Here is a 72089-nt window from a genome sequence, read left to right as displayed (position 1 = left end):
TTAATAAATGTGGGTTATATTAGCTTACCACATTGCAGTCATACCAAATAAAAGACACAAATTTGGTAGCTGAATGTAGGCTCAATCTTTGGAATTGTATACTTACCCAAATTTGCAAATTCACTATTTAGAGTTATTTTTATATCTGGATCACATTGGAAAACGCTGATCATATAAGCTATGCCAATATCTTGAGTATTCTGCAACTGTTGGCTCTGAAGAGCTTAATCATCATGGGGTAAATGAAAGACAAAAAAACCTCCCAACCTCTGAAATTCAACCCTTTCATGCAAAATCATGTTAAAATAACCCAGTGATCACGAGACCAGTGATGACCATGTGGCCCATCCTTGTGACACGTTAACGGACAGGCTATATTATACTTGAATCCTGACATAGGAATTGACCTGTGTTTGTTCAGTGCAAGCAGCCTCCCAGCTGATATCGAGAGATATCAGTTTATTGAGACTGAGCTCATCAGTGAAATACTGTAATGTCAACAAGCAGACATCAGAAATGGAGACATCTGTCCTCCCTATCTCAACCTTTGTGACACATCAAGAATTGGCACACATGTTCATCACTGTTTAAACAGGGGAACATTTTGAACATTCTGATACAGTTTTAAATGCAAGCTGGTGATAGATGTACAAGGCACATTACACTGAAACACAGAAGCTGCAGTGAGAGGTTAGACACAAGCGTTTTTCTTCTTCTTCATATATCTTGAGCCCTGTGTATGTGTCCTGTCTCAGTGCATTGTATTTTCTTTCCATTGCCTTCACAGAAGTGATGTTCCACAGCAAAGGGGTAGACTTTGTATAGGCTTTCTGCAAAGCTCCATATGATGGCATTACTTTTGAATCTCTATATTTTGTTGCATTAATATGCAGCAAAATTTCCAATAGGCACTGGTATTTCATTGTATGTGTTGGTCACTGCAGGGGATTAACTGCAATATCTTTTAATAAGGCTCTCAATACAAATCGCTTCAGCAAAAATGTACACATATACAGGTATACCTCGATTTATTAACTGCTTATCCAAAATTTCTATATCAAAAATTTAACGGCTCTTGACTTTTGATAAACCTTTTTTTTTTTTTTCTTATGAAAGAAAGACCGGTTTAACAAAATTTATCCAAAGTGTGTTCAAAAATGATGCTGATGTGTCTATGTCCAGATCTCTCCATCTGTTGGTTTTAGAGATGGGAATGTTGCTTTAACAGAGTGAGTTTAGCAGCACTGCAAAGCAACAGAAAACTGCCCTGGGAGTCTGAAAGCAGGATGTCAAAGATAATAGGTGAAGTGCACTTTTGTGCTGTTTCCCGAGATGTATGTTGCTTTGAGGAAAGCATCTGGTAAATAAACAAATGTAAATGGAAATTTAGACATTTTATATTGTGCAAAAAACATGGGTTTATAGTTAAACAGATGTTTTACAGTGTCCTAGTAATATTTTGGACAAGTTAGGGTTTTTGGATGGACTTGGAACACATAATTATTTTTCCCATTTAAAATAATGGGAAATAGGCTTTCAGTATTCAAAATTTTCATATCCACATCATTTTCAGGAACACATTAATAAATCGAGGAATGCCTATATAATGAAATTAAAATAGAGGTAACTTGTCATCAATACCATCATTGTTGTGCCAGTGTCAGTGACTGGACAGACACAAGCTGAGCCAGTCTAACCATTCTCTCCTATTATTGAGGAACAGAACATATCAATTACTCATGAAACATCAAAGAAATCAGTCACATGGACAGATATAATTGGCCCAACTTGTGGAGACACAAAGTCTGAAAGTAAGAATTAACAGACAAGTATGAGTGTATGTGGCTGGCATATTTCAGACAAATGGCCAATGTATTGTCCTTCATAGGTTTAACTGTTGCTTGTGAAGATTCATTGTAAGAATATGGCAGCCTGTAACAGTCAGGTCTTTCATTCTGAAAGGCCAACTATTTATCCAGTCAGCCTGTGAACGCAGATTGCAATGGTCAGGTAGTTCAGACCTCTCGCAGGAATTCCACTTATCTGCACTGATATGTAAATATATGCATTTCTGAGGAGGAATGCTTATATTGACATGTCATTGCAGACAAGTGGAATTCTTGCCAGTGTATTAAGAGCATACTGATGTGGTGACCAAGTTGATCAGATAGGCTTGTAAGAACACGGTAGACTTGGCTCATAAATGCCGATGGCTTGAGTGGAGATGGCATTGGTATGTTACCTCGTCCCAGGTATAATCAAGGACCTCATTCTTGAATACTACAGCGATTTCAGTTTGAGGGTTAGATTGGGATGAGCAAAATTTGAGTGGCACAGGCTGGCTGAAGGGATAATTATAGGCTGTCCTATCTCCATGAATCTTTTTGTGCTGGCCATGAACATGCTTGTCAAAGCAAAGGTTGAGTATAGAGGTCCTCTGTGCTGGTCATGAAAATGCATATGAAGGCAAAGGTTGAGTTTATAGGTCTATATATGCAGTCTGGTGTCAGGCAACCACCCATCAGAGCCTTCATAGATGACTTGACAGTGACTACATAATGTGTCCCAGGATGTAGGTGGATTTTGCAGGAACTAGAGTGGTTTATTACATGGGCTAAGATGAGTTTTAAGATAGCAAAGTCCAGACCACTGGTGTTGATGAAGGGGAAACCCAGAGATAAGTTTTGCTTTACAACAGGGAATACACTGATTCCCTCCGTTTCAGAGAAGGCAGTGAAAAGCTTAGGCAAGTGGCCTGGTAGCAGCCTGAGGGATACAGTGATGATTCAGGCAACTTGCAAAATATGGCTGGCAACAGTGGATTAATAAAGAGTTTTAGGTAAGTTTAAAGCATTGATGTGGCATCCTGCTATGAGTTCTCTGGTCCCTTCTGGTTTATGAAGTTCCAATGTCAATAGTTGTGGCATTTAAAAGGCGAATAAAAGAAAAGCTGTTTCCTTTACAGGTGACTTGGTCTACCTTGCAGCTTGAGAAGCATTGTCCTGTATGGGCAGAGCTACAAGTTACAGCTACCCTTGAAGACCTTACAGGAGGAGATTAGGCAAGGGATAATACAGGTAAGGGAAATACTGCCATACAGGGACGTGAGTGAAACTGGGGCTGCTGAAGCAGGCATTGAGTCTCATTGGCAGAGGTCTGGAGGGCAGAGCACAGTTACATTAAATTCAGTGCAGTTCACTGCTTCCCCATCCATCTCTTTAGGTGTGGAAAAGTTGATTCTCCATAATGCCTATTTTGTTTGAAGAGAGCATTATTGGAATATGTCCTCAGTAAAAGCACAGAATGGTAGACGCTAATGATGGCGCCATGATCAAGTGCTCAAGGTGGTGGCAGAGTCCATCAGTGTGAGGATAGCATATACATGTAGTAGGACCTGCTGGCCAGCAAGTAGGCCATAGCATTTGTCAAGGAACGTGAAAGAACAAAATCAGTACTCACTGCCAGTTCAGTGCTCCTGGTAACAGCACGACACTGGCAATTGACAGTTGACTTAGGTAGGTAACTAAAGTTCACAAACGCTATCACAGAGACATTTATAAGGTCAGTCATTGTTTTGCTCTCAGAACCTGATAAGCAAGTCATCTTGCTAGAGTCTGAGAAGAATGGATAGAACAGGCTAAAGATACAGAGGAATGAGGAACTGGTGCAGCAGTACCACTCAAAGACTGGAAAGAATCTATGTGCTTTTTCAGCACACTGTGTGAAGGAGGGTTCAGGGGCTTTGCAAGGAAGTCTCTCTATAGGGCCTATTGTATGTTGAGTATCAAAGCTAGCCAAATGAGGAAGGCCATGACTGAGACTGTGGTGAGAACATCTACATGGCTGTAGATCAGGACAAGTTGAACCATGGTCTCAAGGTTACATTACGTAAATGTAGGCTGGGGCCTAATCAACCCTGGGTCACCTCATTGGGGGGGTCTGATGTTGAAAGCCTTGAAACACTCCATGAACCCAAGTTACCTCAGTGTCCAAGTGCATTGCGGGATATATGGTATACATAAAAATGTATACATTCAATAAAACTGTAATAACAGAGAATGCACCTTGATTTATTCTCCAGGTAGGTCCTATAACCAAGGGACAGCTGGTAATGTCGTGGTTAGAGTTGCTGTGTTTGGAACCAAAGGTCACAGGTTTGGATTCCACATCAAGCTGTAGTATCTTACAGCAAAGTACTTATCCTAAACTGCTCCATTAAAATTACCTTGCTGTATAAAAAGGTAAACTAACATTGCAAGGTGCTTTGGAGAAAAGCATCAGATAAATGTCAGTCGTCTTGTACTAAATAAATAAAAGCTTTAATGTTGTTATTAACTTTGGCCTACATTAAAATTAATCTTAAATGATTGAAAATAAAAACCACCTAATTTCCAATTACCTGTTTGATGCTTATTGTTGACTGATTTATCCTATAAACACATAAAATATTTTTCTTGGTATTGACCACCAACCCTTAGGAGCACCAGACAAAAGATGTAAAAGCTAAAATGGTTTGAATTAATCCAGTCCCTTTTTCCAACTTTGGGTGTGGTTTCCTGTCAACTAATGGCTGGGAATGGAAATATGTTACACTCACTCCACAACAAACAAACTGACAAATTTTCATATTGTTATAATTTCTCATAGATCTTGCTGGGAACTAAAGTGCAGAATTGCAAAATTAAGATGGAGCAGACGCGCACCAGGGTTCTGTTGCTGTTTATGAGGACTCAGGAAACAGAAGACGCAGGATGGGGCTTTAGAGAGTAAGACACTGAGGAGAACCCAGAGGAATAAGATAAGTGTCGTTGCTGCAGGCATGGTTTGAGCTGTGACCCAGGTCGTAATCTGAAGAGCAGTGGTCTACATCCTGATAGCCAGTTATCATTTAAAAAACAGGTCTTAGTCCAGGGTCATGATCCTAAGAGGCCTGATCATGGTCTGAGGAGCTATGGTCAAGATCCAAAGGGTCTTGATTTGAAAAACAAGGAGCGTGGTTCAAAAATTCATGACTAAAGTTTAGAAAATGAGGGTCTTAATCCAATAAACCAGGAATAAGTCAAAGTACTATGAAGAGCATGCATATTTAGAGCGATTCCACAGTCTTTGGAACTCAGCTTCTCTCTTTTTAAAGTCCTATGCAATGGGGCATGGATGAGTTATATTTGTCTGGTGAATTGAAGAAGGACTCTGCTGATTAATGGAGGTACCACATTCATCAGCCATAAAACATCTTTTACAATCTGTAACTTGCGGACCCATTGTACATGTTTAGTTTGTAGTTTGTTTAGTTTAGTAGGCTCCTTTATAGTGTTGTTCAGCTCTGTTGAAGACTTTCATCTGCAGTTTGATAAAGTCCATAAACTGAAGGCAATAAAAGTACACCCATTTCTCACAAAATGCAGTTAATTCATTCCCTAAAATAACCGTGTTGGGCAAATTTCTCTTGCAAGAGGAAGAAAACTGCCATTATTTCTTATTTTTTAAAAAATGGATTTTTTTTAAAAAATGACCTCAAATTAACTAAAAAAAAGATGTATATTTATGCATGACTGTAACATATTTTTCATTTGTAGCCCAAAATTATTATTTCCAGGTTACCTTTCAATGTTATGTTTTCACCCAGATATTAATTATCAATGGCTTGTAGTCAGCTGCAGGGTTGCAGAGATTCTAAATCTACACAGGAAGTATAGGGTGTGATGCAGGGTGCACCATACATTGACACATTGTGTGGCTCACAGGTGTTTGCGATACAAGAAAAGCTCACAAGATCGCTGCCTATATCTTTCACTCTACAAAGCCTTCAAACAATATGCACTTAGAGGTGCTGTGTAGTGTGATTAATGGCTTGTTTGATTCCCCACTCCTCCTGTAGTACTTACCCTGAATTGCTCAAATAAAAATTACCTAGCTGAATAAATGGGTATAACTACATCGTAAGTGGATTTTGGTGAAAAGCCTCCACTAAATAAAAAAAAATTATTATTAATTCAGTTGTGATATTATATTTACCTTAACTAATGATTATGATTGATTGAAATTTAATAGGAAGAAGTAGTAGATAGTAGGTACACAGTTGTTGGCATTTTTATGGAAGAAATGCAGTGTCTGTGTGCTTTGCAGAAGACAGGTTATGAATAAAATACCACTAGACGTAAAATGACTCTGTAGCTGGGAAATGTACTGTTCTGAAACCTTTCAATATTACAGCTCAGCTGTTTCATGCTATAACGTACCATGAAAAACAAAAATATAGATGTAGAAAGCCTCAACATTCCTTACCTTACCTTTCTTATCATCTTATGAACACAGGTCACATAAAATTGCTTTACATTAGTTTTTTTTTTTTTTTTAGTTTTTACTTTGTTATTACTGGTTCTGTGATCGATGCTTTTTTGAAAGAAATGTGTTCTACTCTTCCAAGCTGCTGAAACACTGCCACAGTAATACACCCCACCTTTGTTTTATCATTCCGTACCATTGAGCTGAGCTTTGATTTTGGCTGTGCCATAACTCCAGTACTTTGCCACCATGCTACTTTTTTAAGTGCTTTGACATAAAGTAACAGACTCTTTTGTTATTATCTTGGTGAAAATACCTTGTCACAGCTGAAATAGAGCCTTATTGAAACATTGCTTTAATTTATTGTTGTTGTTGTGAGGTGCCCTCGAGTCGATGTCGACTCATGGCGACTCTATAGATAGTTGTCACTTTAATTTACAAACTGTAATTAATTACTTGCTGAATGGACAGAATTTATCCTGTAATAATACAAACAATCTTTGCACCAATTAACTATTTCACTAAAGTGTTAAGATAGGAACATTTTTCAGTTATATTTCTTATAGCTAACACAAAAAATTAAAATAATAAATATGTTACTCCTGTCTGCTTTCAAAGTAATATCCTTATTGCTGCTTAAAACTGCCTGGATTGAAGGCTCATAATGACACAAACAAATTTCAAAAGGCTCAAGTTTTAAACATCACAGCAGAATTTCATTTTCAATTCCATTAATACATTTAGTGCATAGCATGTTTGCTGTTGTTGTTATTATTATTTAAATAATTAAATATTTGTTTCATTTTTTATTTCATATGAATAGGCATCAGAGGAAAGGAGGCATTAGTCTTGTGCTTGAAGTCTTGTGCTGTGAAACAAAAGATACCAATTATGGTTATTAGAAAAAAAGCAGTCTTACCTTCCTGAGCCTTGGTGTTTAAAGGCAGGCCTAAGAAAGCCAGGCCCATGAGGGCGCATAGCATCAAATACCAATGTCTCCCCATTTTATAGCACCAGGCAGGAGACCTGAAAAAAAGAAAAAAGTCTCTTATGTATTTAGTGACTGGTAAATGGTAGAGGTTAGAGGTGGGTGAAGAAATTGTCCCACCGATCAAATTCTTTTTGTGACAACAGTGTCTTGATATATGCAGTAGTTCTGTCAGAATTTTCATTGTGTAAAAAAAATTGAATGATAAACATTTAAACACACTTCCTCATAAAGCTCAGTTAGGTCAGCTACTTGATAGTCATATTACGTTTTAAACTTAGTATTTTAACAATGTAGTACTGTCAAGAAGGGGTGCAGTGGTAGAGTGGGCTTGGCTGGGTCCTGCTCTCTGGTGAGTCTGGGGTTTAAGTCCCACTTGGGGTACCTTGTGACAGACTGGTGCCCTGTCCTGGGTTTGTCCCCTTCCCCTCCAGCCTTACGCCCTGTGCTGCTGGATTAGGCTCCCACGACTCCACGTGGGACAAGCAGTTTCGGGTGAGGTGATAATATAAAGTAATATATAATTTAAAAACATCTGAGTTTTTTTATATTACAATTAAATTTTTTTCCCACCTGTAATTAACTGTAATTGGGGACAGCTGGTAGCGTAGTGGTTAGAACGACTGCCTTTGGACCCAAAGGTCGCAGGTTTGAGCCTAACCTCTGGCTGTGGTACCCTTGAGCAAAGTACTTATCCTGAATTGCTCCAGTAAAATTATCCACCTGTATAAATGGGTAAATAATTGTAACCTTAACATTGTAAGTCACTTTGGAGAAAAGCGTCAGCTAAATGAATAAATGTAATTGTATGTTTTTTTTAATTTTTAAAATTATAAGCCATAATCTTTTCATTGCAATGTGTACAATGAAGGATTTATGCAAGATTGCATAAGCAGGTTATAAGCAAGTCCCTTAAGTGTTTTGTTGCTTTTCACCTGATGGTTCACTGAACTGATTTGCGGTTTGGGCAGTAGCTGTATGAGAGTTTGCAAAATTAGGGATCCTGCAACCCTTCTGAGCCTGGACAACATGCCAGTCATTTATAGTACGTTGTCCTGTATTGTACAAAAAGCTGTGCCGTTGCCAAAGAGAGTTTCGGAGGGGCACCAGGGCTTCGGCTGTTATTGATCATAATGGGAAGGATAATTAGCTACTAAAATGTAGCGGATTTTTTTCTACCCTTCAAATGCAGTCACATGCAAGGATATGCATGGCAATGACAGTATGTTGCAGGGAAGCACAAACAATGTTCAGTGCGAATACCCCGAACCCTCAAACTCTCATTTGTAAAACATCTGGACAGCTAAGAGCATGGCTCCTTTCTCAGTTCAACAATAGGGAAGGTGCTGAACATCTGCAGGGGCCCCAGGGTGGCATGAATAATAGCATCTGTGGAAATGGCTGCTCCATATGAGTAATAGCTAACTTTTGGCAGACTCAGCATTTTCCATCTTCTGAAAGGTATGTTCTTAGTAAGCATCCTGGCCTGGAAAAATCCCCTCAGTGAAACAGTGGATAACATGCAGAGAGCATCTGTATGGTCAGCTTTTGTGGTATATAAACGAGGCTAAATCCTGAAGTGTTTGATCCACTGTATCTCAAAAGCCAATATAGTTAGTAAAAGTATTAGCACTGTTTACATATTCCCCTAGAATTTCCTAGGAGTAATACACAGACCCTGTGCTAATGAAGGGGCTTGACATGTATTTGTCTATATGGCTCCAATTCCCTCTGCTTAAATGACAGGTTGTTAAACATGCTCCTGGTGGAAATTTATTTTTGTCACAGAACTGTAAAACTACTTCTGAATTCTTAAAATTCTGTTTGAAATTATTCCATGGTTTAAATAATATTAAACCAAATTTACTGAATGATGCCAAATTTCTAAAAATTGAATTAAATTTTTGTTATATAGAGAATACCAACAGTAGTAGTTTTCGTCAAGGTCAACTATTTTTTTTTTTTCATTTTCTTTCCAATGACTAATCTAGTGGTCATTATTTCAGCAATTACATGAAATTAAGTACTCTTAGTCTTTCAACACTTCTTTATTTACCTAAGGGATTGAATAATGAAAATTAAATTCTATTTAATACTAATTTATTAATTTGTACATATGTGAGAATGCTTCCAAAGATAATGCTTTTAATTAATAAACTTCTTACGAAGCTTAGTAACCATCCATTGTCAACAACCACTTGTCCCAAGCAGGGTTGCAGCAGGCTTGGCCGGGTCCCGCTCTCTGGCGGGTTTGGGGTTTGAGTCCTGCTTGGGGTGCCTTGTGATGGACTGGCGTCCCGTCCTGGGTGTGTCTCCTCCCCCTCCAGCCTTGGGCCCTGTGTTTCTGGGTTAGGCTCTGGTTTGCCGCCACCCCACTTGGGATAACTGGTTTCAGACTATGTGTACTTTCTTTCTTTAATGACATACAAAACCCTTACTTTAATATTGTAACTTTTTTGCAAAAAGAATGCTTGGAAATCTAAAATATGCTCTTTCCCACTGACACTAATGTGGAAGACATAAAATAACCGTCTAAAACAAATATTTTTGTGGAACATCTAAATGCCTAAGACTTTTGCATAGTACTGTATTACTACTCTTTCTAGCATAAATGTAAAAGGGTTCTAAAAATCAACATATGTTTTCTTCTTGGAAATTAAAACCCATACTGAACTTACTTTGGATGGTAAGCTTTTGTAACACACCAAGAAACCAGTCAGAGCACAATGGATGACTGCTGTACTGTGGCTACAGACTGCCACCTACTGATTGAAAAGCATGTCACCAATCCACACTACTTCCTTAAACTCAACAAAGGCCATTCTATATTCAGGTAGGATTTTAAATGTAGTTTTAATTTTTTTTTATGTACATGGAGTACAGAAGTATAATTTGCTACAGTTTATGATGCTGTGTTTCAAGATCATTTATTCATGCATTTACTCTCCACTGCCATCCTCCCTTTATGAGTCATTATTTACTCTAATTTTATTTGTATTTGTTTTATATTTTATATACACACAAAGCACACTTTATTGCTACTTTCAAAGCTGCTCCCGATATAGCGACCCACTGTTCCTCCGTACTCACCCATGCCCTTCCTGCCTCCTTCCTGTCTTATCTACACATATATTTAAACAATGTTTAATCATGCTGCAAAGTAAACATTCCAAAAATTCCAAAAACAATAAGCGCTGTATACTGATGGATCATGAGGAATCCCCCCAAATATTCAAGCAAACTTTTGTTTAATTTCACTGAGTACTTTTGGTTTTCCTTTAATATATGAGCAGTTATGCACAAATCGAAGGAGTTTGATTAATGAATTTTGAAAGAAGACAACAACACCAGCAACAAAAACAATAATAATAATAATAATAATAATAATAATAATAATAATAATAAGGTCACTGAAGTTGTCCAGCATGTAAAGAATGTCCAGATTTCATCTCTCACAACACTCTAGCCAAAATGCTACACTCCCCCTGCTCTGACTGCTTGTAAAACACATCTCTTTCAGACTCATATTTCTCTTGATTTTCTGTCTGCACAGTAAGTTTAGACCGTATTTTCTCTTTAAAACACAAAATTACTCCCTGTCAGTTCTACATTCTGGTACTCAAGTAATGGGTCTTGGGAAAAACTGTGGTATTTGGACTTGCTGACGGTACTTCAAGGTTGCATTGGCTGTTTGCATCTGTAACACTCCATCTGTTTGTGAAATGCACTTTTGTTTTCTTTGAGTTGTACGTTGCTTTAGAGAAAAACGTTTGACTAAATGAATAGCCGTAAATGTTTTTCAGAATTGATTTTTGTTGTATTTGGCCTTTGTATCTAGTGTAATGTAACCTCTAATTGCATGGCAGAAAGTTTATATCTCTCAAGTATCCATTTCTCCCATTACTTTAAGTACAATTTCTGACATAAGTCATTCGGTTAAAATGCGTACATTAAGCTAAAAATTCTATAAAAAATGCTGTCTGATCCATAAAATAAGCCAATTAATTATTCCTGTAGCAGTAGCAAGCAGAGCACTTCTGTAAGTTATGAGGACCACATCATGTTTCTGAAATCTATAGGAACAAATTATGTTTTCTTTTATTATCAGTGTTCTGTGATGGTCAGTGCAGTTCTATTTCATGTGAGGAATCATTTTGCAAAGCACACAGGGAAATGTTTTAGGGCACAGGCTCCCTTTGAAAAGTCCGTCGGATTAATTTCAAAACAAACATGTGATCTAGTTTTTAACAATGAAAACAAATGATAAAGCAGATTTCTGGATATGTTGTAACATTTCTAGATATAGTATTTGATAAACTCAGTATAGCAGGGCAAAGAGAGCTTATAGTGTAGAGGTTAGAGCTGCTGCCTTTAGACCTGAAGAACCCAGGTTTTAATCCCACCTCTAGCTGTAAGTCACTTAAGCAACGTACTTACCTTAAGTTGTTCTTGCAAAGTTACCCAACTGTATGAATTGATATTTAGTTGTGAGTTGCTTTAGAGAAAAGTGTCAGCTAAATGAATGAATGTAGTATAAATGATTGTAACAAGAAGCAGTGTATTGAAAGAATACTGCTTAAACTCTCCAACAGGGGCAGTACTGGGATCGGACAAAAGTCGTTTTTCCCCTCCTTTGGCCCTCTCCCAGTTTCTGCAACATGAGATTCTTCTGCATGCAGAGGTAACATATTTGAAACATGCTATTCAGAGTCACATCCATAATAACTGAACAAATGTTGAGAGGACAAAAATAAAGAAATCAATATGAGTTTTCATATTCTATTGTACTCACAACCCTGCTCTTTACATATTTCTGCACTTTCAGTAAATGTAATAATATGCAGCTTCTATATCATGCAAGTATATTTTCCGCTCCAGCGGAGTTTAGATCAGTCAAGCATAGTGCCATTTTTCTCTCTCACAAAAATTAACTTGAACTGCAAAAGCAAGCTACTCTGAAGGGAAAATACCAGCATCAAGACAATATGCTGCAAAAAGAAACCACTGTACTTGGTTACCCACATTACTTAGTTTTTTTTTTTTTGATTGTTATCTCTGATGGACATTTTGATTATACTGCATCATCATTTAACTTTTGCTCCAGTTGCATGTCTATATATGGAGGTCTTAGCACCAACAGCCAGAGTGCTCAATGCTGCCCTCATGTGAAATAATATGTAGCTGGAATTTTAACACCAGATGCTTACTTCATATATCCATTCACTGCATGGAACCAGTGGTAAGAAGAGCACAGCTACATATAATATAATCTGTGATTTCTACAGTTTGACAGATACAATTCACAGTGGTATTCAGCATAGAAAATTTTTAATGGGTCACCTTTGGATTGTGCAATTTAATCTGCATGAACTTGTTTGAGACAGAGACTGGAAACTCCCTTCCTGGGACCTCTACCTTCACACTTTTGGTTGCAGATATAATTCCTTCACCATTACTATACTACCTTCACTTGGCATTGGGGTACAGTACGAGGAGTATCACGTTTCTCTGATTCTCCAGCGTACTCCTGCGCATAGTCAATCTAGACTTCATGTGCAGGTTATAATTCTGGGTGGGGCACTGCTCTTGTATGCTTAATCAAGGTTATTCTCCTGAAATGTCATTTTAAATGTAAACTGCATTACACAGCAATGAAAACAACTGCAAAATGTCAACATTTTCTGGGAATAGTGTCTACAACAAAGGAAAATGTATAAGCAAATACATTAAATTATCCTGACGTGTTAACCTTGTCGAAGAAAAACTTTCTGAACATTTGTACTATACAACTTTTTTGGACTTGTTACACTTTATACACGCAAACAGGAGTACCATGAGGATAAAAATGCTGATGGAATTAATTGCTGAAAAGATAAAGGCACCTTCCTCCTTCTCTCCAAATCGACTCAAATCAACATGAAAAACGAGATTAAGACGGATAATAATGCAAATTTAAGAAACGTAAATTTTCAGACATATTTTGTCAGTTTTTTTTACAATATGAGTTTCTTTAACCCTCTAAAGTGAGAACTCCATTTAGACCTCAGAGGAAAAGAACAAGATCACTTACCCTGAGCTACACTGCTGTAGTCCGCAATTTAAAACTGCAATCTAACAGCGTTGTTGCTCTGTGATCATTGTCCTGCTGGTCGTTCCGTCTTCAGTAGGGCAACCCTCTTGGGGATAGTTGTGTAGCCAGGCAGTAGATGTGGCAGAAAGGATGAGACAGTGGAAAGGGACAAGAGACCCTCCTGTGTCTCTCCAGAACTGGTGCAAGACCAGGGTAGGCGCAGGACAAACTCTTGGTCTTCCAACAATCTCCTCCCTCTCTCTCCTCCCACTCTTGATCCTGCTGAAAGAAGAAAAAAAAGGAAGGAGCCGAAATGGAAACCAGTCGTGTTTGGTCTGGACCAAGCAAAGGATGATGTCACGAACTGGAGAGGCACCTTCCTCCTTCTCTCCAACATTACCCTCCCCAACATGCTTCCTGCTTTTTGTGTGCATTTTATTGGACCTACAGAGCAGCAGGGTCCAAGAGGACGCATTTCTGCAATTTTTACCACATGGTAAAGCCCAGAACTTTCTTTGTTCACTGTTCTAAAGAGTTGCAGCCATGGCAGGTCATGCAGCAGGAGCACTGCATATGGAGAGACACCACTGAAACCAGTGGAGCCAGCTGATTATCTACCCCTTATCAATAAAGTTTGTTTAAATTTCATTACTTTTTTAACTTATGCTTTTCTCTAAAGAAACTTAAAGTGTAAAGCTATTTTCAATTATCTATCCATTTATACAGCTGGATTTTTTTTTCTTAACTGGAGCAATTTTTTAGGGTAAGTACCTTGCTCAAAGATATTACAGCTGGAGGTAAGACTCAAACATTCAACCTTTGGGTTTAAAGGAAGCAGCTCCAACTACTATGCAACTAGCTGCCCCGGTTACAACCATAAGGAGACACGGGATTATAAATGTGAACTGTAAGCAAATCAAATCATTGTACAAGAAACAAATGTTTGTATAGTTAAATAAAAGCTACATAAAAACTTCTAACACTTCTCACGTTTTGTCTTGGTGCATAAAGCAGTAGCAGTCATCTTCATTTCTTTCGCAGTAGCCCTCTTCTGCTTCTTTGCAAGATAAACAAAATGCATGCAGGGTAAGCAACGAACATGCAGTTAACCACTGTTCTTACCAGTCTATCAAAGTCTCGTTTTTACTCTTTACTGTACATCGGAGAAAAGGTATCAGTGCTGAAAATTCTGGTTGGAATGTTCCAAGCATCAGCAGCTCTTGACTTCAGCTGAAATAGAATAAGGTAAAAAGACAGCCTCTGCCAGGCTGAATACCTGAACCTGTGGAAAACCATACAGGAGAGGGGCAGGATGTGCAATAGCAAAATATTATTTTATTTTTGAAGACAGAAGCTTTTCTTACATTGGTATTATATGGGGTGCCAAGTTGTGGTGTTACACAAAGCACTGAGGACAGCTCAGCTAAACATCCCAGCTACATATTTGGTTTCAGAATCTGGCTATCTAAACACCTGGTGATCAGTTTATGGCATACTACAAGCCACTAAAAATAACTGAAAGGTACTTTAAGAATAAAAATGATGAACATTAATTCGTGCTATAATTGTTCTTGCAAGCCAAAGACATGGGGCAGCTGGTAGCCTAGGGGTTAGTGATGGTGCCTTTGGACCCACAGGTTTGAATCTCACCTCTGGCTGTAGTACCCTTGAGCAAGGTGCTTACCCTGAATTGCTCTGGTTAAACTTACCCAACTGTACAAATGGGTAATTAATTGTAGGTAGATTAAGACTGTAAGTTGCTTTGGATGGAAGTGTCAGCTAAATGAATGAATGTGAATATTTATGAAGATGTCCTTTAAAAAATCAATCTCCATCACACACACACACACACACACACACACACTTTCTGAACCGCTTGTCCCATACGGGGTCGCACGGAACCAGAGCCTAACCCGGCAACTCAGGGCATAAGGCTGGAGGGGAAGGGGACACACCCAGGACAGGACGCCAGTCTGTCGCAAGGCACCCCAAGTGGGACTCGAACCCCAAACCCACCCAAGACCCAGTCCAACCCATTGCGCCACTGCGCCACCGCACCCCCCGATCTCCATCAGTTAAGTAAAATATCTGAAATTTTATCTCAACATAAAGCCTCTAACTGCCTTTACATGATTAATATGGAATTGCTACATAACAGCCATTGTGGACAATAGAACCACATTCACATTTACGGTACATAACCTTTCAATGACACTATTCATGACCCAGTACCATGACCAGCCGACAGGGGGCACTGTTACTATCACAGCAATCATGATAAGAGTCCTGGCCCTGCTGTTGAAAGCATATCTTCACTGTTAGCATCATGAAGTCTAAACAGTTTGAGGAATTGTAGGAGGGATGCTTGATGATACTTTTATAAACCTAAGCTAATATAAGAACAATCTGTATTACATTCACCCTAACTAGATGTTGACTGGCCCTAATTCATTCCTCAATGAATGTCAAAAAAACTGGACAATGGACAATGATATTAATTATTCCATTATTTTTCTTTGAGAAAGTTCAGTATGAAAAATCACCCTAAACAATGCCTAATATCAGGGATGTTTGAACACACACACACATTTTCAGAACCGCTCGTCCCTTACGGGGAACCGGAGCCTACCCGGCAACACAGGGCGTAAGGCCGGAGGGGGAAGGGAATGCACCCAGGACGGGACGCCAGTCCGTCACAAGGCACCCCAAGCGGGACTCAAACCCCAGACCCACCGGAGAGTAGGACTGCGGTCCAACCCACTGCGCCACCGCACCCCCCCCGGATGTTTGAACATATTTCGGTCAAGGCCCACTACCATTACTGTGAACTGGTTTGAAGGCCCCACATATATTCTTGTCTGAGACCACAGTATTAAATACATTAACTGTTGTATCAAGACATAATATTATCATAATTAACAAATTTATGTCATGTATGGAATAGTGGACATGTGGATATAGAATAGTTTTTAATGTCATCTACAGTATGTTTCAGGACTTTCAACATCATACACAGTCAGTCAGTAAAGTTCAGGTTTGTCGATCTTGCTTGAAATGACCTAAATGCATCAGAAACTATTTTTTAATTGATTTGGAAGCCCTGCAGGGGGTGCGGTGGCGCAGTGGGTTGGACCGCAGTCCTGCTGTCCGGTGGGTCTGGGGTTCGAATCCCACTTGGGGTGCCTTGCGACGGACTGGCGTCCTGTCCTGGGTGTGTCCCCTCCCCCTCCAGCCTTACGCCCTGTGTTGCCGGGTAGGCTCCGGTTCCCCGTGACCCCGTAAGGGACAAGCGGTTCTGAAAATGTGTGTGTGTGTGTGTGGAAGCCCTGCTTAACACTCAGCTTCATGTAAGTAAAAATATTAGTAACAGAAAAAAAAATACAATGCAAATATTATTAATGGAAATTTCATTGTTGAAGGGTCTACTACTAGAGTGCTGGCTTAATTTATATTTATTTCATTAAAATTATTGCCACTATTATTGTTATTATTACAAAAAGTTCAGTTTTTTTGTGTTTTTTTACCTGTTAGCATTTAAAGCCAGTACATTTGTATTATCTGACTAAATGTTCACTGTGAGGTCTTTGTTCATGTCACAAAATTTAAGTAAATAAATACATTTCTCATGTAAGGAAGCACTGATCTTTTATATAGCATCTGATATATACCTACCACTTGACTTTCCCAAATTTCCTCAGCAACACATTTTGTGCTGTGATTCACAGAAACCTGTAATGGAATGATGAGCTCAAAGCATCTGTTTCCAAGCAACAGTACCAAACCCTTTCCATTGACTATATCCCAGACTGCTCCTACAACCCTACAGTGCTCTATTTTTGGCATTTTTGTACATTGTCCCCTTTTATTTAAGAAAGTAACATGTACTCCATAAACAAGTTCTCCATAACCTCCATTAAATCTATATTATGTTCAGTTATGGGGGATTAGTTCATTTGTTATCATAGTAAAATTTCTTCTAGTATTAAGCATATTGTGTACAGATTTTGTAAGCAACTAATCTGAAATACATCCACTACATTCACTAAATTCAACATTGCGTAATTGTGTGAAAACAGTGTCAATTACCACAAAGACAGTGAAGTCAAAAGGTGTTGGTATGGATGTACTAAAAGTGTCGGTATCCAGCAAAAAAATAAAAAAAAGAAAAGAAAACATTGCTGGTAACAGAAAGCACTGGACTAATTCAAACTGTCACATCGTCGGGAGATTAAACCAGAGGACCACAGAAGAAGGTCATCAGAACCAATTCTTCATACATGACAAACACCTGCACCTCATTAAAACATTCTTTAAAAGAAGACCACCTATGCACAGTTTTTGTGGAATGTCACTGAGAAACCTTAACTGACATTCCCTTCAAAAGTAAGTTTTCTCCCTTAATCATTCAGTGAGCATATGCTGAAAAAATTGTGGGAGGTATATGAAAGTTACAAAATTTTTCAAAAGTTCCTGTATTTATTATATACATTTGTTTGACTTGCCTCCATAAAAATCAAAATAAACATTATACAATGGCTTATTGGAGGTTGTTGCTTTTTCTAAAAACTCACTACCACTTAAAATGCAAGAACACTTTTAAACTATAGAAATACAGCTGTCAGTTCCACCATTAACAATAAGTTTCAGATCCTGGTTTACTTAAAGACAGGGCGGTCCTCATTGATTTGTTTTTTTTTTTAGCACTATGTTAAAAGGATGACTCTACAGTGAATCATGGCACCAAACAGTTGTCCCACTATACGGGGACAGAAGTGCTATTCATTTAAAGCATTATTTTTTCAGTTAGTCATACTGGGAAACATTTATGGTGAGACATGATTTATACAAATGTGTGTGGAAAACTCTAAAACGGGGGAAAACCTGACACTAAAAAACCTCTTATACTGGACTCTGCTGTTGTAACTGCACAGATCGGGAGGTGCACATGTTCACACACCTACCTACAAATAAGGCATAGCCTTTGAAAATGAATGGACACAAGGCCACCTCAAAAATTAATATGTATACAATTTGTACTGAAGGATCTGATGTCTCAGGGAACATCGGAGCTATAATACCTTGAGTGATGTGCTCCTAATAGGTTCTCCGTTGGGAAACAGGTCTGAGAGGAAGAGTCTAAACAAAGAATGGTCCATTAAGACCTACATGAGTATACATAAACAACTAAGTGTATGTTTCCCAGATTGAGGTTACTAGGAGCCATCCACAGTCCCAGACTTGGGGATGGTGTTTAGGCAAGAGCATCTGATAACTGGGCCACCCACTTAACCCAGTCAGGCTCAATTGAACATGGTGATGTGGGGATATCTTGTGGACTCACCAGCTGCAAGATGAATGGTGGGAGTCAAGTATTGGAAAGGTGACTGCTTTGTAGCTGAGCCTCGAATTCAGGAAAAAAAAGCACATTTCCTTCTGGTTGTGGGACAGTGGACCAGCTCTTCTCCTTGGCACAATTGTATGAGGATTATGCTAATCCAGTCTACATGTGTTTTGTGTACTAGGAGAAGGCATATAACTGCCTCAGTATGTGCTATGGAAGTCACTGCAAGAATACTGGTATCAGGGTGTTTGACCCTGATTGCTTTCCAATCCCTGTATGAGTGTCCTGTGCATTTTCTGCGATTTCAGCATAAAACTGAATCCATTCAATGTGGGAGTTGGACTCTGCCAAGGTGGTTTGCCTCCACTCCTGTGATTTTCATGGACAGGATATTAAGGTGCAGCCAAGGCTCAGAGGGTGTTCAGACTGGGAGGACTAAAGGTGGCACCTCTGCTGTCTGCAGAGTATGTTGCCCTTCTGAGTTGTGACTTTTGACTTGCACTTGTGTCATTTGCTGCTGAATTCGAAGCAGCTGGTATGTAAATCAACACCTACAAGTCTACTCATGATCCTGTTGTTGGGTAGCTGTGAGAGAGAGAGAGAGAGAGAATGTCTTGCACTGCATTGCAGGAATTGTGCTCCTATGCTCTCAGCCTTTATCTTAATAATGTAATAATGCTTTATTAAGCCCAGTGGGGAAATTCACTCAGGCTTCCCTTGTTATGCTGCCAACAGCATGTCTTTTGACTGCAGGTAGAAACCCATGGAAATGCAGGGAGAACATGCAAACTCCATACAGACTGAGCAGTCGTGTTTTCTCGCGCTGTTCAGCTGCTGAGCTGCAGCTTCTAAGGTGACAGCACTGTGACTCTTATCTAGGAAAGCCCACACACCCTACCATGGTTTACTTTATGAAATACTTATTCTTTAAATTTTATTTTATATACTCTCCACCTTTCATGAATAACATTTTCAACGATGGTATGCCTTTATCATACATACCCCATAAATCTTAAAAATATCCATATATTTCAAATATCAAATGTTTAATTTCAGCACTGAAATGAAAAAAGACGTTAAACATAAAATATAATGAAATAAAGAAAGTTACTGTTCTTACTGCACTTCCAAATGTAGGCTTCAAAAGACTCTATATCCTTTGTCTATTCCTTTTTCAATGTCTCTTCCTGTAGAAGACTGTGGAATAAGGATGGTCTTACACTGGTAAAAGCATTTTGAACTGAACTGAAAATTTATATTAAAAAAGAGGCAGATATTGATATTTTTTTTAACGTAATGGTGTCATGATAAACTTCAATCCCATTAAAATAATGTAAAAAATGTTTGAAATTGGTTTTATTGTATATTCACATTATATACACAAAGTAAAATGGTAAGAGAAGAGTTCTACCCTTGAACACTTAAAGGCCTATTTGCTGGGTATTTCAAAGTGTTAAAAATATAAAAGCGATGTGTGTTGTAACATTTACCTTTGACTATTTTTTGGAATGTGGTTGTGGAAATGCTATTTGTGCTCTTGTTTCTATTGTTTGTTTCCTGTGTTGTTTTAAATGTTTAAAATAAAAGGTGTTCTAACACTTCTATTAAGTTCCTATGTCTTTTGAGTGCATTTTAGTGCCAACTAATTATGGCAGGTGGAAATGCAGGTCATTTTTCTTCAACTGACTGATTTCAGAAATTAGACTCCTGAAGAAAATACAATTGAAACATATTTAAAAAACTATACAACCATTACAATACAGTATTCAGCACTAGAAAATGTTTTGTTTATCCACAGTATGGAATCACATTGCATTTGTATGTACTCATTTAGCACACTCTCTCCTCCAAGCAATGTACATCTCAGAAAAAGATACAGCAAGTGCATTACATCATATACATCACAGATGTGATGACTTCTATATACACACACACACACACATTTTCAGAACCGCTTGTCCCATACGGGGTCACGGGGAACCAGAGCCTACCCGGTAACACAGGGCGTAAGGCCGGAGGGGACACACCCAGGACGGGACGCCAGTCCGCCGCAAGGCACCCCAAGCGGGACTCGAACTCCAGACCCACCGGAGAGCAGGATTGTGGTTCAACCCACTGCGCCACTGCGCCACCGCACCCCCCTTGACTTCTATACATTTTAGGATTATTTTCAGAGATGTTTTTTTACTCTACAGAAATGGAAAATAATGCTGGACTTCTTTATCTGTTCTCTCTGAACAAAGTGATACATTGCAGCCTATAGAATTGTCATTACACAGGAGCAGCAGTGATGTAGTGGTTACAGCTGCTGCCTTTGGACTCTGTGATTCAAAGTTCAGACTCTACCACCTGTTGCATTACCCTTCAGCCTAGAACTGCCCTTAATTCCTCACACGCACACTGTCTACTTGTGAAAAAAATTATGCAGCTGCATAAGAGTGGAAATAACAGTAAGGCATAAATTACTTTTGAGAGATCTACCAAATAAATGAATGTAAGTATTATGGGTTTCAACCTACCTTCAGAAAGTGAGTGCTCTGGATTTCACATTTCAAGAATATCTTGAGATAAGACAAAGACAAAACACATTGCACAGTGTATGCAAACCCATAAATGTTTTAAAAATACATCAGAATGTAAATTTGGGTCTGAAGTAAAATTTCACAATGGATATAGTAGTTAAGTACTTTCAACTGAGAGATTTTTTGCTGTTGCGGTAATTTACATTTACATTTATTCACTTATCAGACGCTTTTCTCCATAGCGACTTACTATGGATACTATGTAGTGTTACTAGCCCACACACCTTATTCACCAAGGTGACTAATTTCTGGTCCAATTTGCACTGAAAACTCCAATGGCCACCTGAGATAACAACACATCTGGTCCCAACACTGCATCACTGGCCAAGAAAGTCTAGCAGCACCTATACTTTCTGCAGAAGCTAAGAAGGGTGAGTGTGCCACCACACATCATGCACATATTTTACAGGGACACCATTGAAAGCCTCCTTACCAGCTGTATCAGTGCATGGTATGGGAACTGCAATGTATCTGACCGCATAACCATACAGCGTATAGTGACCACAGCTGGGAAGATCATTGGTACCCCACTCCCCTCTCTACAGGACATCTACCATGCCCACTGTGCCTGCAAAGCCCCCAAAATTGTGGGCAACCCCACACACCCCTTCCATAGCCTCTTTAGCCTCCTGTCATCTGGGAAGAGATACAGCAGCATACAAGCCCACTCCACCAGCCTGTGCAACAGCTTTTTCCTGCAAGCTGTCAGGATCCTGAACTCTCTGTACCACCCATAATCACCCTTTTACATACCAGAATACTGAACTCTGACCACCGGAACTTAACCCCCCCCCCATCCAGATGGGCGCCAGCCACTTTCATAAAGTCTGCAGAGATTGTCCTCTCCGGTCCCTGACTGTCTCTGCTGAAACCTCACTTAAATTGGTGTCTATCCCAAATATAGCTGCTGTATTTCTTTAATGCATTCCACATTGACCTGCATCAGGTCACACTACCCCTCTTTTCCAAGCAATTATTGCACAAAAAAACTCACTTTTTTTCTACTACCTCTTTTAAATCTGTTTACATTTCTTCTTATTGAACCAACCACACCATTGCACTTTATTCCAGTGTTTTTAGTTTACTAGTTAGTTATTATGAACTGTACTGTTGTAGTAATAGTATATGTTGTATATGTCGTCTTCCATGTCACACCGTGGTCCAGGAGAAATGCTATTTCCCTCCGATGTATGTTCTAAACATATTGTGGAAGTGACAATAAAGTTGACTTTGACTTTTGACTTTGACAATTGATCTGATGTCATGCTCCCAGCCCTATAAAAGGGCTGAGATCACATAGGTGGTTTGCGGATTCTTAATCAGCACTTTAATAATCTCTTGCAATTTCTCTAGCGATATATATTCGCTTCAGTCTTACCTCGGTGTATTAGTCTCATGCACGTAAACTCATTTCATTTACTCTTAGAACACACCATGTGTCTCATTTTTCAGTGTTTATCATGTAACCAGTGCACTTCATTCTTAATTTGCATCGTGCACTGGTATGTAAACTCTGCTATTGGGGTTATTGTACTTTACACCCGTGTCCGGACAATACAGTGAATATCTTTGTGTTAATTTCATGTCTGGGAATTGCAGCAGAAAAAATCATTCAGACAGTGAATTTAGTATATCAGCTGTTGACAAATTAGACTTATAATGGATGAAGCAAGTATGAGTCCATTGACATTTAAAGTACCAGAGAACATACCAGACCATATTAGTGAGATGTCAGACAAAGGCTCAGTGACATGTTCAGGGGACATGCCTCAACTGTGCCGTAGACAGACTGCCTTATGGTTCCCATGAGCATTGGTCCTTTGAATTAAACAGTCAGTGTTTGTCCTTGTGACTCAACACAAGTGAATGCTATCACAACCAGAAACAGATGGAAGCAGGGGTCCCCTTCCCTTTGACTGAAAATTGCAATCATCCTAGTGCATTGCGCTCAAGTAAAGGTAATGCAAGATGTACCTGAACTCATCAGTTCCAATGTTTGTCTTTGAATTCCTCTGAGACCAATGTCAAAGTTCATCTGCAGTGCTTCACTGAGCTAAGGCCCAGTGAGTTTTGAAGAAGCACATATGTGCTCTACATCACATGATCACATCTGTTTTCCCTTCCCTTGCTCCCAGCTCAGTTTGTTTAACAAGATTAGTTGCCTAGCAGGCATACAATAAATATGACTATAAATTCATTTCCGCAATCTAAAATTCTATATTCCACATCTGGGTTTACATTGAAGATCTAAGCAATAAGGTGAATTTCCCTATTTTGCTTGACTATAGATCACTTGATTTTTTTTTTTCCATTTGCGCTGTGCACAAATCTTCCCAAAGTTGCCCATTCCACAGCTGCTTTATTTCATTACACTGAGAAACAACATGAACAGAATGAAGAACCATATGTGTCCAAGCAAATCCAAAAGCTCTTCAGTTGCAGTGTCAGCCTATGACTTATCCTGTGCTTGTCCTTCTTTATAACCTTTTTTTCCCTGTGTTTTCATATTTGTTAAATAATTACGATTACTACCATTAGATTAAGTCAATCACTGATATGTGGGAGATGCCAGTAGGAATCTCAACTTATTATTTTCGTATTTAATATTTATTTTGTGAGGGTTGTGTTTCTCAGAAATGCTGTGTTCATTATGACAATTACCTGTAAGCACAATTATAAGTACACAGATTAATTTAAACTACATGAAAAATCACAAATTTAAAAATTCCACAAATGCAGGGAGCACTATTTCACATAGAATAAATGTGAAATGGTCTTATTAATTAAATTATTATGAATGAAATATAAATTAATTTTTACAAGTTTAACAACACCAGTATCAGGAAGAAGGAGAGATCCCTGCACAGTAACCCTTTAATCAGAGCAGACATAAATGTGGACTGTGGAGTACCAGGGGAGAGAGCAAGTGGTCTCATCCAGCCACGTCATTCTTCCACAGTAACTCCTCTTGTGGTGGATCTGCTGTCTCCAGAATACCAGTGTTTAATCCGTTCAAGAATGATGCAAATCAAAGGAAATTGGTTCACTGCAAGATTGCTTGCAGCTGCGTGCTCCATGTGTTGAACATATTCCAGTCTTAGTCTGGCCAATGCAGACTTAATTCTTGGAGGGATAGTTGGACCATCTGGATGTTGTGCAGTCTTTGTCTTTAAAATTATTTTTTCCTTGGTGGTGCTTAGGGGGGGAGGTGATGGGTTAAACACAGCAATTAAAAATAGAGATTTAACTCTTCCAAAAATGTAAGTCCTTAATGTGCCTGCAGTGGCTGAAAACATCCTGTGACTGGCTTTGGTTGTCTTCATGCCAGACAAACAGCCACGGAATTCATTTGGGTTTTGGTGAGTCAGAGCTAGAAATGATCAGTAAATCATTAACAGTGCCAGAGGATGGAAAATGTAACCTTCATCTTCTTCTCAATTTCTTTGTCTCTTAAAAAAGCAACTGGTAGTCTTTAACAAAACCACTATTTTAAAAGCATTGCTGCATCTTCAAAGAAAACAAATAATTTCTGCCTCAAATTAAAAACAGAAATTGAAAGTGTAGATGCTGAGTAGTATATTAACAGAATGAAAGGTTGGACAGTATGTAGTTCACCAAAGGGGGAATTACAAAGAAATAAACAAACTTTATTCTTCTTAAAGGCTCTATAATAGAGGAGCCTGACTTTAATTTGGATGGCAGAGCTCAGATGATGGCGGGTTGCACATCTTTTTGCTGAACCTGGCCAGAATAGCAGCATAGTTCCATGAACTGGTATCTATATGTAAACAGGAGATAAAAGCTGCAGCTGAATAGGCTTGTCATGTACAGTAGTAAACAGCAGACCACAGCTCTACCAGAGCTCAGACTGTTACAGAGCCTTTTGACTGTGCACTGGATAAATGGCTTGGTCTGTTTGATCTGGAAGAGCAGGGCTTCTGCATAACACAGAAAAATGAAACTTGCAGCATCTCATTTGACTCATTGCCCTGAACCCAGTGGGATCACTAAGGAAAAACTGTTGTCCTGATCACGGATTGGAAGCTTACACCCACAGTGAGTGAAAATAAGCACTGTTCCAAGAAAAATATTCTTCATCCAATGTCCTTTTCTTCCTTTTTCGTTCTACTGTGCTGAACTGCAGACTGGGTTGACAGGATATGTTTATATCTGCAAAATTCTTTGTTCAGCATCATGAAGAAAATTTATTTTTGTTATTAAATGTATAGTTTTCAGCAGAATATTTTGTTATCTTTCCAGCATGTGAGCACCCTGCTGCCTATGAACCCATTCAAATCCAGAGGTTAAACTACAGTTTAGGGTTTAATAAAAATGATTCTTTGTTTATCCAATGCTTTGGTAGAAAGCAATTTACAGAGATAGTTTCATGCAAGACAGAAAAAGTGTTTACAAGGCCACAAAATAATCAGTTTGTAATGTCCGGACATAATAGACATGGATGTGTATAACTTTAACTTCCGGATGAGGACCTAAAGTATGGTGATCACACTTGCACAGTGTGCTTACAAGCGCACCATGTAAATTGGGCAGTACTGTGCAAAGACACACATAAGAATGAGAAAAGACCAGGATGTCATCCAAAGACACTAATACAAACTGATTTATCATTTATCTGAGACCCTCATTCATGAGAGGTCCTGGAATACAGAGGGCGCAGATCTGACCAGATACTCATAATGCCTAAGGGTGGTGCTAAAAGCCATCTTCCACTCACCCTCCTCTCTAATACAGACCAAATTGTATGAGCTCCTGAGGCCCAGTTTTATTAATACAAATACTTTTACCTTAAAATATTTTAACTATGGGGGTGCGCTGGTGCAGTGGGTTGGACCGCAGTTCTGCTCTCTGGTGGGTCTGGGGTTCGAGTCCTGCTTGGGGTGCCTTGTGATGGACTGGCGTCCCGTCCTGGGTGTGTCCCCTCCCCCTCCAGCCTTCCGCCCTGTGTTGCCGGGTTAGGCTCCGGTTCCCCGTATGGGACAAGTGGCTCTGAAAGTGTGTGTGTGTGTGTATATACATATATTTTAACTATTCTAGAGCAGGGGTAATAAGACGTAAGGGGTAAGGATGCTTAACAGCAATATGATTTATTTGACTTTAGTCAATACAAGGCCACAAGCCCCAATTTTTCTGTCTCTAAAAAGAAGATGCTGGCAAGGTAGATGGATGAATTATCCCTGATTCTACAGCTTCAGATACATAAGCATCCATTACCTCATGATCTACTTGGGAGAGGGGATAAACCATTCCTCTAGCAAGCATCATGCTTGGCAAAAGGTTAATAGCACAATCCCAGGGCCTATGAGGAGGGAGTTCAGAAGCTTGGTGCTTATTAAACACCTCAGCTAGGTCTAAATACTCTACAGGCACCTGCAAGGGCACACCTGAGTTATGACTTTTAATTGATGTGGCTCCACAAGGTATATTTACAGAATTTTCAGAACACTGTTTTCCCCAAGAAAGCAATTCACTTATACTCTAAGGAAAAAACTTTATCGTTGGTAACTAACCATGAATATGCTAAGATAACTGGGTTGAAGGGGGATTTGATTAAATAAGACCAATTTTTTTTCCATAACCAGTCTCACCTGGAAGGTGATAGGCTGTGAGTCGTATTTTACTAGTCCAGACCCAACAGGACTTCCATCTATTGAGGTAATATTTAAGGGTTGCTGGCACTGAATGCAGGGTAAACCCAAAACCTTTGCGATATTTATATCTATAAAGTTTCCTGTTGCATCTCTGTCCACTAACGCCTTAATCTCCTGTCACTGAATGTCCCATGACAATTTAGTCGGCAACAACAACTGGGAGACCCTGGACACTGTGAGAAAAGCCACTCACCAGTAAATGAGGTCTTTGGGATCCACCGGGGGGGGGGCTTGTAGGACAGGAGACTGGAATGTGATCTGCTGCTCTTCTCTCCTGTTATTTCAGATGTCCCCTGTTGACCCATTCTGCATGGTATCTCGCATTTGAGGTGGCTAATAACAGGATTTGAATTTGCCCTCACTATGTCACACTGTAGGGGGCACGGTGGCGCAGTGGGTTGGACCAGGTCCTGCTCTCTGGTGGGTCTGGGGTTCAAGTCCCGCTTGGGGTGCCTTGTAATGGACTGGCGGCCCGTCCTGGGTGTGTCCCCTCCCCCTCCGGCCTTACGCCCTGAGTTGCCGGGTAGGCTCCGGTTCCCCGCGACCCCGTATGGGACAAGCGGTTCTGAAAATGTGTGTGTGTGTGTGTGGACTGAGGATGAGGAAAGGGGTTCGGACTTGTAGTATTTGGAAGATTTGTGTCAAGGAGTTGGTGAGTCAGAGGAGTTTGTTTCCGTGTGCTCCGAGATGTTCTCTGTTTGCTGCTACCACCTCTTTGAGTTCATGTAACTCTGCTGAAGTCACATTAGATGGCAGATTCTTTTTTAACGTCCGGATGTAATACGAACACAGATGTGTATTACTGTAATGTCCAAATGCGAAGGTAAACTATGGTGATCCCATGTGCAGAGCGTACTTACAACTGCACCATGTAAATTGGGAAGTACAGTGCAGAGGTGATACGATGAACACAACACAAAGAGACGCACACGGTATTCTCACAAGGGCAACCAGTGAAATGGTTATGTGACTGGGACTTGAATACAGAGGTGTGACAGAATACCAGACTTGAGCATGGGACCTGGACAGATGTACAAAAGGCTGCCACAGACAGGACAAGAATTTGGGAATCTGAGACATAAACAACTGCGAAACAGTACTTGGTAAACTGGTGAGTAAATAAGGGTTACTAGAAATTTCCAAGAAACACAGCAGAAAGCACATCAAGGATCCAAAATCTTTCCCCTGTTGTTTATTCCTGTTATACTTGTGATATCGTGAATTTGTCATATTGCGAAAAGGTGCGTGGGTTCGGGTTATTGGAACCAAGTGGCTCCCATGGTCACTTGGACTATTGTCCTTATGGGTGAACATGACACAGTTGATGAACGCATGAGTTATGCCGTGTTGCAACTAACATAAAATCAGCCTTGTTCTGCAATTACCAATTTAATATGTTTTTATGTAGAGCTCTATGCACAGCATGTACATCTAACACAAAAAGTGATTAAAAGAAGGCAAAGCGAAAACAAAAAAGACAGCAGCTGATGAACTATACAGACATAATCCATGTATTATGTTTTTACTACTAAGAGTCACTACTATACTACTAGTCACTTATGTTGAAGAACAAACAATGATTTCCACAGCCTGGCAAAGGGTCATGGTGGAGCTTGTTCTGTTTTGTCAATAATGTCTTTAAAGACAATATAGAAATCAAAATGTGTTACAGAAATTGATTCCAACTTGACATTCCAACCAGTCAAGTTCTTGCTGAGGCACTGTACTGCACTAATGTAGTCCATGCTTTGGGTAAAAATTTCTAATAAATATCTGAAGAATTGCAATGAGTAGCATGCTTATTGTGTGAATGCTGTGGAAAATTAATCTAGTAACTCATTCAAGGTGTTTTTCAAAGTAATAAACATTTAGAAGTTTCAAAAAACATATGCCAGAGATGTTTTAATTATGGGGGGTGCGGTGGCGCAGTGGGTTGGACCAGGTCCTGCTCTCCAGTGGGTCTGGGGTTCGAGTCCCGCTTGGGGTGCCTTGCGGTGGACTGGCGTCCCGTCCTGGGTGTGTTCTCTCCCCCTCCGGCCTTACGCCCTGTGTTGCTGGGTTAGGCTCCGGTTCCCCACGAGCGGTTCAGAAAGTGTGTGTGTGTGTGTGTGAGTGTGTTTTAATTATACCTTGGATTTCATATTTTAAAATTCTTTTGCAATTTTCCAGTTCTTTAATCTTAAACATAATATATTCCAAAATATCGTACATGAAATCTTAGGGTAAAGGTTTCAAATTGCATGTATAGTGTTTGGTCCTAACAACATTAATTAAAAACATTCCACCAAAAGGAATATTCCACAGCAAAAAATATAAGAGCAACTTTTTCCTTTCAGTTCAAGGTTTGGAAAGGGAACATGGAACATTATTACTCTAACCTTGAGTGTGGCTAACAAAAAACTTAAGTTTGCCTCTTACAATTTCTGTCCATTTTCTATGTTTCTCCTTAAATGATGTTGATGTTGAAAAGATTTTGATAACACAATACAAGACGCAAGCAAAAGCAACTGAACTGACACATCTTCATTGGCTGAAATACTTCAGTTCTAAATGAATGTACAGGTCTTCAGAGCTTTAACAACCAGTCAGCCCCAGTTCGTCACACGTACCTCCCGTCTGCCAAGTCTAACCACTCCCATGCTCTGGTGGGGAGGTGGGTTAGTGACTCATCCTGTGGCCTGGAATGGTGAACAATGGTGGCTATTGAACACTAATTGGCTGTTGCTATGTATTAATGTTCAGCCTGGGAGCCATAGAAACTAAACAATAATCTGGACATTTTGCATACGTATACATACACATATGCACTCACAAATATATAAAGTATAAATATATGTGCATATATAATAAAAAAGTATAGTATATCCTTTTATAACTGAATGCTTACTGAAGTAGTTCAGGTGAAACAAGCAATAGCTGGATCCTTCCTTGTCACTGCAGCCCATGTGACAACTAATTGGTGTTTGGCATCAGAACAAGAGGAACAAGTGACAGTAGTAATTAGAATAGGGACTGTTTCAATTCTAAATCCCATGAAATGAGATCACAGATAAGTTATGGTGGTCCAAAACCAATTCTAGAAACACAGGGCATTAGGTTACTCAGAGGAAACCCTGGACAGGACACCAGTCCATCACAACATAGTTTAACACACACAGAAGACAATAAATGCGATTTACAGTCACCAATTCACCTGAACTACCTATCTTTGGATTATGAGAGAAAAGCTATGCAAACACAGACAGAACCTGCTATCTTCACACAGACTGAGTGAGATTCAAATCTACAGTGGAACAGCCCAAACATTGTGATCCAGCAGTGCTGCCTGCTGTGCCACTGTGCCACCAGTATGTAGAAATGCCTTTCCTGCATTTAGAATGAACAACTTTAATTTACAACAATTTTAATAGAAATGGTAAATAAGGGACCTCTAGATTTTTTATTTCCAGTATGTCCACCAGAGTACCTCATGCAGTTAGTTTCCCAAGTCCCAGGGTTTCATAAATACCATAAACACCAGCCTTCTGTCCTCCTACATGGTCATATGCTCCCACCACTGCAGTTCCTGAGCTGCACCCATTCAGACACCACTCTGCTTCAGCTTAACCTGGTTGACCTATCACTCACAATGCTTTTTTAGTTACATTATCTTTTGACGTTTCAGCTAACATTCTATCCTGTGCTTGCTTCATTTTTTTTCTTTGGCGCTATGGCAGCTGTTTATATTCCAGAGTTCAAATAATAACAGTAGCAGCTCTTCAACCTGCCAGAATCAGACTACAAGCATGAGCTCCTACAATATTAACAGTGAAGTTGTGCTGTAGTTTCTTCTCTTACATGTGCAGATGTATACATGTGTTATTCAGCTGTCAGCACCAGTGCTCATTTTTCAAGATAAGTCTCATCGTGCAGATTTTACATAGACCGCCAAAACAGGTTGATCACACTTTCTGGATAGTCCTCTACAGTGCCTTTGAAAAGTAGTCAGAACCTTGTATGTTAAATTTCAGTTCCTATCAACTCTTATTCTTAAGAGTTAACTCAAATTTTAACACAAACCCTGAACATGGTATTTTGTCTGAATTAGCTCTAGTTATGACATTTACAGTACCTTTATTAATAATTCAGACCACTGAAAAATTCTCTGATTTTACTGAATCACAAATGGTGCATTACCAAATGTTGTTCTCTGTGATATTTTATTTAAAAGCACTAAAACTGAGAACCAATTATTTTATGTTGACATTGTCTTTGTTAATTTTTTTAAGAAAAAAATTAAAACTTAAAATAATTTTCACACAGATATTTGATTTCAACACATTAATACTTTGTAGAGCCAAATTGCACAGATTGGAGTGATTTTGGCTCATTTTCTTTGAAGATTGGTTTCAGGTCATTCAATACACTTAGATCAGGACTTGCCTGTGCTACTCATGGACATTAGCCTTTTCGTTCTTCCAAGTCCTTCCAGTGTGGTTTGGATCACTGTCCTGCTGAAAGCTGAAATTTTTGACAAGCTTCGGTTTTTAGCAGACTGAAACAGGCTCACCTGGAGTATTACTCACTGTTTTCTTCTACTATTTCTTTTAACAAGATGCACAGTCACTGCTGTTGAAAAGCAGTTTCACAGTATGTTGCTGCCACCTCAGTGTTTTACTGTAAGCTTAGGGTTTCTTGACACATGGGCAGTGTTAGGTTGGTGCCACACTTAGTACTGTGAAATCTGGTTAAAAAGTTCTTGTCTTGGTCTCAGGGGTGTGGTGGTGCAGTGGGTTGGACTGCAGTCCTGCTCTCTGGTGGGTCTGGGGTTTGAGTCCCGCTTGGGGTGCCTTGCGACGGACTGGCGTCCTGTCCTGGGTGTGTCCTCTCCCCCTCCAGCCTTGCGCCCTGTGTTGCCGGGTTAGGCTCCGTGATCCCGTATGGGACGTGTGTGTGTGTGTCTTGGTCTCAGATGACCATATCGCAACAGATGTGCTTTAACATGGTTAATTTTAGTGATGGCTCTTAGTGACACCATATCATACGATGAGATTACGTCTCGCGAGACCCATGGTAAATTGAAAATGCATTTAATACACTTAACCTAGGGAACATCATAGCCTAGCATACGTGCGATGGCCATTACAGGCTTGCCGCCTTCATGCTTGGTAATTATCTTGAGTTTCTCCTCAAGAGTAATTGCCATCCTGTTCTTCTTAGTAGCAGAAGAGACAGATGGGCATTTCTGTGACATTATGGATGCACAAAACACAACCGTGTGGCAGACTAGAAGATGCTGATGGCTGCTGCTGCCCGGCATCACAAAAGAGTATTGCACCACATATTGCTTGCCTGGGAAAAAATTTAAATTCAAAACTCAAAGTACGGTTTCTACTGAATGTCTATCCCCAGCGTAGCACCGTAAAGTTGAAAAAATCATAAGCCAAACCATCGTAAATTGGGGTTCACCTGTATTATGCAATGTTTTTGACATGGCTGACTGGTACACCTTTACTCCACTCTCAACTATTGAAATCTAATGTGATTGCTGGCCTCTCTTTGGGCTATCTCATGTCCCCTTGTTTGTGCACTGAGTTTTGCAGTACACCCTTTTCTTGGTGGTGCCTGGTATGATGTAGCTTCCACTTCTTGATAACTGAACCAACAGTGCCAACTGGAATATTAGTTTTTACCCTTTTCCTACTTTATGCATTTGTGTTACCTTACTTCAAACTGGTGCAATATGCTCTTTAATCATTTTCACTCCTTTCCCTCCAAGATTCTGAGCCTGACAAATAATTCTTTAACAGGGGATTTTTATCCAAAAAAGTGATTCTTACTTAAATGATCCATGAGCACAAGCTGATTGTAAAACAAGGATTTAATACTTCTGAAAACAGCATATTTCAGTGTTATTTTTCTTAAAAATACTGTCTGACATTACATGCTTCATTTCACATGTCATTTCATATGACTCACAACTGCTACTGAGGTGAAATAAAATAATTTCAGAGGTAACAATAACAGTTAAGGTGCTTCTTTCAAATCTGGGATTTCCAGATGTCAAAAAGCAGAAACTGTACTCATCAAGTGTAAGGGTTTAAGTGGGGTGGATGCCAGTGTTTTACTATGTTTTACTATACTAGCTGACACATATACTAACATTGAACTGTCAAGTTTACATGTGATGAGTTTTATTGGAATTCCAAATGTAACTTTAAATTTAAAATCATTTCCCTTGTCTTGTGTGATATTACTGGATTTAAATCTGTACTGTAAGGAGTTTGTTTATGCCTATTCAGCATTTCCAAAGCTTTCAGTTAAAACAACACATTAGCTAGGAAATCACTCATCTGTAATGTCACTATGAAACATATGGCTGTGAAATTAATTTTTCAGTGGTAAAAGTTTCAATACTACACTATTCTTTTAAGCCAGACTAAAAAGATTTTCAAAGAAGAATCTTTTACCAGTGTATAGTAATTTTTGTCTATCAAATCTACCCTTTAGGATATTTGCAGTGTATAACATGAGACATCAACATTGTGTTAAAACCAGCCTAAAGTGGGTCCACAACACAAGGGCTTGTATCCCAGCCTATGTGTCATATCTCGTGTCTTAGGAAAATGTTGCTGCTAGAATTACTTTTCTCTCTGCTATAGAATAAGAAATAACCAGGGCCTTCACTTTTACACTTTTTTCACGTTATGGTGAACAGTACAGTTAATGTAAGTACACTTTTTCAAATTTTAGTGTACCAATCAAGACTTTATCCTCTTATATTCTAAATATAAGTGGAGGCTGGCTAGAACTGAAGAGTTACAGCAGTGTAACCAGGCTGGAGGGGGAGAATTATCTGTTAGTTTTGATTTATCCTGAAATGGGCTTTAGTCTCTGTTGTGGCCTCTGCCTTGCCTGTATCCTCTGCACTGTGTCTTATGCTCTCTTTCTCTTCAGTCTCCACCCAGCTCGTGAAATCATTGGCTGGATTTAATATAGATCTGCCTATTTTTGTGGAACTGATGGGGTGGGTCTGCTTCCGCCGCAGGGGAAACTACCAGGGAAAGGAGAGGCAATGTGCGTACACATCTTTTTTGAGGCCTTTGTTTGTTGTTTCTAATAGTTTGAGTTTAGCACTTTAGTTTCTTCACTTTATTTCAGAAACTGGGTGAGTGTCTCATTCTTTCCACTTGAAGCCCTGTTTTTTATTTGTATTTACTCAGTTAAGAGCATCCTGGAGCTATTAGAGAGCCCCATGAGACTTTTTTTTTGTTGGCTGTTTTTTAGAACTTGAATTACTTCAACTTTTTAAACTTAATTGGTTAGAAGACCTCTAAGCGCTGGAGGATAAGGTTATAAGTTTCCTTTTGCTATGAGAAATTTAATCTGGATAAGAACTTCAGATAGCAATAAAATTCTGGTAAAATCTATAGTGTATCCTTGCAGTCAGACATCTGGCTTTTTATTAGGTTCCAATTTTATGTGGGCATTCCTCTCGTTCATTAGTTGTGCTGGACCAAGGCCGTGATAAGTCCACTGGATGTAAATGTCCCATCCACTACCATTGAAATCAGTGCAGTGTTACACTTCACAAAAGATCCTTTAACAAATTGTTTCAGTGAACTGTGAGAATGTATTAGACATGTCTTATGATTCTGTTGCTGCAATTCATTCATGCCTTGAAGGAATGTAAAGTCAGTCAACCAGAATGGATAGGAAAAACTAGAACATCATATAACACTGGAAATATTCTCCTGCCCATCTGACTAACTCATGTCATGGATATGAGCAAAGCAAGCGCCATGAAGTGCTACTGAACTCCACAAAGTTTTTCTGAACAAAAGAATGTACTATTAAAAAGTCACGCTGGTTCTCTGGAGTTTTGTATAGAAAGATAGTCAGACATTATGCAAGATGCTAATTGTAGCCTATATGATTTTTTTCTTAAGTTTTACTCTGCCCTGTTAAATTAAATTCTGAGGTTTTTAGCTGTGTTATAATTACTCTGTGCTTGTGAGAATGACTTGAGATTTCTTTGTGACTTATTTTAGTGTCAATGATTATAACAGCATAATAGGAAGAGAAGCAGCTCCAACAGACATGGTTATTGTAAATAGATTTTTTTGTTTTGTTTACAATGTTTTAATCCACAATGAGGGTTTTACTAGGATGAACATGATACATAATCCATTAATGATACATGTGGCCATTAGTCAGTGAAAGACATGTGACTGAGTATTGGTGGTATAATGATTGATGAACAGTATGACCCCTTTCATACTCTATTATCTAACGTCACCCATTTTAAGACCCTGCTAAACCAATTCTTATTTAAAATGACCCGTTTACTTGAACAGGTAGCTGGAGTACACAGATAATCCTACTGTATGCAAACTCCCAGTCAACAGTTAAACAGAGAACAGATTAAAAGCTACTGTGTTGGTAAAAGATGACTGTGCTACCCACTGAGCCATCATGACACCAAATAGGAGATTTAGTAAGTGTAACTATTTGCGTAACATGGTTGTTATTGTCAATATCCATTGCTTTAAAAGTGTTATTAAAAGTTAAGGACCAAAAAAAGTCACACGGCAGTAGAGTCAGGGGACTGGCAAATGACTCGTCTTCTAGGAATGTGGTTTTGTGGACATCTGCTCAAAGTTTATGGTTACATTTTAGTAGAAACCATGGCTTGTTCTATAATACCCTTTGTGTATCCCTCCACTGGTGGTGTTTCTACAGATATTATATTTTTTAAGTTCTACTTGGTTTTACATTGGAATGATCATTTTAGTAAAAACAATCTTAAATTATATATTAATCCATAATGAGCTTAATTTAGAGACTTCACGGGGCAATTATAAGCATTAGCGTACATAGACAGCAAACTGGATTTAATAACAGCTATTTGACTTGAAAAGTAATGGGACACTCTTTTCCTGTCTCTGCGTATTCCATGGACGTCCATAATGTACAGCTCTGGCAGTAATAGACATGCAAAGTTCTTTAAACCTTGTTCTGTGATGGTCTTCATTGTCTGTACTGTAATTACAAACTTTAAACAATTATTGCCGAAAGTTATTTTATTCATAAAATAGCATTTCAGTATTACTGTAATGTTGAATAACACTATAAATAGATTGTTTTTACTTCCATATGTTCTTATGCTTCCTACTTACATATGAATGTTAAATATCCGACGGGGGGCGCGGTGGCGCAGTAGGTTGGACCGCAGTCCTGCTCTCCGGTGGGTCTGGGGTTCGAATCCTGCTTGGGGTGCCTTGCGACGGACTGGCGTCCCGTCCTGGGTGTGTCCCCTCCCCCTCCGGCCTTACGCCCTGTGTTGCTGGGTTAGGCTCCGGTTCCCTGTGACCCTGTATAGGACAAGCGGTTCTGAAAATGTGTGTGTGTGTGTGTGTTAAATATCCCAAGTATATTGTTCTCACTGGTAAATTTCTTGTATGCTCTTTTAAGTAGTGACTTACATAATGTCTCATTTTTAAGTTTCAGGAAAACTGAGATTTGTGCAAAATATGGAAAAAGTACAGTCATTTAAAGTGCAACATATTTCTTATGCAGCTCCTAAACCCATAACTTACACATATCCACTGATGGTGTACATAATGGTAATCCATCCCTTCACTCAGGATCTTTTATGTATATTATTTCCTGAAAAAGTACATGAGTGGTCTGTACCACTTAATTCAAAGCAAAATCCAATTTTTACGGAAGAAATGTCAGACAGTCAATGGAAGGCTTAATGTATGTTAGTATGTAATGAAAATTATATATTAGTTTTTAGTTGAAATTGAACATATCTATAGTCTTTAGCTTGGTAAATACATTGTAAACCAAGAACAGTCTGTTATTTGATAGGTGTAATTTATTTAAACATATGTATTGTATTTACATGCATTGTATTGCATTCTGGGGGTGTGGTGGCGCAGTGGGTTGGACCATGGTCCTACTCTCCGGTGGGACTAGGGTTTGAGTCCCCCTTGGGGTGTCTTGCGACGGCCTGGCGTCCCGTCCTGGGTGTGTCCCCTCCCCCTCCGGCCTTACGCCCTGTGTTGCCGGGTAGGCTCCGGTTCCCTGCGACCCCGTATGGGACGAGCGGTTCTGAAAATGTGTGTATGTATTGCATTCTTCTATGTTTTTAGCATGGTTATTTTCTGCATGGAAACACATACACACACATTTACTGAACCATTTGTCCCATTCGGGGTCACAGGGAGCCAGAGGGTAAACCTGGCAACACAAGGCGTAAGGCTGGAGGGGGAGGAGACACACCCAGGACAGGACGCCAGCCTGCTGTAAGGCATCCCAAGCGGGACTCGAACCCCGGACCCACTGGAGAGCAGGACACGGTCTGCGCCAGCACGCCCCCTCCATGGAAACACAGTAATAGTAATTCAGTGTGTCATCACAGAAAACATTTTAGCTGACAAACACAGGGGTTAGTGTTCTGACAAGTCTTACAGAGGGAATGGAAATAAGAAGTAAAATGTGACAAAAAAAACAGAATTTTTTTTTTTTCATATGGACTAAAATGGCAATATCTGGAACTGTATAATTTCCGAGGAATCAAATACGTATCTTTCCAAACGCATACATAAACAGGTATATAATAGAGTGTACATCTGAATCACATACAGTATACTTTGAGATTGTGTATGTATGTCTGTATTTTAGAAAGTTATAGATTGAGCTAAGTCATGAGTATAAAATGACCTTAAGAAAGAAGGACAGAAAGGCAGGGAAAACTATTCATTGGCATTCTTTTCCTAAGATGACAGTGAGCATGTGATTAACATGCCCCATCAGCATGAAGCATAACGCTAGCCCTCCACAGTACTGTGAAAAACTTCCCAGAGATTAGTAGCCCAACGCAAGCTCCAGAGTCACAGTTTATGGTAAATCTAAACTTTTTTTCCTGTAGTTTTGTTAATTACATAGAAGCTAATCAGTTTTATCTCATTGTTCTTGTTTTGTTATCATCTGTGGTAAATCTTTTTTCTGCCAAAAATTCACATTATAATTGCATATAATTATGACTCTGCTAAAAAAACAGCAATGTTGTATGTATAACAATAGTATGACATAATTTGGACCTAAAATTAATCTTTCTAAATGCAAGTTTTTGTGCAGGGGTGTTGGGTACAACGTCTAGTCCATATTTTGAATTGTGGATCTTTTCAGTTTGCTCAACTTCATAAACTCCTTTTTTTTTTAAAATGTACTTATATGAAGGTCATTTTTTAAAAAATATCTAAATGCAGTTTCAAAGTTTTGCAATTAAAAATGCATATATAAAATTGTGAAGTACAATGTGGAGTGTTTTGAAATGCTTTGACACCTCCCTACTGCAGAAATGTAAAACGAGAAAAGTAGATTTAAACACATTATAACCGAGCACAGGGGTGCAGTGGCACAGTGGGTTGGACCGGGTCCTGCTCTTCAGTGGGTCTGCGGTTTGAGTCCCGCTTGGGGTGCTTGTGACGGACTGGCGTCCCGTCCTGGGTGTGTCCCCTCCCCCTCCAGCCTTACGCCCTGTGTTACCGGGTAGGCTCCGGTTCCCCGTGACCCCGTATGGGGCAAGCGGTTCTGAAAATGTGTGTGTGTAACCGAGCACAGCTTTAGACTCCTCAGAAATGTATTGGAGACCTGTATGTTTTCTAGTTAAATTCATCATATTTTTGTAAATTTAAAATGGAATACTGACAATTTATGACTGACATGAGGGTTCTCTTTGAAAACCTTAATGTAAGATGAAATTCATGTACGTTGGAATTGACCCCACCACCAGCCCATTAATATACCTTACAGATTATACTATATACATGTTTTAACAACAGGCGCAGTGGGTTGGACCGCAGTCCTGCTCTCCAGTGGGTCTGGGGTTCGAGTCCTGCTTGGGGTGCCTTGTGGCGGACTGGCGTCCTGTCCTGGGTGTGTCCCCTCCCCCTCTGGCCTTATGCCCTGTGTTACCGGGTTGGCTCTGGTTCCCCGTGACCCCGTGAGGGACAAGCGGTTCTGAAAATGTGTGTGTGTGTGTGTGTGTGTGTGTATGTGTGTGTGTGTGTGTGTGTTTTAACAACATCTATGTAGAGTAAGTACCTTGCTCTAGGCTACAACAGCTAGAGACAGGGATCAAACCTGCAACCTTTACATCCTTTACATCCAAATGCTATAACTCTAAACAGCTGTCCCTGTATTTAAGTTACTGCATTTAGGTTACTCTATTGACAGGGCCCTCTAGTAATAAAAGCCATTACCTGCTTGATCATATGCTGGCCTTTAGAGCTCTCTTAGTAAGAATCTTCACTTAAATTAAGTTTTTAAAGAAAATAACCTTTTCAGAGAATTTCTCATGTTATAAGTGGAATCCTTCGGTGCACTACAAATGAAAGTTTTATGTGTCAAAACTCATAGTACTAAAAAATCTGAGACTCTTCTTATGCCATTCAATTAATGTCAACTTTTGGGGAACACATAAACAGGAAAATGTTTTCAATTTGCCTCAGTACACATGCATCTGCCGAAGGCTCTGAATTCATTTAAAACAAAAATCTATAAGACACCGTGTTCATTTGCAAAATTGCGAACAGCCTCTTAAAAAATCTTTCACATGAATTGTCCCTAAAGACAGGGGATTGTTTGAGTTTATGAGCTGTCTTCAGGCCATCTTGGAAAAGTGACATGAAGAACATATTGTCTCCTAATGTGGTCACCTGGGGCTGTGGTGTTGGCTCAGATAGAGGGTTCAGAATGAAATTTTGGAATGAAATTATGTTTTTCAAAATAGTCCCAGACATTTTTAAGGAAACTCAGCTATCTCTATTCTTGACTGCTTGATCAGGTTAGCAGAAACAAAATATAATGTAATAGAGAAAAGAATGAGTGTTGAGATGAATCAGCTTGAAGACACAAATCTGGTTTAAATTACATTATGATGGTGCTTAGTATTTAGTTCATAATTTATTGGAGCCTTAGAACTGCTGCAAAGCAGTGCTGCTCAGTGACTTGAAAGTGATACTTTGTTCTAATTGCAGCAGTATATCCTCTAATTTACCTGGGAGCCAAAACTGAAGAGTAAACGTGGTAACTACAACCATGTCCAAAAAACTGGACCTCTCCAGACTGACTGATGAAGAGGCAAAGCATGTATGGGAGGTCATCCAACGTGACATGGAACTGAGGAAGAAAGAAGAGAGTCGACTAGGGTGCGTATTTTTTACATTTTCTCTGACTGGATGGAGAATTTAAACTTCCCACTCCTTCCTGAAAGATTTTCATTCGTCAAAAATCTTAATTAATAAGGATGTACCCAGGATATCTATGATAAAAATAATGTTTCTGTACTGGGTTGGTTTATACTAAACTGATGTGCCAATTTGCAGGGCAGTTCATAGGTTTGTCCATCAAATGTACTTGAGTTGTATGCTATTGTATGCTAAGGTTAACAGTGGGCCCACACACATACACACACTGTCTGAAACCACTTGTCCCAAGCGGGGTCGTGGCGAGCCAAAGCCTAACCCAGCAGCACACAGAGTACAAGGCTGGAGGGGGAGGGGACACACCCAGGACAGGACGCCAGTCCACCATAAGGCACTCCAAGCAGGACTCAAACCCCAGACCCACAAGAGAGCAGGACCTGGTCAAACCCACTGCGCCACCACACCCCCCAACTTCCAAACTTTTCAGTAACGAAATTTTTACTGTTACAAACTTCAGTGGGAATTATTTAGTATCTATTTTTAATTGACAGAGCTAGGATACCAAGTCAAATTGCTTATCAAAACTTTACCTAATATGCCAACTAAGCGCAATTGCAAATAGAAATTGCCTTAGGTTTTTCAACACCCTGCTTTAGTGGTGGCCACAGTTCTTTACTGTGGTTTCTTATATACACACACACACACATTTTCAGAACCGCTTGTCCCATACGGGGTCACGGGGAACCGGAGCCTACCCGGCAACTCAGGGCGTATAATAAATTCCCCTGCCATGGGACTCAGAAATGTGCATGAGGCATCCTGGCTCACCAGGAGAGAAGAGCTGTCTGCCAGGCTGGTCTCTGTGAACTGTTCAGTGTTGGAAAGAGACAGGCTGTAGCTCTCATCCTATCCAAAAGGCCTTGCTGTTGCATCCCACCCTGTGGAGCTGTCATGTTGCTGACATTTACATTACATATATTCATTTCGCAGACACTTTCTCCTAAGTAACATAAACTCAAAGTAAGTATAAGTGACTCATTCCTCAGACTCACTTTGCCCATGATCTCTTAAGTTCTTGTAAGATATAAATGTTCATTCACTACAACTTTGAGATCATGCCCGGATAAACCTTTATGCAGCTACTCCTGTAAGGTAATGTAAAGGTTTGTAAATTTATCAAAAAAATCATTACTAGGAAGCTGATTAGGAATTGTGGGTATTGAGATAAAGTTTTATTCAACTACTCGTGTGATGAACATTGGCTTCATATGGTGAAAAGAAACAAACTGCACTTAAGGATCATGCATCTGCCTCTATGTCTCTCTTTCTGCTGATATAATGCACACATTGTATTTTCTATGAGACTTGCCTTGGAGAAAAGTGTCTGCTAAATGAATAAATGCAAATGTAAATGTAAGTGCATTTCACCAAAAGAGAGATTACAGATGCAGACATGTGACAGTTCTATGTAGAACTGATCACCACCAATTTCCAGAATGTTCAGAAGACATTCAACTTTCAAAAAACCAACTTTTAGTCCTAATTACGTTTGTAAGTAGGGGGCAAATGCTTTTTTGCATACTAACTACAACCATTAATAAAGAAAATAAACTTCATAGTTTTGGCAACTTTGAGAATATCAGAGTGGTGAAATTCAGTTCAGTTGAAACGTTATTGTCCCCACTGGGATATTTGTTTTATTGCACATTCCAACACAACACATGAGAGACAAAAGAAAAGCCAACTGGAAAAAGAGAACATTGTTACAAGGAAAAAAGGACATTTCAGAGTAAGATTACAATATGGAAGAACAATTTGGTTTTACGCTTGGGGACACAGAAGGATAAAAGTCCTGATAGCCACCCAAGACAAGAGCATAGCCGGCCCCAACTGATCAGATGACCTGCTCCCAGCCCTATAAAAGGGCAGAGGTCACATAGATGGTTTGTAGATACTTGATCAGTGCTTCACTACTCTTTTGCAACTTCCCTAGTGATATGGATTCATTGACCTGTTTCCCAAGTTCCATTCCACTCTGTTCCTGTTCTAGTCCTATGCTCCTATCCTTTATGCTTCTGTCCAGACTGTCCAGATCCCATATTCCACCTCAGGCTACATCTAGTCTTGGTGTATTTATCTCATGCCCTTAAACTCATTTCACTTACTCTCAAAACACACTGTGTGTCTTATTCTGTGCTTACCGTCTCACCTGTGTACTTCATTTCTTAATTCGCACTGAGCACTTGTATGTAAACTCTGCTATTGAGATCATTTCACTTTATATCCATGTCCATGTTACATTAAAGCATGTCGATGCCCATTTCACGTCGGGGACATTGCATCAACCTTGAATAGTTCCATTTACCTTAATAGCCAGAAAAGGGTACAAATTAAATAGATTTGTGTTTATAGTCCATGGCTGCATAAATTTCTACAGTCTTATTTCTGCTTCCGTTGTGCCCTGCAGTTCATACAGTTTATTTATATATTTCTATATGGATGAACTAGATCATCAAATCTATGTTGTCTACTTGGTGACACGAGATTACAGAGACCAACCTGTGCCTGCTCTTTTATGGGGTCCATGGAGCAATCTGACAATGGCCTGAGGAAGGACAGATTGTCAGAAACCAGTCACATGGCAGAACTCTGCAATTTCCCCTTCAGCAGAAACAAAATAGCTTCATTCACAGTCAAAATCACTAGCAGCATCTCTCAGCATGAAAAGCATTATCAGTCACATACAGTGGACAGCATAACTAGCATTGCTCGCAAACACAACACCACATGCAATATAGTTCACACTGATCACTGAGCTCTTACAAAGTTCTTTGTTCACAATTAAGGCAAAATTCATGTATTCATTCCACCATTCATTCATTCATTAAAAATAATGTAGGATCTTGCCTGTCCAGGCCCTGGCCAGAGATCTCCCTTAACAACAGCACTGAAAACCTGAATTAATTTGGAAACTTAATAGCTTATTAGATGTGTGAGTTACAACTTGTACCGGTAGAGGGGTAAAGCTGCAGCTGGTGTGGAAAGTCATAGTTTCCAGGTTCACCCATAGTGTGTGAGTGACTGACAGAGTGTGTTTCACTGATGTATGGATGAGTGAGCCATTGTAAGTACTGTAGAGTACAGTATAAGTCACTATGGTGAATGAGGTGTGTAGGTTGATAACACTACATAGAGTTCATTGGAAGTTTCTTTGGAGAAAAGCATCTGTTGAATTAATAAATGTAAATGTAAAGGTCCCTATCACATTAACCAAACAACAGTGGCCCCATAAGTGAACTTAGACATTTTCTTACAAAGTGTCAAGAGGACGGCAAATGCCATAATGACTATGGTCACCAAATTCCACATAAAGTTTTAACCACGCAGAGCTCTACTTCATGAGTTAAGATGGTTTAGCTGACTGCTAAACATGTTGTCACATCCCAGTTTATTAGTACCTTGAAAGTGTGTTCAATAACATAATAAAATCAGTCTGAAAACTGAATGCCTTCTGTATAATCTGGGTGTTGGTAGTTAAAATGCAGAACCACAGCTGAGATGTTTATTTTAAGCTCAAAAAAAGATGAAAACCATACATTATTAACATAAAGCTTTTTCTAAAGCTATTGTAATATACTTCTTTCATATGCATGAAATAATGGTTTCAGACACTTGGACATTTGCTTGCACGAAGAAACACACTTGTAACATGATAGTGAATGTATCTAGCTGATGTCAATCAAAAGACTAAATTTTATCCAACCACATCCCACTTCCACTCTGGTATGATGGAAGCCAATGAAAAAGACCTAAAACCATGGGGTAATGACTTCCAGATACTAAATGGCTGTAGGCAGCAGGAAGGCAGTGTCTTTAAAAATATATTATTAAATGCAATATAATAAAGTACAGATTTTCCAAATCACCAATTCTTTGAGAACTCTTCAACCAGACAAAAAAGTTGGCAACAGATGTGAAAAGAAAAATATAATGTGTTACTGAATTTATGTAATGGCATGAAGAATTTTAACACAGACAGAATAGCAGCTTGACATAGTACTATGAATTAAATAGGAAGGCATTTTGGTATTCTTTCTGTTCACCACTGGCATCATAGCTAGCACTCTTGGATTCAGTGGTCTTTGAGAAACTGATTTATTTAAATTAATTTTAAATCCTACTGTAATATTCTCCAACTTTCTTGCTCTGTTTCATCTGGTCTATAATGCTGAGCAGTGTTTTTTAGTTGATACACATTGCATATTCAGTATTTGTATTTCCGTTCACATTTCAGTACATGCATTCTTGCTGTTGAACTGCCAGGTATGTTCCATTTATTTAGCTTCAAACTTCATTATTTAGCTTTCTTTTCCAGAAAGCGCAAAAATCCTGGAATCTTTGACTAGATGGTTTCCAACAGTACTGAGAAACAAAACATTTATTTTACATAGATCTGACTCATCCTGAGCTTTAAAGCTTTACGCACCAGTACAGAAGGGCACCCACTGCCCATACCATCTTAGTTCATCATGCATTATATCTTTCTGTTTGGTTCAATATCAGTTCTTTTCATTTATAGAACAGTTAAGTGAAACTTTAACATTTTCCGTGAGCACGGTATTTTGCCTGAATTAGTTCTAGTTTTAGTGTCTTCAGTGTCTTGCTAAAGTATTCAGATTATTGAACAATTCCTTCATTTTACTGAATTACAAGCAGATCATTCTCTATGATACTTAATTTCTAAACATTCAAACTCAAATACTTAAGTATTGTAAGGTGAATTTTTTCTTGGAAAATATTTTATAAGAAGGGTGGTGCGGTGACTCAGCGGATTTGGCCTGTGCCTGCTCTCTGGTGGGTCTGGGGTTCAAGTTCCGCCTTGGGGTGCCTTGTGACGGACTGGTGTCCCATCCTGGGTGTGTCCCCTCCCCCTCCAGCCTTATGCCCTTTGTTGCCAGGGTAGGCTCCAGCTTGCACCGACCCTGCTTGGGACAAGTGGTTTCAGACTCTGTGTGTGTGTGTGTGTGTGTGTATTTTTTAAGAGAAATACAAATTTGAAATATGATGTTGGCATACATATTCAAACCTAGAACACTAAAAGCATTCAACTTTTTTCCATATTTTTAGTTACATGTATTTCTATGAAGTTGTCATAAGTTGTTTTTGTGCACTAAAACCACTTTAGTTATAATACTGTAGTTTGTTGAATAGATGTTTGAATTATATCCCAGTCTAGAACCAACAGAAGGATAGACTAATGAAAGGAACATAGATAGACATGTACAAACTTCTAGTAGAGTTAGGCAAGTTAACACGATGCTGATGTGTGAGGATGACGCTGCTTTAATGAATTAGGGCGCTGTGATTTTTGGCTTGATTGCTCGCCCTTTCCACCACAGAGGCATTAATTTTGCATTAATTTCCTTAGAACCTTTCCACTATGACATCTGGATGAAAGACATATTGTAGGTAGCGCTCAATGTAATTTCAGGAGTCTGAAAGGTCCTTAGTTCCAGGTAATGACACCAAAATATAGAAAAAAAAAATATTACCATGTTCTTGGCAGGCAGTGTTCATTATAATGCAGTCTTTTTTTAACTGAAGGTTATATGTTCAACTATTACTTTGCCTTTGACATTTTTATTTTTGAAAATAGAATAAGTTCAATACTGCCTATGAATTGCCCATCCTATTAACTGAGTAGAAACATCAGAGCCTCCAGTTGTTGCAGAAATATTGAAGTCTTTGATTTAAAAGCTTAATATCACACATAGCACACATAGTATCCGCATAAAATATATATATTGCCCTTTTCTGAGAAAGATGAACATTAATTTTATAATGTGTTCATGTGCACTGGATCAGTCAATTATTTCACCTTGCACAAATGTTTGCGAACGCTACTGTGATTTGCTGGTCTTGAAACCTGTTTTCTTTGACAGGGATCTGAAGGCCAAGATTCAAAAGGAAGGCACCAAGCGTGAGCTGCTCACCTCCCAATCTAACCTGACTGAGTCTTACTGCATCCACTGCCTGCAGCCTTTCAAGTTCCTGATCAACAGTCGACGTCAGTGTGCGGACTGCCAGCTGTACACCTGTAAGGCCTGCAGTCGCTACAATAAGAAGGAACGCAGCTGGGTGTGTGACCCTTGCCGTATGTCCAGGTGAGCTCACCACACCACTTATCCATAGGGTGAATTCCACCTCTTACTACTGAACAGGTGAGCCAGCTGACACACTCTTTGTTGACCCTTGTCTTCATATTATACACACACACACACACACACACACACACACACACACGCACTATCTGAACCACTTATCCCATATGGGGTCTTGGGGAGCCGGAGCCTAACCCGGCAACACAGGGCGTAAGGGGACACACCCAGGACAGGACACCAGTCTGTTGCAAGGCACCCCAAGCAGGACTTGAACCCCAGACCCACTGGAGAGCAGGACCTAGTCCAACCCACTGCGACACTGTGCCCCCCCGCTCTTCATATTACATTCACATTAATTCATTTAGCAGATGCTTTTCTCCAAAGTGACAAACATCTGAGAAAATCACACAACTGTGCATTACACCAACAGGGAAATCTGGTTACAGACATGTGATTCTTGAGTACGGTCAATTTTTCCCATAGCACAGTATAAACCCATATACATTACATGAGTACAGATAACATAGGACATGTTTATTCAGCACATAGGAGATCAGGGGAGATATGAATTTAAAAGAGATGTATTTTTAAGACCATTCTTGAATGTTGAAAGAGATTCAACAGGTCTGAGACAGAGAGGGAGTTCCTTCCACCACACTGAAGTTAGAACTGAACACTTTCATTCCCTGTATTCCTGTTATAAGACACAGATGGGCTATAATTTAGTCCAGTCATATCCATTATAGATGACAAAGAAAGTTAGGCTCACCCCACGCAATATTAAACGAGGTGAGCTCCAAAGAGACTTTACAAATGACTAGGTGAAGCTGTCACACTGTTCTTGAACAACTAGTCAGAGAATTTTCGTGTAATCAACCAATTCTCAATAGTCTTCCATACATACTACTTAACTTTTCCAGTCTTAGCTCTCATAAACGATTTAAAATGTATGCTTCTCTGATGTTTTAGATAAACTATAAAAATTAAAAAGAATTAAATCCTTGGAAATAACATATTTTGGACACTGCAGAATCAATTTCCTGTTGTGAAAAATCTCCTCACTAATATAAAATCTAACTGATGTCATGAAATTTTGTGAAGTTTCAGACAAAATCTCACATGTATGTATGTATCCAACATACTCTGACATGTATGTCTTTAATTGTTAGAGTTCCAAGAAAAACCTCTTGCTCTTTAAAATATGTGTAAGATGTATATGATCTCAGGCCCTTTCTGAACATCTGCGCCCCACTGGCTGTCCAGCAGCCAAGTCACACTGGCCGCTATCCGGTCACATGCCGGTATATCAAGCCCCACTTCCAGCTGACTTAGATGCATGCCAGGTCCAACAGGAACAGACCAAGGTCCAGCTGTCCCGCAAAATTTGCTGGTCTTCAGGAGTTTAGAGGGAAATCAAGAGCAGGGAAGGGCTTTGGGGCAACCAGTAACCTCAGCCACGGAACCTTAATGTTCTGTAAAATTACAGTCCATCAGTTCTCCATTGATGCTGTACGAGAGATACAGAGCAAAACATATTTAACACATGTAAACAGTCAAAACAACAATGTGGTGAGCAACCTGCCTGGTATATTTAGCTCTACTGGTCTGGGACATAAACCTAGAGCAATAAATATTCCTGGTACCCCATGGAGAGTTTCCATTATCAGTCACTCTGTTTAGTCTGGACCATGTATGAACCTTGTGATTGTTGGAAGTGCAAACACAAACCGTCTCAATAGAGCCCTAGGATTTATGTTTCCAGAGAGGGACTGTGTCAAAAAATCTTTAATACCTTCCTAACGTAGCTGAGAATTTGTCTAAATCTTACTGTTTTACACCTTAATGACCGTTTTATTTACTCTTAAATTTTCCATTGAAGCCATAGACATTCAGGTGGTGTAGTTCTCATGCCATAGAGGTCAACGGTCATGCTTTCAATAAGGTCTTAGGTTTGCATGGAGTTTCTATGTTAATCTAATTGTCTGTTAACATAAACTTCTTCTAAAGACATGACTCGGGTGGATAAGTGACTCTGAATTTCCTTTTATTGCACGCATGCACACAAACACTCTGGTATCTTCTCCAGACTGTATCCCGGTTTTTGCCTTGTGAGCCTCAGAACTGGCTCCAGATCACTGTGACATTGTACAGACATGTATTTGTGTAAATTACTGAATTTGTCTCTGAAATAAATTATATAAGTTCCTATGCTCATGTGTACATCAGTTGCTCCATTTCTGTGATTTTAACCTGCACCCCTTTTGGTGTGTTAGCATCTCTAACGTTGTCTAAACATGTATGTGTTATGGTTTCTTTTGGCCTTCTAAGCTGTTAGAGCTTTCAGTTTGCCTAAGAGCCCCCAGCAGAACTCCCCGGTGAAGGGATTTAATTCATTTTGTTAATCGCCACTGGTTGCCACTATCCTGCTCACTGTCCTTCTCAGTGGAGCCCCTCTCTTTTGCAGGGTGCTGAAGATTGGCTCACTGGACTGGTACCATAACAACGTGCGCTCCCGTTTCAAGCACTTTGGTAGCGCCAAGGTGATGCGCTCACTCTACAAAAGGCTAAACGAGTCTGGCTCCCAGATGGACCTGAGAGGTTCGTATTCGACAGTAGTATTATTACTTTAAAAAAATCACTCTTATAACTGATGGTGTGCCATGTACACAAAGCTTCCATACAAATCTGACAGATAAATGTTGATAACGATAATCATAAACATTATACTGTTTGTAAGACTCTTGTGTCTTTGTGCAAAGTATCACTGAAACAAGGGTTACTTCTATACATTGTTTTAGACTCCCTTGCCTGTGGGTATACACAGGAGATGATGATCCTGTTAATTACACTTCAGTCATCGTGTGTTTGTTGACAGGAAGGCCTTACTTAGGTGAGGTGTCTGTCCATTGACCTTACAGTGAGAATAAGTGTATGATAACTGGATGGTCAAAAACTTCTTAAGGCGCTCCTTGTGGAGTCTTGAATGGCTAGGTGTAAATTCTTTACATTAGGTGAGAAGACGATGGTCATTGTGGGAGCAGTTTGAAAAACAAGAGCGAATGTGATGAGACATTGCAGCGTCTCTTCTACAGATACCACTATTTACTCATTGTATAAGAATCACATTGGTGGGTCACATGTTGCAGTCCAATGTCTGGTACAGGGTGTTTCAGCCTTATTTTCCCTGCAGGGCTTTTTTTCCCCTCACAGCAGGGCAAAGGACAAAGAATCTGTAGAAGCATGAACAGTGAGCACTAAATGAGTCTGAGAACTGATTGTGGCCCAGCAGCATCTGCACAACCAAAATGGTGCCTTCAATGGCTCTTTGAGTACATGGTACCCTGGACAGACTTTCAAAACTTTTACTGTGGAAATATAGTGGTTATGCATCTTTATGCATAGTCAATACCCTAACTGTGGACACTGGACAAATTTGTTCATCACAACATGATACAGTTTTTTTATGTAACACTGTCATACTTATATGATAAATTAATTAAACCGAAAATCCTTGTGGTTGCACATCAAACAGTTAGATCAGTACTCCACCGTAGTACTCACTGGAAGACAAAGATATTATTAATGCGTAATATGTATTTACAGTATATGTCAAAATGCTTTTTTTTTCCAACTCTGACCTTCTGCTTGTCCCTCTCTATCCCACCAGGCCCTCGTGATTTTGATACACAAAGCACACCTGATGTCCGCTGTGAGTATGGACCACTTTAGATTCAAAAAGGAATGTGGGGAAAGAGAAAGAGATGGTAGCAAAGATGTGGAAGAGATGGAGAGTCTCAGTAACACACACAGTGTGTAACATCTGGTAAAATAAAGAATATAACATCACATTGCAATGGCAGCAGGTAACACAGTGGTTATAGCTGCTGTAGTTCCCTTGAGCAAGGTACGAGTCCTAAATTGCTGGAGTAAAGACGTCAGATAACTGCGAGTAGCTGAATGTTGTAAGCTGCTATGAAGAAAAGTGTCAGCTCTTAGAATGAATGTAAACTTAGAAATATGAATTTTTGTTAAATATTAGTGTTATCCTTGTCATGTACATAAAATGCCCTTCATTTTGGTGTCAAATGGATTTTATGCAACACGTTTTCTTCCAGGAACCAATTCTTTTCTTTTTCCATAGGAAATAATAGTAATTTAATGTCCTCACGACAGGAATGGGGTGATTTCATGGAACAAATTAGCTTCATTTTGTGAAGCTTGGTTGTATTTACACTCATTAGGTTAAGGACTGTGCATAGCCTCTTTAACCAGTTTCATTCAGAACTCATTACTTCATCCCAGATTTCTATGATGGTCATGAAGAGGAAGACACACCAGATGTTCAGCGGTACCGGACGGTAAGCATAAACACACGGCATTACATACAGTATATGCCTACACACCCCAAATTATAAAAGTGTACACTTACACATAAATGCCCCTACATCTACTCTTGCATACACATACAAACCTGTACACACATAATTACACATTGACACACAAGTATATGCACAGGCACATACACCAATATGCAACCACACCAACACACAGACATGTCTAAAAAGCCACAAACACACACCTGTTTACTCATATATGCAGGGAAGAAGGTACCCTGGACACAGACCATAGCTGTTTTCTCAAAGTGTCTTCAGCAGGAAGCTTTTAAGCTGCCCCTGCTACCTAGACTTGACATCTCTGAAGTTGATTTACATCCCACTTCCATTCAGGTCATTCATCTCCATCCTCCATTCAGGTTCACTACATAGATTTTTCAAGCAGCCTCCAAAGCAAAGGCAAATATGCAATAGGCCCAGAGTAGCTCTCACCATTCTAAAAAGATCACACCTATTAAATGAACCTTACCTAGGTTTATATGCTTTTTGTTTTTTAACAAGGTATACAGAGACAGGCACAAATATATGTCAAAGTGTGACACACATATGATTACATATATAGGTACCCATTCGTCACATCTACACATAACGTGGCCATGCTACTACAACCTAGCTTGTTGAAGGTGTTTCAGTGGTATGCTGTAGCTGTGTCTATATGTCTTTTGCATAGTTTCAGTACAAATCTTGATAGAAGCATGGTAGATATTTCTACATCTACTATGAGCAGTAAAATTTTCCTGGTCTCCAAGATGTAACTGGATTACATAACTTATTGCCAGTTCATGTTCTCACTTGTCATTCTTCATTATTTTCATTTTTTCTTAAAGAGTAGCTCTGCTATCCTGGAGATTTTATCCAAATGAATCTCTACTAATCAAAATGACCTCAATACTTTGAACAAATTCCTTCTCTGGTCTGAAGCCTCACATTCCATTTGCATTGCTGTGGCGGCCATCATTTGTCAGACATTGGAAACATGTGAGGGGTTTAGTATGGGCTGCTGTTGGGTCACAAGACCAAACTTCACGTTTGTGAATCTGCACTCAGTGGAGATGTGGCATAAGGACTGTAAATAATAGGACAACAGTGTTCATTTAGCTAAAAACTGTCTCATAACTTTAGACATGAATGTAGAAATAATATATAAAATTTTACAAGCCCACTTGTTGAATGGTATGTTCAGATTAATGTGAGAGAACACTGATGGTTTTTTAGGCTGACACAATATTCCTTTTAACCTATAGTAGTGACTTGATCATATGACAATGTGTAACACACACACACACACATTTTCAGAACCGCTTGTCCCATACGGGGTCGCGGGGAACCGGAGCCCACCCGGTAACAAAGGGCATAAGGCCGGAGGGGGAAGGGACACACCCAGGACGGGACGCCAGTCCACTGCAAGGCACCCCAAGCGGGACTCGAACCCCAGACCCGCCAGGGAGCAGGACTGTGGGCCAACCCACTGCACCACCGCAATGTGTAACAGTATGTAACAATATGCTCTTGTGTAGCAAAATGATGACTTTTCAAATGTATGTTTCAAAGAACATAATTTATATATTTCTAGTTTTTTTTTTTTCCTACCAGTAATTCCACCTGTTGCCGTGGCAGTATCACTGTTACCAGTAAGGATTCAATGCACTTTCTTTTAACTGCTTAAATGCTTACCTAATTGATAAACAAAAAGAAGTAATTTGGAGTACTTAAATATTTAAATAGACAGCTATGTAAAGCAAATTTTTTTTCAGCTATGCAGTATTACTTTCATGCGTTAAGGTAAAAATGGTGAATTCACTTCAAGAAGCTCCAGTAAAATTCACTGGCAAGAAGCATATTAAAAATTGTGCACGCCTATAGATGTCCTAATTGAAGTTAATCAGTAGTAATTGGAAGGTGCATGGCATGACCTGGACAGATCAGTGGGCAGTCAAAAAGGTGTCTTCAATTTGCATGGCTGGGCATACAAATTAAACTGATACCAAGTTCTTTGCCACTTGAAGGGAATGTTGAAAATTTTTAGAAACAGAGGTCTCAGAAAAGCTTGAGTCAACACCATTCCAGCCACTCTGGAAAGTCAGTATGGAGGACTGACAAGAAAGAAACAATTAATAATAAAATAAATCTCAAATCCCACATGTGTCATACAGGATACCATTTAAAAGATGTTAATATGTGGCAAAAGTTTTTTGTGGTTAGACAATACACTTTGTCTAATTGCTTTGGCACAGACAGCAAGTCTCATCACTCAGACAACACCACCAATACTGTGAAGCCCCCTCCCAGTAAACAAGCTACTGGGGCAGCTTGTCATCACCAGTAACAGGAAAGTTTCTCCTAACTGAAAGGAAAGTGGAAGGAGCAAAGGAGTGGAAAGTCATCAAGGAGGAGCTGATTTAGCATGCCAGCAAGCATGAGGCCAAGTTACAATGCAATTTTTTAAGTATAGACAAATGAATGTTCTTTAGTAGTCCAGTCAGAGTATTTTTATGACACTGTTGGGACAAGCGGTTCAGAAAATGTGTGTGTGTGTGTGTTAGGAAATTAGCTGTATTAGTTGGTTCATCAACAATCAAAAAATGAAGCTTCGTCAGAAAATTTGCCTGAGTATGAGGAAAACTGCAGCATTCCTGTTTTCTGAAGTCTTACCAAAAACATTCAGTTTCAATTACCTTCAAATGTGCTTCAAACAAGTATTATCCATTATGGACACTTATTGCATGAGCATACTTTGGGTTTTGATTTCTTTTTTCAGGGTACTTACTTTTTGGAAAAACAACTTGCTTCTTTGAGCTTTGAGTTTCTGAACTTTTTGGACTTACTTCGTTGAGTTTTGCTGTGTTTCCCTGTAAAAAGCAGCGCCCTCTAGAAGTTCTTCATAAATGTGCAGTGAGGAAAGACTGAGCAAGAAAAGCATTCCTGTCAGAGGCTGTGTGCTCTGGCGCAGTTTTCCCTTGAGCCCCGCTTACATAACCTGATCCGTCACAGCTCTGCTTGCCTTCAAGACCTCCGTTTGGAAAGATACATTAGGCCTGATGACTGTTAAAAAAAAAAGTTGAATCTTGATATTTCAAAGTTCATTTAAAAGAACTGTGGATGCATTTTGGAGCAAATATTTTTCACAGGAAATGGAATTTCACATATTATTTGTAAAATTTGTGCTTTTTAACTACATTGTGAGCTGCTTTGGGCAAAAATTTCAGCTAAATAAGGAATATCAATAACATGACAGAGAAGGTTTATTAATTTTGCCTTGTAATGCACACTGTTCTAGTTTGCATGACCTCCATTTATGTTTTCTCATTTTCAGATGCGAAAGACCAAGCGCCTGCTCTCAGTCCACCCTCTTGATTTTGATATGGACCAAGAGTACTCCACTCACTCTCGCCGTCCATCTGTCCAGGTACATGGTATTTAAACTAGGATCTTCATTAGGAGTTTTACAAACTCTCTACTTCTATCCCTACCATACAGTGGTTACAGCAAGTTTATCTTTCATTGGAGCATGAAAATCCAACCAGTGATGATCACACAGGGAACTAAATTAACATGACCAAACTTTTTCTTTCTATACATAGGATTAGGTTTAGCGGGGTTAACAGGAAGTCACTAAAATTATGCAGAAAAGACACATGGGTAATTATGGGTGTCAGCATCAGTGCACTGCCTTCGTATAATAAATATGGTAGTCATTGAGCTGTTTAATATTTCTCTCACTATTAAAGCTGCATTGTTTTTTGTCTATGAACGGTTCATATGCAGATTCACAGACTGTTAATGATTCTTTAGGGTTCTGTGCATTAGTCTGTAACAGCATTGACTCATTTGAATTGCCACTGAAATCCAATTTGAATCTAATAAGTTTTGCTACGGAAACATTTTATGTGCAAAATACATGACCTTAATAGGATTTGCAGCTGCAGATTCTGGGAAGATTTTTAGACACCCACACTCTTTACAGGTACCTGGGGAGCAAAGCAGGCAGGGGAAAGACTCTGAGTACAGTACTGAGGTGCACTTCCGCTACACCCGCCGAAAGAGCTTGGAGAAGCCCATACGCTTTGGTGAGTCATGCCATTCACTCTCTCACAAACACACCCATTTGCTTTTTAGCATGAGGACTAATTTTAAGTCCAACAATTACTGATACCTAACCTCATCACCCAGCAAAAAAAAATAAAGGAAAATATTTTTCTCATATATTAAATATATTCTGTTGATGGTCCAACAGTGAACTAGGAACTATTTTTCTGATGATAGAGACATTCTGTTTGGACTGAAATTCATACCTTATCATTTTGTTGATTCTAAAAAAATGGAAAAATAAATAATCAGAGTTATAAATTTGCTACACACTATTTTGTAAAACACTTCTAGGGTTTGAAATTGTTTAAAAATGTGCACAATGTTTTTAAAATTGTGTATACTATATGTAATTGACATAAACTGTAAAATGATAGCCACAATTTTATTTAATGACCACTCAAAGCAAGAAATATGTATTTTTGGTCCAATGGGAAACTTATTTTCGGTAGTGTTCAATAGTTGCTGACATAAGACTGTTATGCAACAAGAAGAAGATCATCTCCAGATGTTCAGCATTAGTTGGAATGCACTGGTGGTGCTCAGCTAAAAATGGGAGCTGCATCTTTTTCTTCAGTGTATTTGCTCACATTCTGACTGTATAATCAGAAATTGAACAGGAGCTGATTAGCTCAGCTTCACAGGTCATTTAGCCGAGGACATTTGTCACATCCCTTGTGGACCCAAACACCGACCTCGCAAGCCCTTTTAATACACATATTATGCAAAAGTTTTTATTTCACGTTGAGTAAGAACAGATATTGATAAATAGACTAGCAGATTTGTGAGTAATGATACATTTACAGAATTGCCCAATGGAAGATTTTCATTTATTTTGTTTTTGCAATTTTGTGTCTTGTGTCATTGTAATGGAACTTCAGCTTTTCTTAGACAGTCTCTAGAATGTGAAAATATTAAATTATTATTATTAAACTACTAAACTACTATTTCCAATTTTGCATAATAAAGTATTGTCATGGTTTAGTCACAGCTCAGAGGAAGCTAGCTCTCTCTTGTGTTTCTCAGATGAGGGCCACATCCCAGACCAGAGAATGATGCGCACTCGATCATTGTCCAAGATCAGCCCCTCTCAGCGATACACACATGGTGAGCTGGACTCTTCTGAGGAGGAGGAGGCAGAGCGTTACCCCATGTACCAACTGCCCGCCCGCCGCCGCAGCCGTGCTTCCTCTCAGGAGAATGTGCATCAAGGTCCTCCACAGGTGTGTGTTTACAAAAGTCTAAAGATGCAAAAAAGTTAGCTATGAACTTACCCCTTTTTTTTGATATCTTGACATGGTTTTGGTGTAACGTTTTTGACACTGATATTAATTCATTATCAAAAACTGCTTGTCTAATGCAGGGTTCCATTGTGACCAAAAGTGGATACTAATGTATCACATTTACCCTGTTACTTGAACTTAAGTAACTTTCTGAAGGAGTGAGCCCAATCAAAGTTTAGAATTAACCAATCAAAGTTTAGTGTTGAGTTTCCTCTTGACATCTAGTTCATTCATTGGCTGAGGAGGAATGTGTTTTAGTACGTTTAATACATTTATTCAACTAACAGACGGTTCTCACTGGAGAAAATAGAGTCTGAAAGCTGCCATCAATTTTTTTTTTTTTAAATGGGTGCACAAAGCTTTTTTCTGCATACCAGTTCTCTTATATGCATGTTTTAGTTTTTTTGCACGCATACTTCTTTCCTTTGTGTGCACACTTTATCTTTCTCACATGCAGAATTTAATATGCTGTGTGGATGCAATATGATCATAGGTTTTAAAAATACATTTTTCATGGCACCTCCCAGACTTTGTAGTTTAATATATTAAGAATATTTTTTCCATATTGTAATAGTTGAATTTTATAAGAGTTATGCAGGTCCTAATTATATTTGAACTCAATTATTCCATGAGTCACTTCTATTTTAATAAGTGTATGGGCTAATAAATGGCATTTGCCTGTTCCTAAGTTAATAGTAAGCTAAATGTTTGAAAACAACAAAAAAATTATACAGGCTAAAAATGTCTCATTTTATTTAAATAGACTCAAAGTATTATTCATCTGAAGTATTTTAGTTTGCTTATAACTGTCACTGAAGAATTGTAAGTTCACATCTAATTGTTGCCATACAAACTAGAGACTGTGATGGTCAACAATGGTAGTAGACAGATAATATATTTTTTTTGGAGGCCAATTTTGTTTCTTTTTTGGTGAATGCGTTTGTAACAAATCTTTGAGTACATATTTTGTGGGCTTATGGCCAGTTGTTATAATGTAATGCTGCTAGTAATTTCTTAATTTAATTGTAAAGTTGGGTAGCTTTTTCTACTTTAGTCCTGTTCCTTGTTATAATATTCTACAAATTCTCATCAGATCCAGCAGTGCAGTTATGCCTTGAGTTTTCCTAGCTAAAGGGTGTGTTGGCTACATTAAGTTCATACACCCTAACCCATGAGTCAGGTATTCTGGTACTGAAGAGCAGATTCAATGCAAATTTCTAGAAAAATATTTAAACATGCAGATATTAACTCACTACTAGTCACTTAATTCATAAGCAATTTTTGTAACATGAATACCCTTACACAATCATAAATTAAATGGTTTATAAGTCCAAGTCCTAAAGGTAAATTAAAACTTTGCTGTAGGATTTATTCAATTTATTTTCATCAACCACTCACACACTTCAGAGCCTCAGTGTTCCTCTATCCTAGAAATATTATGCATGAAATAGGGAATTCAGAGAATGGGATGCCAGTTTACCTTAGTATCTTTATTAACATGAAGCAACGTTAAAGTTAAGTCTGCTTTAAGATGACTGAGAACAAAAAGAAAAAGTCCACAATCTCCTATTCAGTGTGTTGTACTGCTTTATACACAAGACTACTCCATGTTCCATCAGTACACCAGGAGCCGCATGAATAGGATAAAGTGGAATAGAGTAAGGAATGTAAACTGCAATGAAAAGTATGATCGTAGGGGGAGAATGTACTAAAAGAGTTTGAATATGTGTCTGTTGATGTGTCTGCCAAAAATGCCCATGAGGAAGTGACAAATTCAATATAGAAACAAATTTCTCAGCATTTGGTCACTTTCCGTTACAGTGAAAAAAGCACGACAATAGACAGGTATTTCTATTTATATGCTGGGTAGTTTCTGTGAAACTCTCACATACTGCAAACCCACTCTTCCTTCCCCCACTGTGCCTTGCAAGTCTGAGTGCATTTTTCTGCTAACCAATGGTGGCAAGTGGAAGTACAGGCCACGATCTCTGCGACAGAGAATTTGGTGAAAACAGAACGATGACAAACATGCATCTGTTTTTCAATATGATGTATGGATGTTCACTGCCTGCAATCACAGAACTGCTAGAATCCTCTGTGTTCCTGTCAGATGTAGAGAACTGCAGTTCACTTGCATGTTTTCCTGCCAGTGTGTTTCACAGAAGAACTGCTGCTTGGCTCTTTTTTCTGTCCTTGATTAACAACAGAACCGTATTTTACCTCTGACTTTCAGCATTTTACAGCATAACTGATTTTGATTACTGTCCTTTAATGTGTCAATTTCCCTTCTTCTACATTTTTTCCCATAGACGGATGCAGTTGTATTAAGGCAGACACAATAAAGAAAATGTATTCATCAGCTACTAAAGCCAATAAGATCTTTGTTGTCTTGGGAGTTATGTAAAGTTTCATGTTGTCTTGGGAGTTATGTAAAGTTTCAGTCTGTTGACAATGAGAAATCTTTTCATAAATATCTGCATACTTTGCACATATGTAATCTAGTTACAACGAATAAATACTACAGCATGCTATTTTGCTGTAGTCAACTATGGGAGATGATGGGAGGGAAAAAGTATTCGGAGTTGATAAATACTATTTCTCTCTTTACGGCTGTCTATCTAACATTGACCTGTAGATGACTGAACTTACGAAGCGCATGGTGGCCATTGAAAGCCTTTTGACCCGTCTGGAGCAGAAGATGATTGACCCTGTTGATCATGTGGGTACTCACAATGTCCAAATTTTTTATGCTTTTCTCACATGTATCACAAAATTAATGAAACTACGAAATCTGTTCATTTTCTTTGTATTTTTTTGTTATATAGACACACTGTCAGTAACAACATTTCAATTGTCTAGATAGCATACTGACAAAACTTTTAGGCTTTCCCGCTGAAGCACTTTAGATACCTTCGTCAGTCCCTGGAGTTCAGAGGTTTTTGTAGGAACAGAACAATGTGACTGGGCACTTATGCATTCCCTGCATAAGGGTTCACCTTCTTTAGTCTCGCTCTCTCTGAACTTCTAGATAGCTGTGCATTCAGTTTCATGCTTTCCTGTAGACTTGTATTCAGCTCCCTCAATCTTCTCCTACTGGTTGTGAGTTAATCATTGGTTGTAAGTTTAGTGCTGGATATTGTGAGTGTTCCCTGTCGTCCTTGATTAACCTGTCCCATGAGCTGGCATGTGTCCTCTACAGGTGGACTCCCCCTTGGCAGTGGACCTGGAAGAGGAGAAGCTGAGCAGGAAGCTAAAGGAGCTGACAGGCAACATTAGTGACAAGGGTCTGTCTTCAGAAGAAGAGGAAGTCAAGTTGCCCAAAGCTACTAAGGAGACTATGAAGAAGAACAGGACACAGGGAGAGCCAGCCCTGGTGAGCCCTCTGCCCCAGGAGAGGGTGCTGAGCTCTTCCAGTGATGAGCAGCTGTCAGAGACTCAGAAGGTGACCACTGGCCTTTCATTGCACAGTGACACTTCCACAAATTGAAAGCTTATATCTTCCCACCCATTGACAGAACACAGCACCTGTGGTTCAGATTTGCACAAATACTACACACACCAATCTCACAAAGAAGTATTCTATTTTATACTATCCAGGTCTACTAAATAAACTCCAGTTTTTGTAGTTTTCAGATCTACTCACTATTGTACCCTTTGTCAGGCCTGCTGATTAACATTGACTAATATTTTCTGAACATGGTGCCTCACTCAGCAGTGTTCTCACATCATAACAGCATTCAAGTCAGCTGATTAACATTCTCTTTCAGTGTTTTGCAAGCCTACAAACTAGCATTTCTATTTCTGGCTTTTGGACGCACTCACTAGTGTCACCTTTCCACTCCGTACTCTTGTCCTTACCCTGTGTTCAGGCTGACTAACTAGTGTTCCCTTTTTGTGGCATTCAGACCCGCTAACTCCTGTTCCATTTACATGGCTTTCAGAGATCCAGTGCGGCAGCCCTCTGTGACATCACTACTGAGGTTCTAAGAACCATTAATGCCACTGAGAGCGCGCTGACAGAGCTGGCTCCGTCAAAGCCTAATGACACATACCACTTAATGGGAACAGATGTAAAGCAGTCCGATGAGGCTTACAGAGCACTTGAGGAAAATGTAAGCTTAACTGCACCAACCTTTTTCATGGCGGATTTGCAAATGAGTGTAGGTGCTGAAATATACCGGCATATCTCTTTAGATGATGTTACACTATGCATCTGAAACCTACAGTAAACTGCGTGAGAGTAACCTGCCATGCCTGTGTGTTTGCTTTCTGTCATGCTGCAGCCTAGTCTTGTTTTGGTTGCGGTAGGCCTCAAAGTGTAACTGCCGAAGTTTCTCTGTCCTTCGCCTTCCTGCAGGTCTACTTGACAGCAGGTAAATCTTACAGCCTGGAGAGGAAGCTGAGGTCCTTGGAGCAGAGTGCCAGTAACCGTTACTGCGGGCATACTGACTCAGAGCTGTCAGAGCTGGAAGACAAGGTGGCCTTGGCTGCAGCCAAGGTCCAGAACACAGAGAGTGAGGTAGATCCATGGAATATTTAGTGGTGGAAGCATGGGGCCACGTCCATGTCCAATGTTGTGGTGCCTCTCTGACTGTTAGCAATCCCTGTAATCTATTTTCCCAGGTCTCAGACATTGAGAACAGAATTGCAGCCCTGAGTGCTTCAGGAATGTCAGAGAAGTTGAGGAAGAAGGTGAGGAGGAAGGTCTGGTTTTGCAGCGGGTTGTTGAGCTCAATAATCATTGTTCAAGGGTCTCAGAAGGTTCTGTTAATTTCCCCTGTGATGTAGGTCTGCTGTTCACCCCACAATTCTCTCCTCTCTCAGGCATCTGCCACACAGAGACGAGGACTCCCTAATGACATTTCCAGAAGTAAGATTTGCGTCAGCTCTGTCACAACTTCCAAAGTTGTACAGAATAACTCCCATGGAGTTATCACATAAAAGCAAGTTATTTGATATCTGGCATTACATCTCATTGATGCAGTTTTAGCTTAAAAATCTTTTGGCACTGCTTTTCCTGAAATGGGAACATTGTGCTTTCCTTGAGATCTTTAAGCACAGCCCAACTGCATACGAATTTCAGGCATGTTTAAATTTCTTGAAGCTGAAGCCTTTTTCTGTATTTTCCACTGAACTCAGCAGAAAACAAAAAACTTTATTACAGTTAAATCAGTTTTTTTTAGCAAACTGAAATAAGTTCTCTTGCTGTTTTCTCCTGGAGTTTACTCTATTTGTGTGTGTTTTTTTTTTTTTAATTCTTAGACCCTGCTAATGAGATGCAGCCCCACTGCATGATGCTGCCACAACTAAATACTATGACTAGTGTTAGGGTGGCAATCATGCATGGTGCTCTGAATTTTGGTCAAAAATGTCTTGGTCTTATTTGACTCCAAAACTTTTTCCCAAATCTTTCTCAAAGCATGTTATGCAGGTGTAGTAGACTGATGCCGCTTTATTCCACTCTCAGTCACTGAACTCTGTAGCTCTTTTATTGTTAATACTGGGGGAACAATGACCTCTGTCACATCTTCTTGAACAGGTGATGAGTTTTAAGGAAAAGTTAGGCAGTGCTCAATGTTTTACACACATTTTTGATACATGATGGTGGCTCTATTTTTAATTACTGAGCCATTTTTTTAATCCTTTTTCTAATCTATACATTTATGTGACTTTTATTGAATTCTTACTGTTTTTGCACCTTTCCTTCATATTCACTGCCTGACTAATGATCCTTAAATCAACTGGTGTTTTATCCAGCAAATATGAGAGTCACTTCCGTAGTGTGGAATAGAGGTCAGTGGAAATTTTATCCACATTACAGAAAGGTTTTCCATCTGTGTAAATGTAGAGCTATTCAGAGTGCAGGAGACTGTATCATTTGTGCTAGTAGCACATTTTATCACATTTTTGACTTGCTCACAATTTACTAATTTGGTCATTAAAATTATCATTTTTATGCATATACGGTTTATAACGAAACCACTGTTTTTTATTGCAGGAAAATTAATCAAAGAAAATTTGTAAACATTTGTAGGCATCTGTACTCACAGAGAAACATTCAAAATGTCTGAATGATTTTGCAATATCCATGAATTGATGATTTGCAATGCAAGACAACAGAATTAAATGTTGATCGTATGCATAAAGAAACAGTGTACGCAATACCTTCAGAAAATATTCAGACACCTGCACTTTTTCTACATTTTGTTGTGCTGGTACACCCCAGATGGAAACCCAGTCCATCTCAAACTAACCAGACCCACAAACACTCACTTACCCATTCACACACTACAGGCAATGTAGTAGTGTCACCAGTTTACCTGAACTGCATGTCTTTGCACTGTGGGAGGAAACCAGAGCACCTGGAGTAAACCCAAACAGACACGGAGAGAACATGCAAACTCCACACAGACTAAGATGGATTAAAACCTGTGCTCAAACAACCCAGGCACTACATTTTTACTTATAAAAAAATTATCTGTTATAAATTCTACACAAGGCAAGGAAAAGATCATTTTTATTTTAAAACCTTAAAAACTGTATGTATATATTTAATGAGAACACAATAGCACAACCAGTTATTTTTCAGTGAGAAAAGTATCATAGCTGAACTCAACATATGTGATTTGATTTTCACAACTTCTCGGAACAAAATGGAATAGTTTATGGTCATGAGGGATGTTGTAATGTGTTATTTAGTCTCATTTATTTGGGAATAAAGCACACAACGCATCTGGTTTTAAGAAGTAAGATGTTTTGAAATAAGTACTGAAGAAACTTCTCTGTCACTGGCCAGATTAGCTGCAAGATTCAAATACGTAATTAGCACTATTCCTTTATTATACTCTTTTCCTCAGTACTCAACCCGTAGTGATGCTTTCAAGAGTTTTCAACAATTAGAAATACTTCTTTTCTAAATATGATTTGTGAAAAATGAAATGAACATTTCCTTCTCTCTGCAGCATTTTTACATAAAAGTTTTATTTCATAAGAAATTCACAAAACAATGGCTGAAGAATACACAACATATAACAAACATAAATTAAATTAAAAATAAATTAAACCATATGTGACTTTTGAGAAGTTGCACTAAAATGTAAAGAAGGAAACTTGTTTCGTGCTGGAATGCTATAATGTATCACAAACAAGTAATTTTTTTCAGCTGGCACACTCTTAAATATCCGTCATCTCATTGTTTGCTTGTTTGTTCTACTCTTTCTCCTCTTCCTCCACCAGAAACAAGTAATGTGCCAGGGTCCAGGAGAAAATCAAACTTCATGTGAAGGAATATCCCCTCCAAAGGTTGCACTATGCCAGGGGACCTACTGAACAAGTTCTATAAACACTGAATGCATTCTACTGTGATATGTTAAGCTTTCAGTAAAATGTTTTTGATGTCCAAAATGATAAACCTAGCAATCACAGTCCTCAGGGGCCACATTTCTGCAGGTTTTAAATTTTTGTTTCTACCTACTGAATAATTTATGTCCCACTCACCAAGTAAAGTGGCTTACAAGCGCTATAATAACTAATGATTAGATAAAATGAAAATTTGCCCATCCTTTAACCATTTAACCTTTATCTAAGGATTTGCAAGACCTACCACTGCTTTTGGGAATATGCTCTTATGTTTTAACTTTGACAAAACTGAGTTGTGTTTCCATTGACTTTGCTGATTGTAAACTTCTAATTTTTACAGTTATTCAAATTTAACAGATTTGTTTAAATTAATGTGATTATTGCAAAATTACTGTGGATAGCCAGTTTTTACACTTTTTTACATAATTTTTTGAAAGGATTTGCTTTATGTCTATTGGACACCTCCTTTCAGCTTTACTGATGATGACAAAGACTATCTACTGCTTCATGTACTAGAATAAGACATTTTTTGATCATGCTATCCAATTCATGATATTCAGTTTAATAAACTGAGTGGTGTTTTTTGAGCTATAGTTCACACTGTATCATATTCTGAAAAACTAACTCATATATGTTAGGTACCATTGACAAATTAACCAATGTCCCATTTTCACTTTGACAGAACATGTGTTTTAGGTATTGTATTTATTTTGATGTCATTCATGCATGGGTCACAGTGATCGAGACCACTCAGAAATGCTTTCAGTGACAATGGCATTTCTCTTAAATACATTAATTGGTATACTTGATACATTTTATATAGAAAACAGTGAGCACAGTAAGAATGTCCTGTGATTATGGGAAACCCACTGCAGCACATGAGAACACTGTTGAAGATGAGTGGTTAGCGAATTACTTTTTTTTCTTTATAATTATTGTCGCTGGTCCTGTATTATGTCCCTCCAACAGCAGGCAAAATCAGCAATGTTATCAGATGTGTGATAAAATGAAAGCTTTTTACACAAGCTGTTTAGACAACTTTAATAAAGTGTATTCATACACAAAAGATGTTTTGTATTACACATTTTTATTTGTTTCCTTTTCAGATAAACAAAATTTAAGTTTGCACACTAAAAGATTTAATATTTAATCATCCAAGTTGTAAAGTTTAATCCTATTTGATTAAACACATATTTCTTTAAACTATTTCCAATTAAAGTTCAATCAGGAATTTATATTATCTATTGAGTCAGAGCTGATATAGGATCCTATATCAACTGATATATAGGATCTCACCCAAAAAGATACCCGGTAAACAAATTTGAAAATTAATGTATAAAAGGAACATTTTATAGATTGTGATATGGAAGTTAGAATTATGAACATTTTGAGTTGCAAACAGACTTCCAGTCTCAACTGTGTTTGTAAGTTGAGTGTATAACACTTTTTTTTTATTTGGAAGAATTATTACATCCTAACTGAAAATGTGGCAATTGTAACTCTGCAGCTGTTTTCCTGCTTGGATTAAATGAATATTTTCCTTCTGAGACAGTTTGGGGTATTGAACAACCAGTGAGTGAGATGATTCAGGTGGATTTTTTTTTCTTTTCGCTGCACTTTCAGCGAGAGAAAAGTTAACAGGAAATGCACATGACAAAAATGGCGAGCTGCCATCTGTTAAAGGCAGGGCAGAGGAAAAGAGACTGTCAGCAGCGCTTTTGAGTGGGCAGTTAATCACTGGTAAAAGCCTGTCTCCCTCAGATACATCCTGGGCTGGACACTGACCGACCCCACCTGCTGCTGATTAGACTGTCACATTGCTCAAAAACAAATAAATAAAAAGACTCGTCAATGTAATTATTCCCATATTCACATGGTAAAGAAATCCAGGGTGACTGAATCACAATGAAATCATTTAAGCCTCCTTGTGGTCAAAGCAGGGAACAAAATTACCATGAGCTGTCAATAAATCAACCAAAGTGTAAATGTATGCCAGAAATTGTAGTTGGAATTAGAAGTTTAATTGGCTGGGATTATTTTTAAAGCTGGACACGCCACACCAGTGGCACTTACATAGTCACAATGTAATGGTACTGACTTTGGAATATTAGCTACTGGTTCAGTAAGTGAAATCTTTGCTGCTGGCTCTGGTTTAACTCTCTGATTTGAATAATGTATTCAGGGTTTGGATTACATAATGATTGTCAATCAAAAATAGGTCATATATAATTAAATGTAATGCTTCCTTTTTGCCTGCTATAATTTCACTTATTTAATGACTATATTTACCCTTAAAGCAGCTCCACTTTAAATTACTTTAAACGTGGAGCTGGTTTAAGGTTTTGCTGAAATCTTTCTAACAATGAATTACCCTCTGAACAAAAAACTGGTACTGTAATTATGATAATGGACCTGCATTTAAATGCATTTAGTTTACTTTTAGCTAAACTACAGCTTTAACAAATGTGTGCATAATTTTTCATAAATATCACATCCACAGTGTTCAAATGCTAAACCTAATATTACCCTGCTGGAAATTGAGTTGGAACAATATGTTAAGACTTTACACATGTGCAAATTAAGACACTTTGTTGAGTTGTATGAACTGTATTCTTTATCTGGAAAGTTGTTGTAAACACCAAAAAAAGAAAGAAAAACTAATATAATTAGAGTTCTATCCATGTTTACTTACAATGTTGTCTATTATTGATGTAATTATGTATAGTTAGTTGTTTTGGTAGCCTGCAATGGACTGAAATCCTATAAAGAGTGTACCCCATCAGCCTTGCACCCAGTGATTCCAGAACAGGCTTCAATATTCTGCAGACCTGTTCAGGATAAACGATTAATGAAAATTAAAGGAGGTGGGGTGTGGTGGCGCAGTGGGTTGGACCACAGTCCTGCTCTCGGGTGGGTCTGGGGTTCAAGTCCCGCTTGAGGTGCCTTGCGGCGGACTGGCGTCCTGTCCTGGGTGTGTCTCCCCTTCGGCCTTACACCCTGTGTTACCGGGTAGGCTCCAGTTTCCTGTGACCCCATATGGGAGAAGCGGTTCTGAAAATGTGTGTGTGTGTGAAAATTAAAGGATGGATGGATGGATGGATGGATATTTGTTTTGGTGTTTTACACACACACACACATTTTCAGAACTGCTTGTCCCGCACGGGGTCACGGGGAACCGGAGCCTACCCGGCAACACAGGGCGTAAGGCCGGAGGGGGAAGGGGACACACCCAGGACGGGGTTTTGGTGTTTTAATAAAATTAAATTAATTAAAAAAGATACCACAGCGGATATTATATGACTCAACCACTCAGTGGGCTCTGCTTCCCTCTGGAGGCCAGTACCTGGAGCATCTCTCTGGAGTACAGCAGTGCTGGGCAGGGTAAGTGTCTATGAGTTGAACTGAAGTCATGGTGTGGTTTGGTAGGGGGGAGGTGGTGTTTATCATTGCCTTCTTATGTGTATATCTTTGGATTGAAGAAAACTTTGCACACCCTGGGCCAGATTCCAACCTATTGCCAGATTCACAGATCTGACACTGTAAAGTACAAGTATTACCAGCATAGCAATGATACTCCACAGCAATAAAGTCTTCCCTCAAATAATGAGTGATTATATAATGAAAATTTGTATTTATGAGTACATGTACCCTAAAATTTGCATAACAAGCTGTCAAGCCACAATTACAAGAAATAACATACTACGGTATCAGAATATGAAACCATTTCAGCCAACTAGATGCTCTCTATGCTGCAAATAAGATTTCTATTATTAATCAATAACAACCCATACAACTGATAAAAAAAAGATTAAAGAGCCTCTGACCCTAGCAATGAAGTGAAGCATTTTCCATTGCCTTCACAATCATTACCATTAAACATCATGGGAAGTTCTGGAGTGCAATGAGCAGTGGAGAGTTTCATATTCTTCAGAGAAATTAAGGATTTTCTCCATGGACAATGGTTCTGTAGCCCAACACACACATCATGGCTTTTTTGACAACAAGAAGTACTGAAGCTATTTTGATAATCATGCTGATAATCAAGCGATTATTGATAATTGTTTGTCCAATTTAGAGCCACAGTGGTCCGGAGCCTGTGCTGGAAACACAGGGCACAAACCAGGGTTAGCCAGGGAAAACCCTAGACAGGATACCAGGGAAACGCAGTGTCCTGAAATACAGTCCAAAATTTCCTAAAGTACTTCACTTAATAATGGAGGATCAGTAGAAGTGCAGTGGAAGGTGCCCCAGCAGGAGCCAGTGAAAGCTCTTCAGCCAGAGCCAGAGGGGGTGCCACTACTGCAGAAGATAGGAAAGGACTGAATAGCCAACAGCACCAGAGCAAAAGCAGGTACCTCTCCTGGCTGCTGGGAGGAGCTGCCAGGGCAGCAATCCTTATGAATGTTAATTGGAACACCAGCACACAGCGAGAGGTATTGGTGCACACCAATGGAAATGAGCCACTGAAGTTTGACAAAACTGATTGCAAGTTATGAGCTGCTACAACCAGCTGACCTATGAAGTGGACTTGCAGGTTTTCACATATGGCCTCTGTACCACATATACACTTGGACTTAATCATTCGCAGTCCAAATTCATGGTGCAGCCAGATTCTCATTATGAATATAAAGGCATGAGGAATAGCCACTGCCGAATTGGCCCATGCCAAAGCTGAACCCTGATTGGTCAACTGATGGTGACATGGTGACGTTACAATATGAGATCATTTTGGAGGACACGTGTTTCAGTCGGCGGAAAATTTAAGTTTGATGGATTTATGGGGGTTAATAAAAAGATATTCTTATTTTCTTTTTACTGTTTTTATCAACCAGATAAATAAGAAGATTTTTTAAATCACAAACTTGTATAATTTCCTAGTCCTATTCTCATTCTGCCATCTCAGGATATTTATTAATTATCCTACAAGGGATATTGGACGTGGATGGTCACATCTGTCATGTGGGGCCGAGAGAACCAGGACGGCAGGACCCAAGTGCAGAGTCATTTGTCTGGATTCAGGGGATCAAGCAAGTTCTCGGTGTTGGGGACAGGCGGATGAATCCCGTCAATCGGCGGTCGGGGTCAGAGCGGGGATCCATGGGCGAGGTCAGGAGACAAAGCGAAGAGTCTGTCAATCGACGGTTGGCATTGAAACGAAGATCCGTGGACATGGTCGGAAGACAAATCGAAGGGACAAACACCGGAGGACGAGAACTGAGGACAAGGGTTGCATGTGAACTGGATGTCACGAAGGAGGACGGTTGTCTCTGACGAGATTCCACAAGGGTATGGGAGCTGAGGAGGGTCTTTTAAAGGGTGAGCAGTTAGTCAGGTGCTGGACCAGAGTCAGGTACTGTCGGTTGAGTTGTGGGCGTGGACGTAACAACATCCTGTTTATCGCTTTGAAACTTTGAATCTGTGTTTCAGTTTCTTTATTACACTGAGGCCTTTCTGCAATGCAAATACACATTGTCATATGTAATTAAAACAATCATTAAAGTGTATAACATCTAAAAAGATTGAGGACAAAAGCAGCATACAGAGAATCTAGAAGATTAAAACCAGGATTAAAAAGAAAAAAATCCCTGAATGGAAATGTATTAAAGTGCTCCAAAAAAACCGATATAATCTGATTTAAAGATATAGCAGGCGAACACCATAAAATGTTGAGAAAAATTTGTACTGAACCAGTGTCACAGACTGAGCTGTGACAGGCAAGTTGGTTGCAAGGAATCAGTAAGATGCCGGCAAAGTACCATCAATGAAATGCTGAACCTTGTTGCTGTTGTTGCCTGTCACATGCATTTCACCTTGTATTGTTATATTGCTTGTTCTGGTTTAGTATTCAATGTAACACTTTTTGTTTGAACTAGATTGGGTGCCGGGAAAGGCCTACCGGTATCTGTTTGTCATTAACTAATAATATTTCTTTTATAAAGGTATGGCAGGTATATGTAACTGGTTGTGGAGAGTGAATGTATTTATTGTTTTTAGAAGATCATTTCTGTAGACTTTCCTTACTGTGCAGCTGTCTGGTATTCTGTTGTGTTTGGTGCCTTGTGTTGTAAACCAGATGGAGTGAACAATTTGGGGTATATCTAGGTGGGAGTCCTTGGGCACAACCAACTAGGCAGGGGTGTTTTATTGTGTAGTGTGATAAATGTCTTTATAAGTTGTAACGTAGGGATATTTATAGTAGAAAATGTTTTGTATTGTTTGTATGTTTTAGTATTTATGTTGGATGTAATTTTTGGGGAAATGTACTTTGGAATAGTTGAGGGTGTTATGGTATAACCAGAAGGGCGGAGTTACTGCTATATAAGTTTGTATTAGGGCACTAGTGGAGGGTGAATTGATGCAAACTTATGTAGACATTCTCATGCAGTAAACAGGAGAGCTATGCATTGATGTTGATACAAGGGGTTAAGCCCACGGCTCATAGGCCTCATGTTCTTTGTAACTTAATGTTTGTTTTGTACTTGGTTGGGGGTTAATGTGTTTCGAGGAATACTTTTTAGTAAAAGAAAATAAACCTTTTTGGTCCAACTACTTCAATTCTCCACTGCTGCTTCCATCCGTCGTCCATACCCTCACAACCAGCGCTTGAATTTTTAGTTCTCTTGTCGCCTATGCACTATTTAGATTTCTCCTGCATGCTTTTTGTGGTTTAGAGTGCACTTGTTTTGAAAACAAATATTTTGAATCCACCTGCCATTATTCATAAATGTGCATGCAGGCAACAGTGGGCACTTGTTTTGCGACTGAAATAAAGAAGAAAGTAAGGGATAAGATAGGTAACACAATACAGTCAAATTACCAGAGCAGCCATACAGATCATTTGGCTGCTCTGAGACAGAAAAACACTTACCCTTGAAGTTTAAAGTTATATTCTACATAGAAATTAGAGATGAAGTGACTCAAGGGGGTGCAGTGGTGCAGTGGGTTGGAGCGGGTCCTGCTCTCCGGTGGGTCTGGGGTTTTAATCCTGCTTGGGGTGCCTTGTGACGGACTGGCGTCCCGTCCTGGGTGTGTCCCCTCCCCCTCTTGCCTTACGCCCTGTGTTGCCAGGTAGGCTCCGGTTACCCGCGACCCCGTATGGGACAAGCGGTTCAGAAAATGTGTGTGTGACTCATTTGGGTATCATGTGCAGTTCAGAAAAAAAAAAGTCAGGAATTGTTTTCACAAAAGGTCTCAAACATGTTTGATTGGTATTTAAGGAGATACTAATTAAAAAATCTGAATTTACAGCTAATCTTGTCATTGGTTACTGTCCAAGACTGTAATCAAGAAAGCGGAAGTTAGATATCATGATTCTGCAAATTTCGTCAAAATATCGGTTTGGCAGTGCACTCATTTACTGCTAATGGAGTTTAAAAGCTTGTCTGGAAGTCAGTCATATAAACATTTCTCTGGTTCACTGGTGAATTCAGGAAAAAAAAACAATCTGGTGCTCTTGTTTGGCAAGGATATCAGAGAGCTTTTAGGTCCCTTTATTTAAATTCAAACTTTAACTTCCCTAATACCACCATTAGACTTTTGATGCAGTGTTGTGTCATGTTTATGTTTACTTTCATTTCACTACACACAGGGGTAGGCCTACAGGAGAATTAAATATAGTTTGCAGAAGTTCAGGCATAACATAAATCGGCCACATAATCAACACAGGCAAATAATTCTAAGAGAAGTGCCAATGTAGTTTTATTGTGTAACACACACACACACACATTTTCAGAACCGCTTGTCCCTTACAGGGTCACGGGGAACCGGAGCCTACCCGGCAACACAGGGCGTAAGGCCAGAGGGGGAAGGGGACACACCCAGGACGGGACGCCAGTCCGCCGCAAGGCACCCCAAGTGGGACTCGAACCCCAGGCCCACCGGAGAGCAGGACTGCGGTCCAACCCACTGCGCCACCGCACCCCGCACATTGTGTAACACTTTTGAATTTATTAAAATACAAAATGTTTATGCTCTCCTATCCCCCAGAAATGAGTACAGATGTTTTGTGAAGGACTTTGTTGAGTCGTGCAAACTGAATCAAGTGCAGCTCAATACTGGAAAGACAAAAGTGGTGATGGACTTCAGAAGGTACAAGGTTCCTTTGTGTCTAATGACTATTGATGGAGTGGAAGTGGAGATATGATTGGTATACTGGTACTTGGGGGTGCATTTGGACAACAGACGCAACAAGTCTAGCAACACTGACACTGTACAGGAAAGGCCACAACTACTGTTGTCGGTTGCCCTCTTCCAAGGCTGAACTATTTGAAGCCTTTGCTGCCAACAGACATTAGGCTCTATAATGGGTCCTCAGGCTCTCCTTTTATCTTATTTATTTCTTTATTGTTTTATACTTATATAAATGTGATTTATTTACTTAAAGTGCAATTCTAGTGTCTCTGTCACCACTTTGTTAGATGCATGCTGTTGTAGCCTTCTGCATATTCCTTTCAGATTAATAAGGTTCTTATTATCTGTCCGCCAATGGGCAGCTGGTAGTGCAGTGTTAGAGCTGCTGCCTTTACACCCACAGATCTCTTGTTTGAATCCAACCTCTAGCTTCATATCCCTGAGCAATTTTAGGTACTTACCCTAAAATTGCTCCTGTAAAATAATAGTAATTAACCAGCTGTATAAATGGGTAAATAATTCAGCTCCCAGCTGCTCCATAA

At 39.2% G+C, this 72089-nt stretch overlaps 2 protein-coding genes across 4 annotated transcripts in view; one reads left to right on the top strand and one right to left on the bottom strand.

Moving 5' to 3' along the window:
- Positions 1 to 13580, bottom strand: part of col6a3 (collagen, type VI, alpha 3) — a 120622-nt gene extending 107042 nt beyond the window's left edge. Inside the window, exons 1-2 of one of the 2 annotated variants that reach the window (XM_029248605.1) lie at positions 13344 to 13580; positions 7205 to 7311 (exon numbers count right to left, since the gene is read on the bottom strand). In XM_029248605.1, coding sequence (XP_029104438.1) covers positions 7205 to 7289 — 85 coding nt within the window. In that variant the 5' untranslated portion in view covers positions 7290 to 7311; positions 13344 to 13580. The remainder of the gene's footprint in view (positions 1 to 7204; positions 7312 to 13343) is intronic. The other variant, XM_029248606.1, reaches the window with a different exon arrangement.
- Positions 13581 to 33975: 20395 nt separating this feature from the next.
- On the top strand, positions 33976 to 63658 carry mlphb (melanophilin b). 2 transcript variants are annotated; one of them, XM_018755811.2, is made up of 15 exons: positions 33976 to 33991; positions 39967 to 40137; positions 46077 to 46298; positions 48760 to 48893; positions 49963 to 50004; positions 50598 to 50653; positions 54003 to 54095; positions 54654 to 54756; positions 55802 to 55998; positions 58694 to 58777; positions 59258 to 59500; positions 60416 to 60577; positions 60682 to 60750; positions 60883 to 60928; positions 63295 to 63658. In XM_018755811.2, exons 2-15 carry the CDS (start codon positions 40028 to 40030, stop codon positions 63339 to 63341), a joined length of 1608 nt encoding a protein of 535 aa, XP_018611327.1. In that variant the 5' UTR covers positions 33976 to 33991; positions 39967 to 40027; the 3' UTR covers positions 63342 to 63658. The 2 variants fall into 2 exon arrangements, with proteins under 2 accessions (XP_018611327.1, XP_018611326.1); XM_018755810.2 differs by lacking the exon at positions 33976 to 33991 and adding an exon at positions 37782 to 37827.
- Positions 63659 to 72089: the final 8431 nt, after the last annotated feature.

Source organism: Scleropages formosus, chromosome 24 (assembly GCF_900964775.1).
Source record: "Scleropages formosus chromosome 24, fSclFor1.1, whole genome shotgun sequence".
NCBI lineage: Eukaryota > Metazoa > Chordata > Actinopteri > Osteoglossiformes > Osteoglossidae > Scleropages > Scleropages formosus.
The sequence above is the reverse complement of the archived record's forward strand: the minus strand, read 5'-3'. Positions and strand labels throughout refer to the sequence as shown.

What these genes read in the sequence shown, in the direction of transcription:
- mlphb (XM_018755811.2), top strand. Translation starts at nt 40,028, where the DNA reads ATGTCCAAAAAACTGGACCTCTCCAGACTGACTGATGAAGAGGCAAAG. An exon ending in AAGCACACCTGATGTCCGCT is followed by an intron (nt 50,005 to 50,597) that starts GTGAGTATGGAC and finishes ACTTCATCCCAG; the next exon opens with ATTTCTATGATGGTCATGAA. An exon ending in GGAGAAGCCCATACGCTTTG is followed by an intron (nt 54,757 to 55,801) that starts GTGAGTCATGCC and finishes TGTGTTTCTCAG; the next exon opens with ATGAGGGCCACATCCCAGAC.